General features: G+C 32.9%; 1 protein-coding gene, 1 long non-coding RNA gene and 3 pseudogenes across 2 annotated transcripts; 3 read left to right on the top strand and 2 right to left on the bottom strand.

The window, feature by feature from the left end:
- Positions 1 to 23,774: 23,774 nt before the first annotated feature.
- Positions 23,775 to 39,147, top strand: LOC120191988 (annotated as a pseudogene).
- A 3,058-nt stretch (positions 39,148 to 42,205) lies between these two features.
- LOC120192109 (non-specific lipid transfer protein GPI-anchored 19-like) lies at positions 42,206 to 42,925 on the bottom strand. The gene is made up of 3 exons (XM_039194953.1): positions 42,581 to 42,925; positions 42,427 to 42,492; positions 42,206 to 42,342 (listed from the first exon to the last, which is right to left on the bottom strand). Exons 1-3 carry the CDS (start codon positions 42,897 to 42,899, stop codon positions 42,206 to 42,208), a joined length of 522 nt encoding a protein of 173 aa, XP_039050884.1. The 5' UTR covers positions 42,900 to 42,925.
- Positions 42,926 to 45,205: 2,280 nt separating this feature from the next.
- LOC120191922 lies at positions 45,206 to 46,140 on the top strand (annotated as a pseudogene).
- A 1,050-nt stretch (positions 46,141 to 47,190) lies between these two features.
- LOC120191923 lies at positions 47,191 to 47,679 on the top strand. Its single transcript, XR_005522741.1, has 3 exons — positions 47,191 to 47,232; positions 47,392 to 47,457; positions 47,620 to 47,679. It is a non-coding gene; the product is annotated as an uncharacterized LOC120191923 (long non-coding RNA).
- A 186-nt stretch (positions 47,680 to 47,865) lies between these two features.
- Positions 47,866 to 51,378, bottom strand: LOC120191921 (annotated as a pseudogene).
- Between the last annotated feature and the right edge of the window lie 20,711 nt (positions 51,379 to 72,089).

The raw sequence follows: 72,089 nt of genomic DNA, 5'->3' as shown, positions 1-72,089 counted from the left end.
ACGTAGGTTTGGAAAGCGAGAAGGGAACTAATGAGGAGCAAGACGGGTCAGCATCTTCCTTACGAGGATTAGATCAAAAATATATTGAATATATGTATTTTGTTTATAGATTTTAGTTGGCATGTAGTTACAAGTTTTGAATTTAATATGCTCTGATCGGTTTTAGAAAACATTTTGATTGTATTTATTAATGTAATGTACTCATTTTCTTAAATGATGAATTTAATATTTTGTGAATTTGTATAGAACGGGGTTTTGAAAATTCAATGTGATACCTCGGACTCGGATCCGGGTTGGGGGTGTTACAAGGGAGACAACAAAGAGTGCCATTGTAGTCGAGGAACCATTTGTGTAGTTTACCCTTAAATCTATACTAACCTTTAAACACAATTTTTTGGTTATTTCAATGATTCAACACTCTGAGTTTGTATATTTCTAGTTTAGTCATCAAACTAAAAAGAATTTGATTTAATCAAGAACGTTACGAAAAGTGATTATTTTGATCACCTATCGTTAAACCCGTTAATGAAATTTATGACATGTCTTCATTATAGTTGGTTTAACAAATATTTTAACCTTTAATATTTATATTTTATTAATTTCATTTCAATTTAAAGTAATTCAACAAATTAACCACCCACATTTATAAATTCTATCAATTGAATCCTCAAACACATCATTATCATTAGACTTGTAAATGAACTTAATGAACATGAACGAGAGTATGTTCATGTTCGTTCGTTTATCATTTTAACGAACAAAAGAACGAACTCGAACAACTAAATGAACGAAATTTCTTGTTCATGTTCGTTCATTAAAATGATAAACGAACAAAAGCAAAAGAACGTAAAAGAACACAAACGAACACAAACGAACACAAACGAACAAACATAAAATTAATTGAGTTTATATTTAAGAAGAGTTTTTCCCTAAATAATTTTAGGGTTTATATTTTCTTTAATTGATTTGAGTATTTTTTTATTTGGGTTTAAAATTATTGGGTTTTAAAATATTAATGGGTTTAAGGTTAAAATTTATTATGTCTTAATATTTCAAACGAGTATGGAGATTGGACTGAATATAAACGAATGAACATAAATGAACGGATTACGGAATGTTCACGAACATAAATGAACGAACAAGCTCTTTGTTGGTGTTCGTTCATTTAATTAAACGAACATAAAATCTTGTTCATGTTCGTTCATTTAATAAATAAATGAACATGAACAAACTTCCTGTTAAACAATTTATGAACATTCGGTTTCTTTACAGGCCTAATCATTGTCATCCTTCCTGATTCACATGAAATCAACTTGAACAAATCAGCTTCTCAATACCTAGGTATTCCTTCCATCAAATTGATATACTTCTATGAACTTAAACAAATAAGAAGCGGTTGAAAAGAAAAGAAGATTAAATAAAAAAAAGTTTAGTTACTAAAATAAACATAGGTTAATAGTTGAATGACGTTTATGAAATTTATCCTAAATAATATTTAAAATTTGTGACCAACCCTTCAATAAATTAAGTTTTTTTTAGCAATTATTGCTTTCGTATAAATTGTGTCAATGTGGGGGGACCCTTCATATTAATATATGGGACCCATGTAAGCCTCAAAGTGGGTCCCACGTAACTCCCATTTTCAATTGTCGGACCCACCCATTGCTGATTATAATTATATTTTGATAATTTCGTGTTAAAACATTTAATACTAATTATTTCTTTAAGTACGTTACGTATAGAACCCAAAACATGGGAATAAACGGTGAATTATTGATGAAATACAATCTCGTTTACGATTTTTTTAATAAATCGGAAATCGAAATATATCACTAATGCGACACTAAAAATATATTATTAGATAAATTTTTTTTATTATGTAAATATTAAAATATTAAAAGATCATTATACGATTAATCTATAAAATTGGTCAAAAATTTTAGATTAATAATAGATTAATCATTAGGATAAGCTATTCGTATGATCATTTAGTTATTGCTCATTTTCATTTTCATTATTGATGTTTTGATTTTATTAATCAGATCACTTAACTATTTAAATATTTCAATTAAACTAATTGTCGTTAATATTTAACGAAAAGATGACATGATTGTTAAAAATATTAGTATAATTATACATTTAGTCTTACCATTTATAAATTCTATTAATTTAGTTCTAATTTTAATTTAATTAGAAAATTAACCCTCCAATCATGCAATGACATGTTCATTACATGATAGGAGATTTTAAAATTAATTTTTAATTTAATTTACTTTTTTCCAATCAGGTGGTGACATGTGTTGGTCACCGACCACTTGTATTTTTTTATTTCTCATTTACTTTCTTATATCACATTTTTTCTAATAATTTTTTCTTTATGATTCACATTTTTCTAATAATTTTGTCTTTATGATACAATTTTTGTCGTTTGGCCTTTTTTCATGGTTGAATTTGATGTTGTCGCAGCCGTCTTTTGGTTGGGCCAGAATTGGACTTCGACTTGAATGAATGGGTTAGAGTCGCCACCGACCATTTTTAAAACGATATTTAGGTAGATCGACGCCATCTTACCAAATCTGCATTTTACCAGAAATGCGTTGGGTTCGAGAGTCTGTTACAGTCAAGGAAGGATTAACACCCTTGAACTGCCCTTTCGGTACCAATTAATTTGTCGGTTGTCTTAATTGCAAAAAATTAAAATTTAAAACTTAAAACATTCGATTTGAATTACGTACCTTTGATCAATTGGAATTACTACTAAAAAATGTTAGAAAAAAAATAAATGTGAAAAAAAAGAAGAAAGGAAAAATGTTAATATAATAATAATAAAATAGATAAATAATGATAAATAAATTTAATTAGTGACCAAAATAAAGTATGCATAAAATTGGAAACCAAAATTAAAAATAATGAAAATAAACTTCAGTGACTAAAATATAAAAGGTACAAATTATAGGGACCGTATGTGTCATTTGGGGAAGGGTATTTATACCCAAAAATGACCCAAATGCCCATCCCCCTCTCATTTCTTCCATTTTCTTTCGCTCTCTAAAATGAGAGAACAAAATTTTCTCTCGCCTCGCTCTAAAAAATCCCCACTGGTGGGATGATCGGCCACCGCCGGTCGCCGCTGTCCGCCACCCCCGCCGGCGGCTGGAAAAACCAAAACCTCCATAACACTTTCCACAACCTTTTTCGTGAAAAACAGTTTGCTTCCCCGACGTTCTTGTATTCGTATTTTGCTTAGCTTTTAGGCTTTATTTTGTGTATTGTGGTTTACTGTTGGATTTGTTGTTGTTTCGTGGGTTCTTTACTGGTATCCTTCGATTTGTGCTATTGGTTTTATCGTTGGTTTGTGGTTGATTTTTTTGATTGTTTGATAATCTCTCTGTATTGGCTCTTGTGTTCCTCTATGAAAGGCTTGGTGGGGTATTTATACCCCACCGCTAGTGGCTCATTTCCGGCGATCTCGGGATCGTCCCCGGTTATCTCGAGACGTTGGTTGAATGTTTCAAGGTCGCGGGTTTGATCAAACGCCCCGGGATGGTTCAGTCCCAGGGATCTCGGCTGGTTGGTAGATCATTTTCTGGCCGTTGGATTGGGTCAGATCCAACGGTCCAGATCTGGCTTCGCAAATGATATCTTAGGGTTTAGCAAACCCTAATCCCCTATCTATTATTGACCGTTGAATCAGCTGATCTGATCCAACGACTGTCATGCTTGCGGTGCTGTGACAAATGCTAAAACCCTAATCTGTTGGGCTACCCAGGTTGGCTGACTGAGTCAGGCCTGCCTACCCGGTTGGGCTCCTTCTTGGACCATTTAGACCCTAATTTTAGATCTGGACCAAAAAACAAAAAAGAATTAATAAAAAAATAAATTATATATATATATATATATATATATATATATATATATAATATATATATATATAAATATATATATATATTTCAAAATATAATTTTCAAAACTATAATATATATATATATACTTTTTTAAAAATAATTTTCAAAACTATAATTTATATATTTTCAAAAACTATATATTATATAAAAGTGTTCAAAATGTTTTAAAAACCATATATGTTTTCAAAAATGTTTTTTCAAAAACTATATAATATATAAAAGTTTTCAAGATGTTTTAAAAACCATATATATGTTTTCAAAAATGTCTTTTCAAAAACTATATAATATATACATTTCCAAAAACTGTTTTAAAAAACTATATATTATATATATATATATATATATATTCAAAATGTTTTCAAAACTATATATTATATATTTTCAAAAATTGGTTTTTAAAAAGTATATTATATGACTTTTCGAAAACCGTTTTCAAAAATCATACTATATATATATATATATATATATATAATAAAAAAAGATAGAAATATATAAAAATAAAAACAAATTCAGACGAAAATGAGTGTCTACATCTGCCCCTCTTTGTCATTTTCGTGGAACAAAAAATAGGACAAAGATAAAAGGACACAAATTTTCGTTTACTGGAGTTGAAAATTAACTCTTATATTTCAATTAAGAATAACTCCCTGTCGAATTTAGTTGCGGATGGCTCCTTTGTCGCGAAGTTGAGTCCATCTTAAAAATCCGTAGTTTAGAATTTGAATCGAAATATGGATTCTCGTTGCTAAATTGTAATCAACTTCGGTCTTCTTCTCGGTTTAAAGACCTTGATTTTAAAAATTCGGCTAAAAAATAGTTGCTTGACTCCAACGTGTGGTTGATAGGCCTTTGAGCTTAACGAAATCGAGCTCAAAAGTTTTTATTGACAGATAACCCTTCTCGCCTTGAGTTATGTTGTACTGAACTTGAGAGATTGCCCCAGATCTTCTTCTTGACTTGAAAACCTCGGCTTCAACTAGAAAGTAGTTTCTCGATGCTACCATGTGGTTGATGTATCATCGAGCTAAATGGAATCGAAATCGACAGTTTTTGTTAGCAGATAGCTTTTGTCGATTAAGCTATGCTTTAAATTTGACATGCCCTTGAGCTAAATGGGATCAAACTCGAAGGTATTTGTTGACAGATAACCCTTCTCGCCTTAATTTATACTGTAATTTTGATATGCTTATGAGCTGAATGTAATCGAACTCGAAGGTCTTAGCTGATAGATAACCCTTCTCGCCTTGAGTTATGCTGTAAATTGGATATTCCATTGAGCTGAGTGTAATCGAACTCGAAGGTCTTTTGTTGACAGATATCACTTCTCGCCTTGAGCTATGCTGTAAATTTGATGTTCCTTTGAGCTGAGTGTAATCGAACTCAAAGGTCTTGGTTGACAAATAGCCCTTCTCGCCTTGAGCTATGCTGTAAATTTGATGTGCCTTTAAGCTGAGTGTAATCGAACTCGAAGGTCTTGGTTGACAGATTACCCTTATCGCCTTGAGTTATGCTGTAAATTTGATGCGCCTTTGAGATGAGTGTAATCGAACTCAAAGGTCTTGGTTGACAGATAACCCTTCTCGCATTGAGTTATACTGTAAATTGGATATGCCTTTGAGCTGAGTGTAATCGAACTCGAAGGTCTTTTGTTGACAGATAGCCCTTCTCGCCTTGAGCTATACTGTAAATTCAATGTGCTTTTGAGTTGAGTGTAATCGAAATCGAAGGTCTTGGTTGACAGATAGCCCTTCTCGCCTTGAGCTATGCTGCCAATATTTCATTTAAGTGAAAAATGACTCCTATTCACGGGTCTAAACTGGTCATAATTCTTTAGGTGGTTCCCCTTAAAGGGTCTGAACCAAGTGAGATGATCTTTAGATAACTCCCCTTCATGGGAAAGCCATGTGAGATGTCTGTCAAACAGATATCATCCATCGTAGAGTTGAAATCTAGCTTGAAAACATTAACTGGAGACTAGGCACTCGTCGTTGAGTTAAGCTGAACATGATACTTTCTGAATTAGTTCTCGAACCCATATGAAGTTGATTGTCGATCTTTAAATATGTCGAGTTGGTTGAGGTATAGCTTCTCGCTGTTGAGTTAAAAACCACCATCGATCTTTAAAGGTGCTTTTCAATCGAGTATCCTTCGTATTGAAGTCAAAATTTGACTCTAAAAGCTGTAAAAATCATGTATGCTAAAATGATGAACATGATGCTCTTAAGTATGTCTAAGATGAATGCAACATGAATTAGTCTTGTTTTATCTCCTGGATGGAGTCTCTTACTTTGTCTGCCGATCTGGTCCTTGGAATTGGTCATGCCCCATTTTCTTCTCGGGTTGCAACATTTCACATTTGAGACTGTCCTGTTTGAAAATGTTTTTCTCTCTTATTTTAGGAGGAAAAAAAAGATATAAGAATTCTGTAAAACATTGCTCCTTAATGCATGCTTGCAGTCCAATCAAATCATAAACATGAGTTCAAAGTATATCAAAGGAATCAATATCTCTTTTAACGCTTTTAGAGTTATAGCTCTTTGGCAAATATTCGAATTGATGAGTTGTCTTTAGGTTGGCCTCCTGTTTTTTAAGGTTTCAGCTATCAGAAAATGTCATTTTTTGGTCATTGCAACATTCCTTTTTCTGGGTTGACATTTTTCATTGGATGCAGACAAAATAACGCAACTAGCATGATCAATTACTAGACCTTCTATTTTGGTCCTCTGAAATCTTCCTGTTGTAAACATTTTATGTTTCGATATAACAAATTAAGTATACATGAATTTTAAAATTTTACAAATGATTTTCTAAAGTATATTCGATTTAATTACTCAATTATCAAATAATTACTCTAAGTCTTCAAGATCAATTTCAAACCTTACTAAATGTGTAAAATTGTGTTTTATACTTAATATATTTTTGAAACAATTTTCACAAAGTATTTTGAACCAAAATCAAGCCTAAAATCAATTTGATGCACCTATGCACCAATCCATGCATCGATGCACTATGGAATAAATTGAACATCGAATGCATTTCATGCATCGATGCATACACTATGCATCGATACACTCAGAGTTTTATGAAAACGTCGAATGCATTTGATGTATCAGCCATGCATCGATGCACTCAGGCTATTTTGAATCCAACGGTCAAAATATTTGAATTTTACACTTGATGCGCCGATGCACCTTCGGTATGCATCGATGCACTAACGCTCCCAACTAATTTAATTAATTGTTTTCACACTTAAAAGACTCTATTGACTCCACTAATAATCCCCAATATTCAGAATCATTTGAAGGAGTATTTAAACAAGCTTAGAAGCCATTGATCAAAAACAAGAAAACACAATAAACAAGAATCAAGAGAGAATCAAAGAGAAAGCATCAAACCTCAAGTTTGAGCATTTCAAGCCTATTTTTCATTCAATATTCATTTTTCTTTCAAGAACACTACTTGTACTCAATTGTATTCATTTTTGAGTGTTCTTTTCTTTGTTCTAGAATTGTGAAAACATTCTACCTTGTGAGGATTTCCTTGTAAGTTTGCAAATTTGTAATCTTCTCTTTGAGAAAGAGTGTTCTCAAGAATTGGGGTATATTCTTGAGGGAGTTGTAAGGTTATCTCTTTGGCCTCAAAAGAAAGAATAAATTAGTGAATTTGTTGGAAAATCCTTAGTGTGGATTACTAAAGTAGTGGACGTAGACTTTGGTTGAGAAAGTCGAACCACTCTAAATCGATGTGCAAATCTTTTCAATTTTCTGCAAAAACTTCCACCAAAATTTTAATTGCCAATTCACCCCCTCTTGACCAATTCCATCGATCGACTAACTCAAAAATTGGTATCAGAGCCTCACTCATTTGAAGGTTTAATCACCTCTTGAGTCGATTCGATAAGAGTTACATCGATTATCAAGTCATCAATGACTTGTACTTCAAATGTCGACTTTGGTCTCGATTCGATGCCCGTCAACAAGCCTCATTTCTTCAATGGAGCTAACTATGCCTATTGGAAGAATAGGATGATGTATTTCATTCAAGCAAGTGACATGGGAGCATGGAATGTTGTAGAAGACATATATCAAGCCTCTCACTCATCCAAGATTGTGGAGTGAAGGAGAGACAAGAATGTTCCATCTCAACTCCAAAGCCATCCATATCATATTTTGTGCTATTGGACCAGATGAATGTGGAAGAGTTTCATCTTGTACAATTGCCAAAGAAATATGGGATAAACTACAAGTCACTCATTAAGGCACCGACGAGGTAAAAGAATCTAAAATTAGTCTTCTAACACATAGCTATGAAAGTTTCAGGATGAAACCAAATGAAGATATCAAAGCTATGAAGGATAGATTCTGAACGATTGTAAATGGTCTCAAATCATATGGAAGATCATTCCAAATGAAAAGCTTGTGAGGAAGTTAGTTTACTCACTTCTAAAATCATGGTAATCCAAGAAGATGGCAATCATCGAGGCTAAGACTTAAAGTCCTTAACTCTTGAAGAGCTAATCGGTTCCCTCCTCACTCATGAAATGATACTTGAAGATGAGGTGGACCTCGATAAGATTGACGAGACACCAAAGGAGAAGGAGAAGAAGAAAAATATTGGAGTTGCTCTCAAATCCACAAAAGATGAAAGTGATTTGGATGAAGATGACGAGGAAATGACATTATTTGCTAAACGGTTCAGAAAAATAAGGAGACCTTACCGAGGAAGAAAATTCAAACGAAATGAAGGCCTCAAAAATGAACCAAAACAGAAGGACCCTATCATTTGCTATGAATGAAAAAAGCCAGGGCATGTCAAATATGATTACCCATAATTGAAGAGAAAGGGTCAATCAAAGAATAAGCACAAGGCTCATGTGCTATATGGAGCGATGAAGAAGGTTCCGATGAAGCGGAACAAGAAGTAGCAAACTTGTGCTTGATGGCATTCGGGGAAGATTCTAAGGTAACCTCTAACTCATTTGAATTAGATGATTTATCTTATGATGAGTTATTAGAGGAATATAATGGGTTGACTTTGGATTATGAGATATTGTTTTTAAAATATAAAAATGTTGTTTCAAAATTGAAAAATGAAAATAAGCTCATATCCAAAACCAACAATGATTTTGAAAGTAAAATTAGTGATTTGCAAATCAAACTAGAAGAGTTTGGAAAGAAAAATTTAGATTTGCAAAATTTACTTTCAAAGGCCAATGATGATCATCAAAAGAAAATTGATGATCTTAAAACTTCTTTTAATAAAGTTGGAACAAAACGTTTTGAAAAAGGGGAAAATTCAAAAACCAACTTTGTTAGAAAAAGTTTTAAAAACTACAATCATAGAAGTTCCCGAAGAACCTCTAATAGAAAAATCGTTAGAAGTATATAGGTTCCTAAAGGACTCATTACTACTAAAGATAAGGATATCCTACACAAATAGATACCTAAAGGGACTAGGATTTTGGAAACTAATGAATATGGACCCAAAAGAATTTGGGTACCAAAAATAAAAAATTAATCTATGTTTGTAGGAAAAGGAGCATTGCTACAAGGCAAGGGAAACAAATTCAAACTCATGGTACCTTGATAGTGGATGCTCAAGACACATGACCGGAGACAAAAACCGGTTCATAGAGCTCAACGCCAAAAATGGAGGAGAAGTGACTTTTGGTGATGATTCAAAAGGTCACATTGAAGGTATAGGTACTATAGGTAATACCTCTTCCATACAAATTAATAATGTTTTATATGTGAATGGATTAAAGCATAATCTATTGAGTATTAGTCAATTGTGTGATAAGGGATTCAATGTCATGTTTGATATTAATGGTTGTAAAGTCATTGACATTGCATCTAATTGGATTGTGCTTGTTGGTCATAGAATAGGAAACATATACATGGTGCATTTAGACTCTATTGATATGACTAATTTATGCCTAGTTGCTAAGGATAAGCATGATAATTGGTTATGGCATAGGAAACTATGACATGCTAGTATGAGTGTTTTACAACGACTAATTCAAGGAGATTTAGTTCGAGGGTTGCTTAAACTAAAATTTGATAATAATAAAATCTGTGATACTTGTGCTAAAGGAAAAACAAAAACGAGTTTCTTTTAAATCCATTAATGATGTATCAACTAGTAGAGTATTACAATTGATCCATATAGATCTTTTTGGGCCAACTAGAACTACTAGCTTGGGTGAAAAACAATTTGCATTTGTCTTGGTAGATGACTATTCTAGATATACTTGGGTTCTATTTTTAAGTACTAAAGATGAAGCATTAGAACATTTCATCACATTTTCAAAAATAATACAAAATGTAAAAGGTTACTCTATAACTAATGTTAGGAGTGATCATGGCACTGAATTTGAAAATCTTGGATTTACTGAGTTTTGTAATTCTAATGGTATTAGCCATAATTTTTCAGCACCTAGAATCTTTCAACAAAATAGAGTTGTTGAGAGGAAAATGAACTTTAGAAGAAATGGCTAGAACCATGCTTTGTGAAAACAATTTGCCAAAATATTTTTGGGCGGAAGCCACAAATACCGCTTGTTATGTTATAAATCGAGTAATGATTAGGCCGATTTTAAAGAAAACTCCATATGAAATTTTGAAAAATAAAAAGCCTAACATTAGCTATTTTCATCATTTTGGATGTAAATGTTTTGTTTTAAACAATGGTAAAGAAAACCTTGGCAAATTTGATGCTAAAAGTGATGAAGGAATTTTTCTGGGTTATTCCTTCAATTCTAAAGCTTATCGAGTATTTAATAAAAGAACTTTAGTTTTAGAAGAGTCTATACATGTTGATTTTTATGATAATCCCCTTCCAATGAAGTATTCTTGTGTGAATGATGATGTAGGCAGTATAAATATAAATAACGTTGGACATGACGTTGGAGAACCATCATCAAAGGAAGAAACGAAAGATGAGGAAACTCAAGATCCTCTCGAGAATCCAACCATTGAAGAAAGGGAAGTATCTATCCCAAGGGAATACAACTATGTCAAGGATGGTGAGATTAAGGTGATCCATCCAAAGGGGTAACAACTCGATCTTCTCTTAGAAATATTTGTAATTATGTTGCATTTATCTCATGCATAGAGCCTAAGAATATTAAAGAAGCATTAAATGATGAACATTGGATTATGGCTATGCAAGAAGAGTTAAATCAATTTGAGAGAAGTAAAGTATGAACATTAGTTGAAAGGCATAGTAATAAATCTATTGTAGGTACTAGATGTGTATTTAGGAATAAGCTTGATGAAAGTGGTAATATAGTGAGAAACAAGGCTAGACTTGTTGCTCAAGGGTATAGTCAAGAAGAGGGCATAGACTATGATGAAACATACGCTCCCGTTGCTAGGATGGAAGCAATTAAAATGTTATTAGCATTTGCATGTTTTCATGAATTTAAATTATATCAAATGGATGTTAAAAGTACATTTTTAAATGGTTTTATAAAAGAAGAAGTGTATGTGGAACAACCTCCTGGTTTTGAAGATTTAAAATTTCCAAATCATGTTCTTAAATTGACAAAAGCACTTTATGGTTTAAAACAAGCCCCTAGAGCTTGGTATGAAAGATTGTCAAATTTTTTAATTGAAAAAGGTTTTTCCAAAGGGAAGGTTGACATTACATTGTTTTTAAAGCATAAAGGTAAAGATTTATTAGTAGTTAAAATTTATGTTGATGATATAATATTTGGTTCTACTAATGATGTTCTTTGCCAAGAATTTTCTAAGCTAATGCAAAGTGAATTCGAGATGAGCATGATGAGGGAGCTCTCATTTTTCTTGGGACTCCAAATCAAGCAAAGAAAAGATGGCATCTTCATCAATCAAGCTAAGTACGTCAAAGATATGATCAAGAAGTTTGGACTGGAAAATGGGAAACCTCATGACACTCCAATGAGCTCATCAACAAAGCTTGACATAGATGAAGGAGGTAAATGTGTGGATGACAAATTATATAGGTTAATGATGGACTCTTTGCTTTATCTAACTACAAGTAGACTGGACATTATGTTTAGTGTTTGCTTATGTGCTAGATTTCAATCATGCCCTAAGGAATCACATTTACTAGTTGTTAAGAGAATCTTTAGATACCTTAAGGACACTCCTAAATTAGGACTTTGGTATCTTATAGAATCTAGCTTTAGCTTGCATGCCTTTTCTGATGCAGATTATGGAGGATGCAAATTAGATAGGAAAAGCACCTCCGGTACTTTCCAATTCCTTGGAAATATGTTGATTTCTTGGTTTTCAAAGAAACAAAATTGTGTTGCATTATCTACCACTGAAGCAGAATACATTTCAGCTGGTAGTTGTTGTGCACAAGTTTTATGGATGAAACAAAAACTTTTTGATTATGGAATTGAAGTAGGTACTATTCCTATCAAGTGTGACAACACTAGTGCTATTTGTCTCACTAAAAATCCCATCCAACACTCTAGATCTAAGCATATTGAAATTAGACATCACTTCATTAGAGACCATATCGCTAAGGAAGATGTAGTTCTAGAATTTGTTGATACTTTGCATCAATTAGCAGATATCTTTACAAAACCTTTAGACAAAGAAAGATTTTGGAGACTTAGGAGAGAATTAGGTTTAACTTACCTATCTTCACTTAGTGTTTAAAATATTTTTAGCTCTTTTAAGTAAAAAAAAAAAAAAAAAAGAAAAATGCTTATAATAATAATTTTTGATTGCATTCTTTGCTATTAGTTAGGGGGAGTTTATGTTCTTTGGTGAAAATTAATTTTATGTTCAAATATAGTTTAAGGATTAATTTGATTGATTTAACGTGATTAATTTTCATTATATGAGTTGCCAATACAACTAGAGCTAATTAATTTAGCATTTTGAGTGTTTAAAATGAATTTTTGGCATTTTTGTGCTTAATGCATCGATACACCTAATAGTGCATCCATTCATCCTTGAATGTGCATCGATACACCATGAAGGTGCACCGATGCACGCCTTGAATGTGCATCGATGCAAAAGGTCATGCATCGATGCATCAGTTGGGTTTTTGGGTTTTAAAGGCTTATTTTCTTATTTGTTTCAAACCCTAAAAACTAAACCCTCTCAGTCATACACCTCTCTTCATCTCTAAATTCTCCTTTTGCTCCAAAATCAACATTTTTAATCGAATCTTCGAGCTTTTGATCTCTATATCCTGCTACTATCATTAAATCGTGCAACACAACATCTCATTCTCATCAATTCGAAATTTTGATGGTATTTTTCTAAAAACTTCTAGTTTATCATATTTTGATCTTAGGACTAGTTTAATTAGCTCTAGGATGAACATTATATTGGCATCGATTGATAATTTCAAACTAGATTTTACAACCAATTTCATCAAAAACTCACAAATTTTCAATGAATTTTTGAAATTAAAAAAATCGAAAATCTGAATTTAATTTTTAAATTTGATGTTTTTGATTTAATTATGTTTTTTCATGAAAACTATACATATTATGATTTTTCAAAAATTATTTTCAAATAGTTTTCAAAACCTTTCCCATTAGGATTCGGTTTAGAGAACCTTGAATTATTGAGGACTCAATTGAGTTTTGGGATTGATTATTGTGCATACATGTGTTTCAAATTGCAGGTTTCATTCCTTATTCCGATACCTTAACCATGTCTAATCCTAAACGTCCTAGGACTTCTTCGAGTCGTTCAACTGACCTCCTAATCCCGTTCCACCTCCACCTAATAGTCTTATAGGATCATGTTTTAATATGCCTAAACATCATAGAGACGACTTGTACTCTAGGTACATAAATTCTTTCCAATCCTATAGAATCCGGGAAGAGCGTATTCATTCTCTTCAAGCCATGATAGATATTGACTTCGAATACCTTCCGATTCTTAAAACTTGGAAGTTTGATAAAATATTTCACCTCAAACCTATCGTCTATCATCAGTTAGTCTGCATTTTCTACTCCAATGCGGTATGCATTCAAAACCAAACTCAATGTGGGACTATAGCAATTAGATCATATCTTTTAGGCCAATATATTAATATTGACCCTGAGACTATAGCTTTCCGTTTTGGGCTAGATGATGATGGGTTATTTAATGAGAATGAAACTATGGAATATCCCTATGTTCCAAACTCTAGTGTTAGTACTCTACGATCTCATCACGAACTTTTTCTTCATTTGATGATCTCTTGGTGGTTTAGACCATCCGGAGGTAGGTACTCCACTCTTCGTACTAGGGATTTATGGTGGATGCATTGTATCAAGAATAAGAACAAAATAAATCTGCCCCACATGATATTTAGTCAACTAGTGGATATCATAAATATTTTTCCTTCAAAACATGTCGAAACATTAGTTTATGGATGTCTTCTTAGTAACATTTTTATCAAACTCGGTCTAAACATCTCTCTCGACAATCCCATCCCACTCCAAAATCAAGTCAATTCACCTTGTTGAAGAAAGCGGATTGGAAACAAGACGAGAAAATCGGTCTTTGGGTCTTTTGACCCGGTAAGCAAACTCCGAGAGCAAGTTCTTCACGAGTTGCTCCTAGCTCCTCTCGTGCTCCTCCTCCTCCTCCGGCTTTGGCTGCTGACGATGATCCTGAGTTTCAACAACTTATGCAAGATATCAACGATCAAGTACCAGATAATGATCCTACACCGGAACCAGCTCCACAAGAGGATCAAGTCCCTCCATATTTTCGTTCATTTTTGGAGACATTTGATCTATGGTATGCTTCCAATGAATCCCACTTGACTGCTACTCACGAAGCGGTAAATTATCGCTTAGATACTTTGGAAGATCGACAGATGGAATTTCAAAGGGAGATGCTTGCATGTATGGATGCTCTTACTCTTGATATGCAAGCACGATTTCCTCATCCTCCTCCGATCCTCCGATGGAGTAGATTTTGTTTCCTTGTTATGCTTTCTTGGTTTTCTAAAACTTGGATTGATTTTGATGGTTCTGGATTGTTTATTTTGGATGTCTGAATTTTTTTTTGGATTGTTAAATGTTTGAATTTGTTATGGTTTGGATGATTGGATTTTGAACTTAATATATATATATTTGGTTTGGTTGAATTTTCTTATTTTTGCATCATTAGACATATATGACCAATAATGCCATTTCACATTTGATTATGAATATTGATTATGAAACTAATGCTAATCTCTCTTTTGATTTTGATCTTAGTAGCTTAAGTTATATATATATATTTAATCAATTGGCTGTGTTTTTCAAAACCTTGTTTAGAACATTTTAAAGTCTTTTTGATTTAACAAAAAGGGGGAGAAGTGTAAAAGTGTTAAAGGGGAGAAGTGTTAGAGTAAGGGGGAGTAATTTTTCAAAATTTATTTTCAAAGAAAATCTTAAAATTACACACATGTTTTGTTATATCAAAAAGGGGGAGATTGTTGAAAACATTTTGATGTTTCGATATAACAAATTAAGTATAAATGAATTTTAAGATTTTACAAATGATTTTCTAAAGTATATTCGATTTAATTACTCGATTATCAAATTATTACTCCAAGTATTCAAGATCAATTTCAAACCTTACTAAATGTGTAAAATTGTGTTTTATACTTAATATATTTTTGAAACAATTTTAACAAAGTATTTTGAACCAAAATCAAGCCTAAAATCAATTTTTCAAAGTGATGCACCGATGCACCAATCCATGCATCGAATGTATCGATGCACCATGGAATAAATTGAACATCGAATGTATTTCAAGCATCGATGCACATACTATGCAATGATGCACTCAGAGTTTTATGAAAACATCGAATGCATTTGATGCACCAGCCATGCATTGATGCACTCAGGCTATTTTGAAACATCAAATGCATTTTATGCATCGATGCACTCTTAGTGCACTGATGCACTAAGGTCCAACGGTCAAAATATTTGAATTTTACACTTGATGCACTGATGCACTGATGCACCTTGGGTATGCATCGATGCACTGACACTCCCAACTAATTTAATTAATTGTTTTCACACTTAAACGACTTTATTGACTCCACTAATCATCCACAACATTCAAAATCATTTGAAGGAGTATTTAAACAATCTTAGAAGCCATTGATCAAAAACAAGAAAACAAATAAATAAGAATCAAGAGAGAATCAAAGAGAAAGCATCAAACCTCAAGTTTGAGCATTTCAAGCCTATTTTTCATTCAATATTCATTTTGCTTTCAAGAACACTACTTGTACTTAATTATATTCATTTTTTAGTGTTCTTTTCTTTTTCTAGAATTGTGCAAACAATCTACCTTGTGAGGATTTCCTTGTAAGTTTGCAAATTTGTAATATCTCTTTGAGAAAGAGTGTTCTCAAGAATTGGGGTATATTCTTGAGGGAGTTGTAAGGTTATCTCTTTGGCCTCAAAAGAAAGAACAAATTAGTGAATTTGTTGGAAAATCCTTAGTGTGGATAGCTAAGGTAGTGGACGTAGACTTTGGTTAAGAAAGTCGAACCACTCTAAATCGTTGTGCAAATCTTTTCAATTTTCTGCAAAAGCTTCCACCAAAATTTTAATTGCCAATTCACCCTACTCTTGGCCAATTCCATCGATCGATTAACTCAATACCTCCATTTGTTCAAGCTTTGTAAACTCCTCTAACAAATGCAGTGCAAAAATATCGGTCTAAGAGTGAAATTCTTGAGTGCTCGTGTGAAATTGACTATATCAGGTGTTCCTTAACTCCCTTAGTCCATCTTTTACCGAAACTCCTTATTTAATTTTCCATTGTCTGGCTAGATGGATCCATAAAGTGGGGCATTTTAACCAGTTGCTCTAGAGGGACAACTCCATATTATAATCACCTTTATCAAGGTAGCTGACTCTTACCATAAAGCTGGGGCATTTAACCAATTGCTTTAGAGGGACAACTCAAGCTTATTGTATTATAATAATCACCTTTATCAGGCTAGCTGAATCTTATCCATAAAGTGAGGCGTTTAACCAATTGCTCTAGAGGGACAACTCAAGCTTTATTGTATATATATATAATTATAATTTGGGTATACTGATTCAACTTCTTAAGTTTGTCAAGAAGAACCTGTTATAGTTTAGGTGTTGTTGAAAGTCAAGAAATCTCATCTTTAGAGTTCAATTTCCAAGCACCTGGTCTGAATTAGATTCGCCTACTCGACTATTCTATCTGTAAAGATCATCATCATCATTGTACGTCTTAAACAAAAAAAATATAGTAATGTCATATGCAAAGGATGCCCCATGTTATCTGCACCTATGCACATCTAAATACCAAACCTCTTTTTCATTCCCTTATGAGAGGAGAAGGCTATATTGGTTATTTTTAAGAGAATGGTACGGTGTTTGAGCGTATCTTCTTGGGTCAGGTCAAAAGTCCTTGTTTAATCCTGCTACTTTGTCAAAGATCTATAACTCTAATCATTTACAGAGTTTTTTTAATTCGATTGATATTCAAAGAATTTCAAGTCTGCAAATTTGATTCATTGCTCGCAATCTTTAAAGTAACATAAATTCATTTAAATTTTCATATAGAAAGAAAGTTCAAAAAACAAGTTACACAAAAAATATTAGAAAGTTCAAAAAACAAATTCAAGCAGGATGCTGCAAATGATGAAATAATCTTCCTCCTCACTTGGATGCCCCCGAGTTGTTGAAGTCGATCCAGTTCTTGTTACGCATCTTCTGCACGATTCTCTTGAATGCGTAACAGTTCTCAATAGTGTACCCTGGGACACCGCAGTGATATTCACAATGAGCATTCTCATTATACCACTTGGGGTATGGGGGCTTCATGGTTCCACCGGATATGGTGACACTACGTGGGTGTCAAAAAATTATTGGTAAAGCTCTTTGTAGGTCATAGGAATAGGGTCGAAATGTTCTCTTTCCTTCCTAGGTTCTCTGGAATCTTGACTACAAGTACCTGACGGTACAGCTGTAGTTGATTTTGGTTTAGAGATTGTAACACCTTTATTAGTGTTGTAGGTGCTGACGTTGTTAATCTCTCCATCCCTCTTATTCATAGGAGGTTTATTATTTCCCTCCCCTTCTTCAATCTTGCCTTGTTTTACGGCCGTTTCTACCATCTCCCTGACCATAACTAAGTCTGAAAAGCTTTCTAATGTGATTGCGACCAGGTGCCCGAAATAAGGAGCCTTCAGGGTCTGTACAAAAAGTTTCCTGGTTTCTTTTTCATCCAAGGGTGGATGAACCTGTACATCCAAATCCCTCTATCTCTGTGTATACTGCCAGAAACTTTCGTTATGCTTCTTCTCCATGCTTTGTAGCATAACTCGATCTGGCCTCATGTCATTGACGTGCTTGTATAATTCCAGAAATGACTTAGCCAAATCCTTCAAGTCTTGATATGTGATTGGCTTAGCTGATTATACCATCGGTTGGTTGAGCCCGACAAACTCTCCTAGAAGTAGTGGATCAAGAGTTGGTTATTTCCTCCATATCCTGTCATCTTTCGACAGAACATGGTGATGTGGGCGGGTGGGCAACTGTTCCCATCGAACTTCTCGAATTTCGGGGACTTAAATTTCGGAGGAAGAACCAAGTTGAGACTAGACTGAGTTCTGCAGCATCAAACTCCATAGTAGTCATGGTCTCCTTTGACCACTTTCATTTGGTCCTCTAATTGCTTGATTTTTCCTCCATATTCTTTGCCTTGTCGTCCTCTTCATCTAAATCTGGTATATGGTAATAACCCGAATTATTCTCAGGATTGGATACCGCAGTCTGTATCTTTGCAGCAGATGGGGTATTCACTTTTGCAGCGGATGAGTCCACTTGAAGTTCCAGTAAGATTCCGGGTGAGACAACCACTTGTAGGGTAGGTGGTATAGTTACCCCTTCAGATGAACCTGCCCCAGGTGCACTCGCTTGATATAGACCAGATAACTTGCCCATAATTTGATCGACCAAGGACTCATGGCTTTTCATGATTGTATCCAGAGTACTCAGACTACTCTGTTTATCTTATCTTCTAGCTCTCTCTGTAACTTCAGCATATTTTCCTCGAGTTGAGAAATTTTCTCTTCCATCTTCTTCTTTTTTCAACGGGTGTTATGTGGATGGGGTGTGTCTAATACTTGAGGTAGTGTATCCAATATTTGTTCCTTTTGATGAGACATTCTTCTGTTAGTTAATGCAAATGTAAAGAAATGAAAATAACAAAATGCAAAATCTATCTAAATGCATGATGCATGAGATGTTTGAGGCATTGATCCAAAAATGTGTCTGTTATTATAAATAATTCTTATGGGGACAAAAGTGTTATTTCTTAAGAGACAAAAAACATTTTGAAGGTATATTCTTCTAGACCACGAACAGCTTCTGACAGATTGATTTGTCTTCCGCCTTCTTCTATCACTTGCTGAATATCCTATCGAATCACTCTGGTTTCTCTGGGTTTCTCTTTGTACTTATGCCAAGAAGTGTCGAATAGATGCATCTCTGGTTTTCACTCTATGTTGAGTCTATTCCCTAACGAAAAACCATTGGAGGAACTATCCGAAGCATGTTTCTTGAATTTGTCAGCAATGACCTCTCACTTCAGTTATCGTTTGCCATCTTGTTCTTGTTTCCTTTGAAGGGACTCCCCAGGTCAGAAACCTTTTTCTCGTCTTGCCCCTGCAACTTTCGCCAACTCAAAAAGTTGACTTTCGATGAGCTCGGTGTAACTCCCGTCCATTCTGAGTCATTCACTATGCAGCAAAGTGGTGTACTCTTCGATCGTGGGAACCAAATTTTCTTGACATGAGTATTTTCTGACCATAGCAGAACTTCTGAGCTTTTCATCTCTTGTATTATAATCCCATTATCCATTAATACAAATTATTTACGTTTAACGAACACGTTTTTTTATGGATCAACACCTCTTTTGAATGATGTGAATGATAGAGATGAAATGAAAGAGAACAAAAATAAAAGAGTTAATGAGGTAAGGATAAAAATCAAAACAATGATGAAAATAAAAAGTCTTACCCTACATGATATCTACCCCACATGCTTATTATTCATATCCGGACATTATCTCTATCCCACATATTAATTTTGATCCAATCCTAACCGTGTAAATTTCTAGTTCACATGCTTTGAACAGAAAATAAAGCAAGAAATAATCTCGAAGTAGCCTAGGATTTGAAATGAGGTTTTGGGGTGGGCTCTAATTCCCTCCTGTCTTCCGGTTTAGGTTCTAAAGAAGGTACTCGAGTTCTCCTTGTTGGTGCCCCCTTGGGCTTGCCAGACCCTTAGTCCTAAGCCCATTACAAGCTTACATGGAATAAGTTAAACTCGAGAGGATACATTCCCTTATGCCCATACGGAGAATAAATTCACACGAAGACATAAGGTATATGAATCCCGAATGTTACTTGCTAGGCCCATACGGAGAATAAATTCCCACGAATGCGTCACTTTCACCCCCACTTAAAAGGGTTTGGAGCTTTGGTATAGAGCCTTAATGGAAAAAGTGAAAGATCTGAAATCATTGAAAAAAACATCAGTACAACTATTTATTTGAAAAATAATCAAAGATAAATAATTGGAATCGAATAAATAAATTTAAATTTAAATTTACTATTTTCACTTAAAAAGACAACCGAAAATTAATTATGGTCTGACTCACTTACCTGTCCCCAGAGGAGTCGCCAAGCTATCGCGACCGTCTTTCGGTTGGGCCTGGAATTGGGCTTCGACTTGAATGAATGGGTTAGAGTTGCCACCGATCATTTTAAAACGATATTTAGGTATATTCTGATATGCGTTTTAACATAAATGCGTCGGGTTCGAGAGTCGGTTACAGTCAAGGAAGGATTATCACCCTTGAACTGCCCTTTCGATACCAATTAATTTGTCGGTTATCTTAATTGCGAAAAATTAAAAATTTTGAATTGCTTACCTTTGATCGATTAGAATTACTACTAAAAAAGTTATAAAAAAATAAAAAAGAAATGTGAAAAAAAGAAGAAAGGAAAAATGTTAATATAATAATAATAAAAAGAAAAATAAATGACCAAAATAAAGTATGCATAAAATTGGAAACCAAAATTAAAAATAATGAAAATAAACTTTAGTGACTAAAATGTAAAAGGTATGAATTACAGTGATCATATGTGTAATTTACCTGTACGTAAAAATGTGCAGAAGGCCCCTCCCCAAAATGACATCGTTTGGGGAGGGGTATTTATACCCGAAAAATGGCCAAAATTCCCATCCCCCTCTCATTTTTTCAATTTGCTTTCTCTTTACAAATGAGAGAACAAAATTTTCTCTTGCCTCTCTCTAAAAAATACCCACCGGTGGGATGATCAACCACCGTTGTCCACTGCTCCGGCAGCCGGAAAAATCAAAACCTCCCATAATACTATCCATAACCCCTTTAAACCAAATTCGAACCCGATCACTCAAAATCGAGCCCCCTCGACGTAGATCTAAGAAAAAGGCTTCAGGTTTTTTTACCTTTTGGTCGATTGTTTCGCGGTCGTGGGTTTGACCAACCCTGGATGGTTCAGTCCTGGGGATCTCGGCCGGTTGGTAGATCATTTTCTGGCCGTTGGATTAGGTCATATCCAACGGTCCAGATCTGGTTGCGCAAATGATATCTTAGGGTTTAGCAAACCCTAATCCCCTAATTTATTATGGCCATTGGATCAGCTGATCTAATCCATCGGTTATCATGCTTGCGGTGCTGTGACAAATGCTAAAACCCTAATCTGTTGGGCTACCCGGGTTGGCTGGCTGGGTCAGGCCTATCTACCCGGTTGGGCTCCTCTTGGACCATTTGGACTCTAATTTTGGACCTGGACCGAAAAATCAAAAAAGTATTAATAAAAAAAGAAAATAAATAAATAAAAAATAAAATATTATTATATATATAATATTTTCAAAAACTATATAATATATATTTTAAAAAAATAATTTTCAAAACTATAATATATATATATATATATATATTAAAATAATTTTCAAAACTATATATAATATATATTTTTGAAATTTGTTTTCAAAACTATAATATATATATATTTTCAAAAACTATATAATATATATAAAAATATAATTTTCAAAAAATATATATATATATATATATATATATATATATATATATATATACTTTTTTAAAAATAATTTTCAAAACTATATATAATATATATTTTTAAAATTTGTTTTCAAAACTATAATATATATATATATATATATATATATTCAAAAATATTTTTAAAAACTATATATTATATAAAAGTTTTCAAAATGTTTTAAAAACCATATATTATATATATGTTTTCAAAAATGTTTTTTTCAAAAGCTATATAATATATAAAAGTTTTTAAGATGTTTTAAAAACCATATATATATATGTTTTCAAAAATGTCTTTTCAAAACTATATAATAAATACATTTCCAAAAACCGTTTTTCAAAATTCGTTTTCAAAATTCGTAGATAGTTTTCTCACGACACTCGATTTTGATTTGCGATTGGAAGTGGTCTTTCAGTAGTTTAATCTCTTATTGTGGTTTGTTTGTCGATGCAATTAGATTTATTTATATCTATCTTTTGTTCAAGTTTTTGGATGGATTTAAACATTTTTCTTGTATGGTTCTTGTATAATCTCGAGCAATTAGTTTATCGTGTCAACGAATATAGAAAATATTCTAATTTTGTGTTTTGTTTATAAATTCCTTGTAATTTTGAATATTTTTAATAAAATTAGAGACATTATTTAGATCAAAAAGAAATAAAATAAATACTATCATGTGCACGCAAGATTATTTATATATTTAAGAAGTTATTTTAGAAATTTAAGGATGTGAAACTACAACACAATTACATTATTAATAAAAAAAACATAAAACTACATAAATTATATCAAAATTTAAAATACATAACCATAAACCCGACTTGATCTTATCCACCAGACCCGACCAAAATCCAAATTTAAAAAAAGAAAAAGAAAAACACTAACCTTATAAAATTGAAGTGAAACCTGTCAAATTCGAATCCTATGCATATACCTATTCTTAGCCATCTTTTTCGTTAGTGAAATTATTGATTGATTTTTGTAATAGGGACATACTTGATAAGAATCTACCCTTTGAGAGTTATTTCAAACTGTAGAAGACTCTTTATAATAAAATCACTAAATAAACAAATTTTGCATTAATTAGCATTAATAATGTACGTGAGCTCCGATTGTTCAAAATGATTATAGTAAGTACTCGTTATTCTGACTTAAAAAATGTACTATTTATTCTATATACTAGTGTATTTTGATTTTAAAGTGGGTATATAGTTGTTAAACAAATAAACACAATGGTAAACTTAAGTTAAACTTAGTTATAATATATTGCTATTGTAGTTTAATCCAAACCGATATAAAATCGAATTAAATTAAATTTATGTAAAATCAAATCATGTCAAATACGACGATCGATAAGTATCTACAACCCATGAAAAAATAATAGTCATTATTATATCCTGTGGCTGTTCCACTATAAAGTTACAGGGTGGATTCATGCTATTTTAAAATTCGAATTTTTTCTAGCCACCATTGATTATAGACAAAACAATAAAGAAAGAAGGCAATATAAACCGATAACCTAACCTAAACAAAGAATTCTACAACACAATAATAACCCTAAGCCACAAATATCCAACAGAAGCAGCCAACGTGGAAAAGCTGTTGTAGTGGTCGGTGAAGATTGCAACTAACAAAGAAATAATCCGATGAAAAATCCTGCAACATGCGTACTAAGTCCACACCTCCACTCATCTGCCTCTTCTACCACTCTATAAACCCCTTGTCTCATTCATTCCCCTCCTCTATGAATCTTCTGCACAATTTCCATGGCCGAAACCAAGAGGATCTTCACCTTTCTGCTGAGGTTTATAGCCTTTTGCACCGTGGTTTCGGCTGCTATCGTAATGGCTTCTAGCCGTGAGAGGACTACTGTTTTGGCGTTTTCGTTTGAAGCCAAGTACTCGGATACACCGGCATTGAAGTGAGTTCGAACTTCCACTAGGGTTTTCTTTTTATGTTTGATGTTAACGTGTGACTGATGATTGCTTTGCATGTGTATGTAGGTACTTTGTTATTGTGAATGCAATAGTGAGCATCTATTGGTTCTTGATTCTGTTTCTTCCATCCAAACCAACTCTGGCGACTAGTTGTTGCCGTAGACGCCGTAAGTTCTTTTCTTTTCACCGGTTACACCACGGTTGATGACTCTCCTCCAGTGAGTGACGGATCTAAAAATTCAAAAAATAGATCCAAGATTTTAATATACATTTTGCGTATATGCGAATTTCATTATTTTTATCTCCTACTAAATTTAATATTTTTTTAAAAATAATGGATTCGAGGCTGCATATATACAATAGTTAATCCTCAAAGTTTAATTCAAATTTGATCTTACTCAAATTAATTAGGGAAAGTAAAAAATCTTGTTTGATTGAAAGTGAAAGTATATCTATTTTACGTTGACAGAGAATAGGAAACATAATTTGGATAGATTTATGACATAATGTCAAAAAATACTCCTAACGTTTGACTAAATAATCACTTTGACCCATATTCTTTTTTAGCATTATGGCCCTCAAAGTTTTATTTTAGGATATAAGATTCCTATTTTAGGGAGGGACCTGTCATTTGTTGACTTATAATTTTTGTACACATAGGTATCTTATTGCCCCAAAATAAAATGTTATGAACCAAAATATTGTAGAAAAAGAATAAAGGCTAATATGACTATTTAATCAAATGTTAGGGGTTATTGGGAATAAAGCTGGTCCCACGAATAAATTATGATACAAATCCAATGTGTTGTTGAGAAACTCTACACACAACTCATAAACCAGCAAGTTATCTTTATTTCCAAACTTGAATGAATTTACACAAAAAACTATACAACATTTATAGCAACTACTGGTGCATGACTAACTTGCACACCTAAACAGTTAGGCTTAATTGAAACCCTAACCACCTAACTATTCTTCAACAACACCTAACCGTGTAACTAACATTGCACACGTTGGATTTGCATCATACTTCATTTTGGGACCAACTTTATTCCCAATATTTTCCCTACTCCTTCCAAGCTCCTCGTGTTAAAACGCAATACAAAGACTTTTTCGCGAAAATTTTCACACGCATCCTTGGTCAGTGGTTTCATTAAACCATCAACCACTTGAAAACTGGCTGGGACATAGTTAACAAGAAGCTGACGAGAAGACACCTTATCACGGACAAAATGGATATCCAGGTCAACATGCTTTGAACGTACATGATAGAGAGGATTCACACTTAATGCCACGACACTGGTATTATCACACCAAATGACAGGTTCACTGCAAACGTCCATCTCTAGATCAACCAATAGAGCACCAACTCAAGTAACCTCGGTAGCAGCATCAGTTATGCTGCGATATTCAACCTCCATTGTAGATCGAGACACTGTTCGTTGCTTCTTCGAGCTCCAAGCAACAAGGCAACGCCCTACAAACACACCAAAACTAGACATAGAACAATGATCTCCAGCATCACCACCCCAGTCAGCATCAGCAAAGGCTATAATCTTCAATCCAACGCCATCAGGGGAGAAAACCAGACCATGATCGAGTGTACCAACTAGGTAATGAAGAATCCTCTTGACAACCATAAAATGAGCAGTACACGGAGCATGCATAAACTGCGCTACTTTGTTAACACTAAACGCCACATCTGGGCGATTTTGACAGACATAAAGTAAATCCCCAACAATATTACGATACTCACTTGCATTAGCTAGAAGTTCACCGGATTTCTCCACCAGCTTTGATGCAGCCACCATTGGTGTAGTTGTAGGTGTGGCTTTGAGCATGTTTGTTTTTTCCAGCAACTCACATATATACTTCCTTTGACTAAGAGCAAGAGTAGTACTAATCCTTTTAACCTCTATACCAAGGAAGTAGGTAAGAGAGCCAAGATCTTTTAGCAAAAATTGACCGTGGAGAGCTTGAACAATACCATCAATCTTAGCATCAGAGTATCCTATAAGTATGATATCATCCACATAAACCAAAATATATGTGCACACATCGTTTATTCTTCGAATGAATAATGACGTATCCGCTCTCAAGGCTTCGAACCCAAAGTTAACCAGACTTTCTTTTACTTTGTCATGCCAGTTTTCGGTGTCTGCTGAAGAAATACATTGCCTTCTGCAATTTACACACTAGAGAATGACCATCTGAGCCATATTTTTCAAACCCAGTCGGCTATTGCATGACCACCTCTTCACTTAGAATAACCATTTAAAAAGGTATTGTTAACATCTAGTTGCCTTAACGACCAGCCCTTAGTAACTCCATGGTAAGGAGAACATAAACCATTGAGAATTTAACAACAGGGTTGAATGTTTGGACAAAGTTTTAACCCGACACCTAAGAGAATCCCTTTGCCACTAACCTAGCCTTGTAACGAAGAATCGAGCCATCAAGATTCTTTTTAAGCTTGAACAACCCCTTTAGGAACCTCAAAAAGCGTCCACATATTATTTTTCTTGAGAACATTGAACGTAGCATGAACCACCTTAGTCCATTTAAAAGACCAAAAGCTTCAACTATCATGGTTGGTACATCAGTATCCATACAGGCCATGTGAACTTTAGGTTTAAAGATCTCACATTTTCCACGAGTCATCATATGATGCTGATTAGTTCCTAACGTGTCATCTGATTGACTCGATTGACCACCAGTACCCTCATCTAAAAAACCAGCAGCACCAACCTGTGAGACAGCCAAATTACGAGAAGAACCACCAACAACCATATGATCATCGAGTGCCACAAAATGAATCGGGAAGGCAGTAGTCGTCTCTGCATGAATACCAACGTCAGAATGAATAGGAGATGGAGTGCTATATTTATCAAGTTTGCGCATATCAGTTATAACTTCAAGAGAATGAGGCACCGTTGAATAATCAGTCCAGCATCTACTGAGCCTTGGCTCGGCAAAGGGAAAATGTCATTCATCAAACACAACGTGCCTTGACATAATCACAAGACCATCAACACCAAGTCATTGAAACCTTTTATGACAAGGGCTAATACCTAGGAGCGTGCATGACTGTAACGAAACTCTAGCTTATGCCGATTAAATGGCCTCAAATAGGGAAAACAACGACATCCAAACACCCTGAGCATGTGGTAATCCAGCTTCTTCCCAAATAACTTCTAAAACGGAGACATACCATGAAGAACATTTATCGGTAACCAGTTGATGAGATAAACTGCCATAACTACAACATAAGTCCAAAACTGAACGGGTAATGATGTCTGAGCAAACAGCATAAGAGCAAGCTCTAGAATGTGCATGTGTTTCCTTTCAACAACACCATTATGTTATGATGTATGTGGAAAAGAAATTCGATGAAGAACACTAGCCTTAGTGAGTTCTTGAGACAAAGAATGATACTCCCCTCCCCAATCACTCTGAACAACATGAATTTCAGAATCAAATTGAGTTCTAACATACTGCTGAAATAAATGAAATGCATGAATAGCTTGAGACTTGTCAGTTAGCAAGTATAGCCATGTATGACGAGTGCAAACATCTATAAAACTCACATAATATCGAGAGTTGTTTGACACCACATGGGATGAACCCCAAAGGTCAGTAAATACTAACTGAAATGGAGAATCATAAGACGTAGTAGAACTAGAAAACGATAATTTATGGCTCTTTCCCATTTGACAAGAAACACAAACTTTGTTATTATCTTTTACAATTTTTACATCAATTGTCTTACATACATTTTCTAAAGTTCCAAAGGCAGGATGCCCCAGCCTACGGTGCCACAGCTTATACAGGTCATTTGAGATTGTTGAGACCAATGCTTCAGCAAAACCAGAACCACCTAACATATCATCCAACACAAAAGAGTATAAGCCATTACACTCATGTCCTCTGAGCAAGACCTCACCAGACACTTCATCGCGAACATAGCAACGTTTGGCATTAAACTAAAAGAAAATTGTATTATCCCTAGTAAGCTTCGAAACGGAAAGAATATTCTTGGTATATTTGAAACATGCAACAAGTCATTTAGCACCAAAGCACGAGAAGATTAACATAATTTAGAACGACCAGTAGCATTAACGTATAGAGAGACCCCATTACCCACAACTAATTTACTGGGCCATTAAAATTCGTTGGATGCAACACATTCTTTGCATCTGGGGTCACATGATGTGTGGCTTCAAAATCGACCACCCAATGATCTCGTGTAGCAGTAGCAATGTGTGCTTACGAGGAAGAACTTGGATTTCGTTCAGCTTTAGACCAAGAACAACATACACAATCTACAGATTCATCTTTAAGATTAACATAATGAGTACCAGCTGACCTCTCCTAAAATGAAATCTAGTGTCATTAACAAGCCCAGTAAAACTTTCATCGAACCGATACTAGCAGCTAGAAACCAAATGACCATTCTTTCCACACAATTGACACTAAATCCTCGAACGACCACTACCTCATCCACGACCTGCCACTAGAATCTTACCGAGAGAACCTTCGATCTTGATGGTTATGGCGAGCATCATCAGGCCTTCTCTTAAACTTATCATGTGGAAGCTGGACACTCATTGGTAACAACTTATCTTGCTTATCAAACCCAACAAGCTGGGATTCAGTATCTACTAACATAGAAAAATGTTTTCAAAGGGAAAAAATTCAAGAATTGTAGCTATAACATCCATAAAAGGTTGATATTCCCTGGGCAGACCCTTCAAAACATAAGCAACACGCTTAACTTACGAAATAGGACTACCACAAGAATCTAACGCATCATATACCTCTTTAACCTTGGTGAGATACACCCTCATACTATCACTAACTTTATTGAGTGAACGGAGCTTGTAGTGTAAGCTCATAACCGTCGTTGCAGGCTGACTAATAAAGAAACTAGCACCATATACCAGACAGCTACTACTGTCTCTGCGCCAATAAACTGAGAAAGAAGATGATGACAAATAGTGGACAAGAGCCAATAAGCGAGTGCACTCTCTTGAGCCATGAACTCTTTATATAGATAATTAGGAACATCAACTCTAGCTTCATTAAAGACAGTCTTAGGCGGAGATTATACTGACCCAGTCAGAAGACGTTCTAGTCGATGACTACGAACTGTAAGCAACACTTGTTGCTTCTATAGCAAGAAGTTTGTCTTATATAAAACAACATTTATTTTTTTTTGTAAAGGTTTTACCGGTATTTGCAAAGAACTCTATGAAAGGTCAAGACAAGCAAATTAGAAATGATCCAAGCAACCTCAGGATCTTGTAGCGAATGATACCATGTTGAGAAACTCCACACACAACTCATAAACCATCAAGCTATATTTATTTCCAAACTTGAATGCCTTTACACAAACAACTATACAACATTTATATCACCTACTGGTGCATGACTAACTTGCAGACCTAAGCAATTAGGCTTAACTGAAATCCTAACCATATAACTATTCTTTAACAACCACCTAACCGAGTAACTAACATTGCACACGTTGGATTTGCATCATACATCATTCGTGGGACCAGCTTTATTCCCAATATCTTTATGCTAGAGTTTTCAAATAGTTTTCTCCATTTGAGGACATTTAATCTACACAAGCTAGAGTTTCGATCACAGCCATGCACGTTCCTAGGAATTAGCCCTTGTCATAAAGGGTTTCAATATCTTGGTGCTAATGGCCGTATGATTGTGTCAAGGCACGTTGTGTTTGATGAATGCCATTTTCACTTTACCGAGCCAAGGCTCAGTAAACGCTGGACTGATTATTCAACGATACCTCAGTCTCTTGAAGTTTATAAATGGTATGCACAAACTTGATAAATATAGCACTTCAATTCTGTTCCTGCTGGCGTTGGTATTTGTGTAGAGACGACTACTGCCTCCCCGGTTCATTCTGTAGCACTCGATGATCATATGGTTGTTGGTGGTTATGCTCGCAGTTCGGCTATCTCACAGGATGGTGCTGTTGGTTCTTCAGATAAGGGTACTGGTGGTCAATCGAGTCAATCGAGTGATGTGTTGGGAACTAATCAGCATCCTATGATGACTCATAGCAAATGTGGGATCTTTAAACCCAAAGTTCAAGTGGTCTGTATAGATACTCATGTACCAACCATGATAGTTGAAGTTTTTCGGTCTTCCAAATGGATTGAGGCGATTCATGCTGATTTCAATGCTCTCAAGCAAAATAACATGTGGACGCTTGATGAGGTTCCTAAAGACTGTAAATTGTAGGTTGTAAGTGCTTGTTCAAGTTCAAAACAATCCAGATGGCTCAATTCTTCATTACAAGGCTAGGTTAGTGGAAAAGGGATTCTCTCAGGTGTCGGGTCAAGACTTTATCAAAACATCAACCTTTGTAACACCCCCAACCCGTATCCGACCCGGATCTGAGTCCAAGGTGTCACATTGACTTTTCAAAACTTATACTTGTATACCAACATGAAAATTTCCCCTTCTAATCAATAAAAGTTCATAATTCCTATTATTACAAATAAAATATCTTCAAAACTGATCAGAGCATATATACTTCAAAATATTAATTACATGTCAACTACTTTCAAATAATGAAATACATAAAATTCAAAATTACTTTTCTGATCTGAACTTCGTAAAGGAGAGTTGACTTGTCTTACTCCTCATTCCTCCTTAATCTTCTCGAAACCTACTTGTGAAACATTCACACGCTAATTCAAAGACTTAGTGAGGCATTAAACTTATAAAGGAAACTCTAACTACTTAAACATGTATGAACATATCATCTCATAATGTCACACAAAACAATATAACATTATATATAATGTAATGTACACATCACACATTATTTCCATCAAAAACCTTATTCCGCTATCAATATTATTATCTTCTATATCTTTTTAATCATATCCTCTCGTACCTAACCTTTTAATCAACATATAACTCATTTAACCAAACAATGAACACATCATCATATAAATCATATAATACAATTCATATGACAAAAGCATATACATCACATGTAATATGTTTATTGTTATTTCTTTGTTAACCCATGTACACATATGAAAACTATAGATATGTGAGTACATAGAGGTTGTGCACATATGCTGTGACCACAACTCGTATAAGGTCCCATTAGGGGCATATGAATTTATCCCGAAGGACCACTATATCCCAAAGGACCACATAGAACCCTCAACTCTTGTCATGCCAACTATACCTCTAGCTCTCATGACACATAACATGGGCATTATCTTTATACTTATCATATAGTCACTTGTTCATATCACATAGGCTCACAGTTTCTTATCATATCATTCACATCTTATGACTTATATCTTGTGGTCATGTAATCACTGCATTTATTTTCATATAACTCATTGTCACATAAATCACATACCATACATATATAGACACATAGATCACTTTCACATAGCATATATTAACTTTCCAAGTCATTTCATATTACTTGTCACATATATCATATCACATAACTTATCTTTTATATTCATATAATTACATGTTTTACTCTATTTCACACATAGTCACATGGTTTATTATCACATATCATGAATATATACAAATCATATAACATAGATAATAACATATATCACATATCATATAAAAACATGCTTATACTTATGAATTCAAGCATTCTAATGTAGGAAAGAGACTCGTCACAAGTCTTATTTCCTCTAACATTATATATTAACTAGTATACACTCACTTGGCCTCACTAATTAATATCGTTCTCTTATATTTTCCTCGATGCCTAATACTTGTCGACTGGTTTGGACTTTGCTTTCAATCGATATCTACACAAACACTCAATTTAATGAATGTCAATATTCAAATTACTTGATATGATTCATATCGATACTAAATACAACTCCAATTCAACTTTCCAACTTAAGTAGTATCGGTACTACCCTCACGGTACCGATACCTCTATGCTAGGGTACCGATACCCTGCCTCGGTACCGATACCAAAATTAGCTTCGAAGTTCACTGGTATCGATACCCTCCACATAGGTATTGATACCCCTCCATAGGGTATCGATATTGTTCATACAGGTATCGATACCCCATGCATCAATTCCTCATAAATTGCCTTGTAGTATCGGTACCCACTCAGCAGGTACTGATACCACTTACCCATAAAATACTTCTTAGCCCAACAATTTCCAACATTTTACCCCAAATTCTAATTATTTACCTCTCCTCATGCCTTTAAACTTATTCATACATATATAAACCCTCTTTAAACACTATAACACTTCATTATCTTCAATATCTCACTATAACTCTAGAATCAAAGAATTTTACTAAACTTTCCATGTTCTCTAAATTCATTTCCAATGCTTTAAGCTTTTAATCCTTCAAATGACAAGTCAAATCATCAATAAAACTTCAAAAACCTCTTTATATCAATAATTCATTTTTACACCCTTAATAAAATTTCCTTTCTATATCTTCATTCTAGATGTTTTAAGCGTATATAAGCTTTCCCTAAGCTTATATAACACTCAAAAAATAAAATCCAACTTAAAAATCCAAGAATTAACCAGCTAAAATTAACTCACCTTTTTTCATGAAGCTTACGGGAAGAAGAAAGCAAGAGGAGAAAGGTTTCCAGAAATTCCCTCCAATCCTACGTGTTTCACTCTTCTTAAAGGAAACAAAAATATCCTTTAAGCTAAAAAGACCAATTTACCCCTTTAATTCATCTATATTTCCTATTTAACCCAATATTAAAATTCTTTACTTAAGTTCCTGAACTTTTAACTTATTTCGAAATTGAGTATAAAGTTTCCAAAATTTACATTTTAGTCACTAGCTCTGATTTTGGGATGTTACAAATCTCCCCTCCTTTTAAGAAAATTTGTCCTCGAATTTTCATTGCACACATTGATAAGAACATATCTTCTAATGTTCTCATGTTGCTTCCTTTACCTAATATTTCATTCCTTTAGTTCTTCAACTACCTTTTTCCTTTATACATTTATCTAATGTCACTTATCATATAAACAGTAACCAATAATCTCAATCATTTCCATTCAAAATAATGAGTCAAACTGCTTTATTATTAATCTCTAATTACCTTAACACCATAACCAAACCTTTTGTTTTTACATCATCTTCATCCAAATTACAATACTCGTATTCTTTTATCATCTAAAAGATAACACTCTTATCTTACTTTAAACTCTATCCTTTTCATTTCTTTCTCCATTTATCCTTTCATAATCAAGATCTCCTTATAACATAACTAAACCATATCTCTCCCCCGTGTTCTCATACTTTTTTCATACCACTTATACTTATCTCTGATTACCCAGCTTTTTTATTACATCTTCACAACTCTTATAATCCATATGAATTGCCCAAAATCTTGTTCTTATACAAAATCCTTATTTTATTTACAATATACATATTCTACTACTATCTTTAGCATCTTTTGGATACACAAATCCTCATCTTCTTAGCTATACCACATTTACATAATCAAAATACACCACCATATCCAAATCCACATCATACTTGATTAACTTAGCCTTATATCTTTTCCAAATCTTACAGCTCTATCACCTTTACTATTACAGCTAATCAATAGCAACTGTTCAATCTAGGGCACAAGCCCTAATCAACCAATCATATACATCCTTTCCAATCAGACTTATCTCAACAATAGTTTACTTAACTTATCAAATCCACATTCATTCTAATACACCATGTAATTTCGTTGTTCAAAGTCAACATTCTAACTTCATTTGTCTTATAAACAGATCACCAATGTACCCATTCTTAAACTCTTCTTATCAATCCTTAGCTTTACTCAAACATAAAAATTCTCACCTCCTTCACTATATCACATTTATATGATAAAAATATACAACTGTATCCAGATCCCCTTCGTATTTAGTTATCTTAACCTGACAATATCTTAAAATCTTATAATTCCAATATTTTTCATCACATACTCTTGTTAACCAACGCTAACTCTTTCCATCTAGAATGCAAGCCCTTACCATATCCACACTCTTTCTTATACACAATATTATCCCTTTGTTTCAAATTCATAACTCTAATTCATTTATCTTATAAACTGGTTACTGATGCACTTATTCTTGAACTCTTCTACAAATTCTAACCACATCATTTGATTTTTTTAACATCCTTTTGGTGACACTTGTTCACCATATTCTATCTTATCCACGTAATAACAAAACTACTACATATCACTTTTTCGATTCAAAACAGTGAAGACCTATCACTATTCGAATATGATTTCAACTTTCTGAAATCAACCTTTGATCTTACGAGGCACTTCCTGAGGTGTCCGCTCTTCATCCTGCCTGGCCAGGCAGGTGAATTGTTATTACCATAAGGTCTATCATCTCTCACTTCTTTTGAAACTCTCATTATCATACTTCTATTATAACATATCAATCTAATTCTATTAGTAAGACAGTACACTCCTTACATTATCATATTAGAAATTTTCACTTTATGTTGGCATCTACATATTTTAAAACTCTTTTACCTTCGTTTTAAGTCTAGAATCGGCTAAACCTTAGCTCTGATACCATTAAATGTAATACCTCCAACCCGTATCTGACCCACCCGGATCCGAGTCCAAGGTGTCACATTGACTTTTCAAAACTTATACTTGTATACCAACATGACAAATTTCCACTTTTATTCAATAAAAGTTCATAATTCCTATTATTACAAATAAAATATCTTCAAAACTAATCAGAGCATATATACTTCAAAACATTAATTACATGTCAACTACTTTCAAATAATGAAATACATAAAATTCAAAATTACTTTTCTGATCTGAACTTCGTAAAGGAGAGTTGACCTGTCTTACTCCTCATTTCCGTTAATCTTCTCGAAACCTACTTGTGAAACATTCACACGCTAAGTCGAAGACATAGTGAGGTATTAAACGTATAAAGGAAACTCTAACTACTTAAACATGTATGAACATATCATCTCATAATGTCACACAAAACAATATAACATTATATATAATATAATGTACACATCACACATTATTTCCATCAATAACCTTATTCCGCTATCAATATTATTATCATCTATATCTTTTTAATCATATCCTCTTGTACCTAACCTTTTAATCAACATATGACTCATTTAACCAAACAATGCATACATCATCATATAAATCATATAATACAATTCATATGAAAAAAGCATATACATCACATGTAATATGTTTATTATTATTTCTTTGTTAGCCCATGTACACATGTGAGAACTATAGATATGTGAGTACATAGAGGTTGTGCACATATGCTGTGACCACAGCTCGTATAAAGTCCCACTAGGGGCATATGAATTTATCCTGAAGGACCACTATATCCCGAAGGACCACATAGAACCCTCGACTCTTGTCATGCCAACTAAACCTCTAGCTCTCATGACACATAACATGGGAATTATCTTTATACTTATCACATAGACTCACAACTTCTTATCATATCATTCACATCTTATGACTTATCTCTTGTGATCATGTAATCACTGCATTTATTTTCATATAACTCATTGTCACATAAATCACATACCATATATAGACACATAGATCACTTTCACATAGCATATATTAACTTTCCAAGTCATTTCACATTACTTGTCACATATATCATATCACATAACTTATCTTTTATATTCATATAATTACATGTTTTACTCCATTTCACACATAATCACATGGTTTATTATCACATATCATGAATACATACAAATCATATAATATATATACAATAACATATATCATATATCACATATGCTCATATAAACACATACTTATACTTATGAATTCATGCATTTTAATGTAGTAAAGAGACTCGTCACAAGTCTTATTTCCTCTAATATTATATACTAACTAGTATGCACTCACTTGGCCTCACTAGTCAATATCGTTCTCTTATATTTTCCTCGATGCCTAATACTTGTCGACTGGTTTGGACTGTGCTTTCAATCGATATCTACACAAACACTCAATTTAATGAATGTAAATATTCAAATTACTTGATACGATTCAATCAATACTAAATAAAACTCCAATTCAACTTTCCAGCTTAAGTAGTATCGGTACTACCCTCACGGTACTGATACCTCTATGCTAGGGTACCGATACTAAACCCCGGTACCGATACCAAAATTAGCTTCGAAGTTCCCTGGTATCGATACCCTCCACATAGGTATCGATACCTCCTCCATAGGGTATCGATATTGTTCATACAGGTATCGATACCCCATGCATCAATTCCTCATAAATTGCCTTGTAGTATCGGTACCCACTCAACAGGTTCTGATACCACTTACCCAGAAAATGCTTCTTAGCCCGAAAATTTCCAACACTTTACTCCAAATTCTAATTATTTACCTCCTCTCATGCCTTTAAACTTATCTATACATATGTAAACCCTCTTTAAACACTATACACTTCATTATCTTTAATATCTTACTATAACTCTAGAATCAAAAAAATTTTCTAAACTTTCCATGTTATCTAAATTTATTTCTAATGATTTAAGCTTCTTAATCCTTCAAATGAAAAGTCAAATTCATCAATAAAACTTCAAAAACCTCTTTATATCAATAATTCATTTCTACACCCTTAATAAAATTTCCTTTCTATATATTCATTATTGATGATTTAAGCTTATATAAGCTTCCCTAAGCTTATATAACACCCAAAGAATAAAATCCAACTTAAAAATCCAAGAATTAACCATCTTAAATTAACTCACCTTTTGCCATGAAGCTTACGAGAAGAAGAAAGCAAGAGGAGAAATATTTCCAGAAATTTCCCCCAATCCCACGTGTTTCACTCTTCTTAAAGGAAACAAAAATATTCTTTAAGCTGAAAAGACCAATTTATCCTTTAATTCAACCATATTTCCTAATTAATCCAACATTAAATTTTTTACTTAAGTCCCTGAACTTTTAACTTATTTCAAAATTGAGCACAAAATTTCCAAAATTTATATTTTAGTCACTAGCTCTGATTTTGGGATGTTACAACCCTGTTGCTAAATTCTCAATGGTATATGTGCTCTTTGCCATGGTAGTTACTAAGGTTTGGTCGTTGAGGCAACTAGATGTTAACAATGCCTTTTTAAATGGTGATTTAAGTGAAGAGGTGTTCACGCAACATCCTCCTGGGTTTGAAAATATGGCTCAGATGGTTCTCCTCTTTGTGTGTAAACTACAGAAGGCACTGTATGGTCTTCTACAGACACCAAAAACTGGTGTGATAAACTAAAAGTCTACTTAACCTTGGGTTCGAAGCCTTGAGAGAGGATACGTCGTTGTTCATTCGAAAAAGGAACGGTGTGTGCACATATATTTTGGTTTATGTGGATGATATCATACTTACAGGACACTCTGATGCTGAGATTAATGGTGTTGTTCAAGCTCTCCACAATCAATTTTCGCTAAAAGGTCTTGGCTTTCTTACCTACTTCCTTGGTATATAGGTTAAAAGGATTGGTACTACTCTTGCTCTTAGTCAAAGAAAGTATATATGTGAGTTGCTGGAAAAAAAACAAACATGCTCAAAGCAACACCTACACCTACACCAATAATGGTTGCATCAAAGTTGGTGGAGCAATCCGGTGAACTGCTTACTAATACTAGTGAGTATTGTAGTATTGTTGGGCTCTGCTTTATGTCTGTGGTGTTTAGTGTTAACAAAGTAGCACTTTTTATGCATGTTTCGTATGCTGCTCATTTTGTGGCTGTCAAGAGGATTCTTCGTTACCTAGCTGGTACACTCGATCGTGGTCTGGTTTTCTCCCCTGATGGTGTTGGATTGAAGATTACAGCCTTTTTTGATGTTGACTGGGGTGGTGATACTGGAGATCATCATTCTATGTCCGGTTATGGTGTGTTTGTAGGGCGTTGTCTTGTTGCTTAGAGCTCTAAGAAGTAACGAACAGTGTCTCGATCCACAATGGAGGCTGAATATCATAGCATAGCTGATGCTGCTGTCGATGTTACTTGGGTTGGTGCTCTATTGGCTGATCTAGAGATGGACGTTTGTAGTGAACCTGTCATTTGGTGTGATAATACCAATGTCGTGGCATTAAGTGTGAACCCTCCCTATCATGCACGTTCAAAGCATGTTGACCTGGATATCCATTTTGTCCGTGAGAATGTGTCTGCTCGTCAGCTTCGTGTTAAATATGTCCCAACCAGTTGTCAAGTGGCTGATGGTATAATGAAACCACTGACTAAGGCTGCGTTTGAAGATTTTCGCGAAAAGGTTTGTGTGTTGATGTGTTAACATGAGGAGCTTGTAAGGAGGGGAGAATATTGGGGATAAAGTTGGTCCCACGAATGAAGTATGATGTAAATCCAACATGTGCAATGTTAGTTACACTGTTAGGTTATTGTTGAAGAATAGTTAAGTGGTTAAGGTTTTGGTTAAGCCTAACTGCTTAGGTCTGCAAGTTAGTCATGCACCAGTAGGTGCTATAAATGTTGTATAGTTATTTGTGTAAAGGCATTCAAGTTTAGAAATAAAGATAGCTTACTGGTTTATGAGTTGTGTGTAGAGTTTCTCAACAAGGGTCAAAATACTCTCCCCAAAAAAAATAAGGGCTTAGGTGAATATTTAATCAAAAGTTAGGGACATTTTTTTACCTTATGCCTAGATTTATTAATATGCAAGTTTCTTTAGTACCCTAATCAATAAATATTATGGGTATTAGTGTTAGATGTTAAGTTGTTCACGTGGATTCATCTTGTATTCTTTTATTTTGACATAAGCAAAAATTCTCTTCTTCTATAAAAGATTTTTCCCAAAAGAATTTTTTACGTGAAATCTTAATGTCTATTTTATTCTATGATTACTATACTTGTCATTATCTTTTAACATTAACAAATTAATAGTGTGTGTGTATTTTACTAGATTTCTTGTATGTTGTTTACTTCAAGCATCTCGGCGGCAATGGTGATTGCTTATGTGGGGAAGGAAGGGAACCCTGATGCAGGTTGGCTACAATATGTGACCAAGTGAGGAAGTATTGCAACCAAGTTAAAGGAGCTTTAGTTGTTCGTTTATTAGTCTCATTCTCTATATCTTGCTCTTCCTCTACTCCATTCATACTGCCCTAAACCCTCTTCTACTTGAAAAGTCTTAAGACACTTAAGGTTTACCTATAGAGCTTTGCTTTCATTTTTTTTAGTGTTGTTTTCATTTTAATTTTCATTTTTGGCATATAAGATTATGCAATGCCTTTATTGAATTTTTGGAAGGCTGGAGATGTTTTGTGTGCTCCAAGAATTTATCTTTTGTTTATTAATGAAAACTAAGAGCTTTGTTATGTGGTATAAATTGAAAATTGGGTTTAAATAAATTATCAAATTAATTAAAGAACCAATAATGCTAGAGGCCATGGAGAGTTATCAAGTCATCATCTTATGTCCCTTTAATATTTGGAGTTTCATTAATCAATTAATAGACTCAAAAAGGCTTTCACATCACCCCATTTTTTCTTCCAAAGTCCTTTGAGAGGACATCAAATTTTCAATACAATTAGACTAGAAAACCCTTAGATAAATTAAATAAGCATTACATTACATTCATGCTTGAAGTGAGATATATATATAGAGAGAGAGAGGGGGATAAGATTATATTACACAATGTAAAATTCTTTTAATTTTATACAGATTTAAGACTATTGGATAAGTAAAAATAAATTGTTGAGATTAACTCTTTGTTTTTTTATCCCCAGTGAATATCTTCTCATTTTCTATTGTTAATCTCATCTATCTATTTTAACAGTTCTAAATTTTTAGAAAACTAAAATAATTTTAAATTGTATAATTAGATATATCCCTATATATATATATATATATATATATATATATATCGATTTTAATAGGTAATATACACCTAAAATCAAGTTTGAGTGTTTTTAGATTTATTTTAATTCAAATTTCATTATATATGAATAGAGATAAAAAAAAATATGTACGATGGGTTTTAATTTGATCCTAATTCAAATCTCATTATTTTTTCTTTAAATATATCCTAAATCCAGTTATGTATGGTTAACAAGTAAACATATATTTAATAACTTTCATTTACATGTAAAATATATATGAAATACAAGACAAAGATCTTGAAATCTAAGGTCAATGTTTAATAAAGGAAATATATGTATATTTGGGCCAACTTTTCAAATATTAACCCTACTGCGTCGTCATTAAGTTTTCAAGATCAAGGTTACATCATGGAAGAAAATAATGAAGTAATTCCCCACTTGCTTCAACTCTATGCAAGGTTAGGTTGTTTGTGTGAACATGATGTCGACATTCTTGTTCTACTTTGGATAGTGGACGTTGGGAGGATCGTATTTTTTTAGAAAATTTAAATTTTTATTTAAATATTTTTTATAATTTAATTTTATATTTTTAAAATTTTACAATTTTATATTTCTTAAATTTCTAATATATTTATGTCAATCAAAAATAGGCTCATTTAAATTTGGATCGATGTGGATAGTCTATGTGATAATGCGACGGTACGGGTGTAAACGAGCCGAGTCAAGTTCGAGTATTGCTGAGCTCGACTCGACTCGACTCGAAAAATCTATAATGGAGCTCGACTCGACTCGAAAACTCGTGAGCTTAAAATTTTCAAGCTCGACTCGAACTCGAAATCCTGAACTGAAGCTCGTGAGCAACTCGAAAAGGCTCGAAATGAAAAAAAAATTCTTAAACTTAACTCGATTGAAGTCTTAAACTCAAACTCGAACCTGAACCTTAAATACATTAAAATCTTACTGGACTTTTTATTAAAAAAATCAATACATAAATGTTACTATTATTAATAATTTATTTTTAAAAAAATAAAATGTAAATATATTATATTTTCGAGCTGCTCACGAGTTTTTCGAGTTGAATATCAAGTAGCTCGTTTCAGCTCGTTAAGAACTCGAGTTCCAGTAGAGTCCATTCGATCCGAGTATTTATTGAGCCTTGACCGAGTCGATCTCGAGTAGCTCGCGATCTATCTAGTCTCATTTACAGCCCTAAATTGTGACGGTGTCTAAAGAGCATCTTTTATTTGAATGCTCCTTTTGGAGATGGGTTATTGTGTCTTGCAACCTTTGTCATGCGATTGGGCATGGTCGGTTTTGGGTATTTTTTGGCCCGGGACAAAATAAAAGAAATGAGTCCTTATTTATGTTCTTTATTTTTTGGCTCAGGCGAAATAAAAGAAATGAACCCCTAATTATATAAAATCTTATAGTTTTAAATTAATAAGCACTATGAAAAATATTATGTGCCATGGGCGGGCGCCCCTCTTGCCCCGGCCCAGGGCCGGCCCTGCGATTGGATCGTGGAAGCAAGAAATTGCTTGGGCTGTTACTCACTTGAACTTACTCTCATCTTAAAGCTAGTTTGGAGTGTATTTTTATATACGGCGTGGACAGAAAGAAACAATAAATTTTTTGTGAATAAATTAGATTTTGTTCTTAATTCCATTAGATGGAAAGTGTATTGATAGGTCTGACCATGTAAATGAACTTTTTTGTATAGCTTGGGGTATACTCGACTGAGCACCCGATTTCCTGTGATTGCTCGTCTTTAATTGTAACGATTTTTGTTGTTTCTTTGGATTTAATACATACAAAATTATCTAAAAAAATTCTAATATACTTCTTAAATGTTCGCTTCGATAAAATGATACTTTTTTCCTTAGTCTTATCATTTTATTTTCACTTTTTATCTTTTAATTTTTTTTATTTTTACTGTTTTAAAAAAATAATTAAATTCTTTTATATGCAATCAAATCTTTAAAATAATAAATTTTATTAATTAAGTTATATGATCGATAATTTTCACCTACAATCGTTACCATGATAACATGATCATTAATCTAAAAAATATAATAACTAATTTGATTGATGTCACAGTTAATATAATGATATGATAATGAAAATTAATTATTTTTAAAATTCGAAATATATAATAGACAAACCATAAATAAACTTTATTGAGAAGGGAAGAGTCAACAATACAAAATCATATCTACCCATACATGGGGTGTACAAATACATGCATCACATGTATTCTCAACCAATGGGAAACTAAGTAATAAAATCAAGAACGCCACAAAATGTTTTTCTCACATGATAGGGCAAAAAACCAGACAAGATTTAATGTAATGATGAGAATATTGAAGTCCTACTACCGTATGAATGTGGCCGCCACCACAAGCAGCAAAGAGAATGACAATTTGGTGGTGGTGGTGATGGCGGTGGCCGCGCTTCCATTCGATGATGATCCATCTTCCTCTCGGGATGGCACAGTTTTAGATCCACCTTCTGTAGCAAACGTAAAATATATGGATATAAGACACGAATACCTCAAAAAAAAAACGAAAGGTGACAACAATCTAGTACCTGTACCTGTAGGGACTATGCTCTCAGATTCCGGTGATCCAACTGGAGCGTCTGCCGGCATCGGAGAAGCGGCTAATGATAACAATCAGGGTCATGGTGTTAGATTCATGCAAGAATGAGGTTGAAAAATAAATAGATTAGTATTAATATAAACCCATACCATTACAGCTGCTGATAGGTGGAGTTTGAACATTGCATGAACCAGGTAAGGCCAAAGCTTGAGTCCGGTTGATGGTGATCCCGAGCGATGAACCTCTGCCATTAAGAACCTCGCACAAGCATTGTGGGGATGAACGGACGACGCTTGCGAGCTGCGAGCAACATTGTCGGGACGGGGTCGATAAGTTTCCCGTGATGTAGTTGCGGCATGGTGACATGCTGATTAATACATTAGTGCAACCTGATTGAGCTTTGGCTCCTGCAGAAAGCATGGCTACTAGGAGCAGGACAGAACATGTTACCATCTTCATGTTTGACATATTGCTTCTCTATGGGTTATTGGATGATTTCTGAGATTTATGTAGCAACTTTGCTATGATGGTTTTATAAGGAGACTATATGCAAATGATGGCAGTTGTGGGTGACCAACTTTGCTACTACTCTTTGAACTTGATCAATAGTCAACTACACACATATACATATATATACGTTTGCAGGTGTTCAATAGTGGAGGCTTAAGGCTTTATAAAATTATATGTGGGTGACCAACCTAAAAACAAGTGTGGATGGGTGGGTAACTAGGGATGGTCAAGGGTCGGGTTGGGATTTTCGCGTACCCGAACTCAGTCCGAGTATAGCATCCTTCTATCTGTCATTTGATCCAAGTTAAGAGAAATTTTATTTGATCCGATTTTTAGATTAAAAACACTCACCCTATCCCTACTCGACACAAATATTTATAAAAAGAATATCATTTTTATTAAATAAAATAGGGACCTATTTGAAAAAAAAATATAAAGAGGAGGTATACAATTATCTCTAAATATATAAATGTCAATTATACTATTATTCTTGGGTCGAGTATTTTTCACCCTAAATTTAAACCTGACCCGATTTTATCCTTAAAAAGATCCGATCTGAACTCGAATTTAAAAAAAAAGTAATATCATAAAATCATATCGATTCAAAATTCCTCAAATTCGAATCTAATACTCATTTGGGTAGAACATTAGGGAACGGAAGGTAGATTTTGAAAAGTCAAAATTATAAAGAAGTCACCATCGTCTACAAAAATGTCAAAATTATATTTAGATTTTGTAATCCTATAACTTTTAAGTTCATTCTTTTAAATTTTTAATATAACTTTACGAGTTTATGTTTATTAACACAAAATCTTATATCTATCTTTATTCGTCTTTATTATCTTTTAAAAAAAGTTGCAACTAGTAGCGTAGCAAAGGAATATTCATAGTTATATATGAATGGAAGTAGTTGGCAATAGAATGATAAAGAACCTACTTCAACAATATTGGATTTGGTTATCTATTTTATTATTTAAATCTTTTGATTTAGTTGTCATTAACTAATCAATCAAGGTACACTAATCACATACTTAAAAATAAAATATAACTATTAGTTGATCTTATGAGACATTAGATCAATTATAAGAGTAACAGTTTGAATTCCGACGTTGTGAATGAAAAAAAAAGTTGAATTAAAAAGGTTACTCATAATGAATGTTTGTAATATTTAAGGTTTAATATACAAATAAGTATCCAAATTATATCATTTTTCCCCGAATATGTGCCTAAAGTATTTTTGGGACCATCCAGGTGCCTAACGTTATAAACGTGACCACTTTAGGTGCCCGTGACGTAACAACCGTTAGTTTTCTCTGTTAAGTGACATGTGTCATAATATGATAATTTTGAAATTTATTTTTTTAAAATATTAAAAATATTATTATATTTATAACAAAACCCAAAATTCTTTTAAATTACAAAAAAGCCTCAAAATCCATAAAGTTCCCAATTCCTACCACTAACCCACCACCGAAGCAGTTTCTATCATCATCCTAGTTATACGTCGTCGTAATTGTCTTCGTTTAACCGTCGGAATCGTGTGGGATCGTGATTTTCATCCTAGGTTCGTATGGTATAAAACTTCGATTCACTGTCGATAAGTCACGATTTTATTGAGGTTTTGGTTGTCGAGAGGAGGTGAGGTCGGGTGGAGCTTCGTCGACGACAAAAGGCTGTGGTTGGCGTGAGTTTAGGGATTGAAATGATTTGGGATTATTTTTGAATTTTACGTGTTTTTTTTAAAATATATATAATATTATTTTTTAAATTTATATAAAAATTTTAAAATTATCATATTCTGACACGTGTCACTTGACAAAAGAAATTAACGCCGTTGACGTTCCGGACACGTAAAATAGTAGCGTTAAATACCTGAATGGTCTAAAAAATATTGTAGTCACCTATTCGAGAAAAAAAAGTATAATATAAGTACTTATTTGGATATTAAGTCAATATTTAATTTAGATTAATTGGTGAATGAATCGGAATCAATGAATATTAGATAAGTATAGCACAAAAATACTAAAATACATTGTGTCCTGCCACGCGGAACAAGTGGAAAATTTGGGCGATTGCTTCAAGTAAAGATAGGGTCCATTAAGTACATACGTGAGGCAACGTAGCTAAACCAATCTCTTTTGTTGTTTTATTCAACATTAGTTAAAGTAGTTGAGCTTCAAATCCACCTCTTTTTCTTACCTAAACCCAATTCCCAGCGTATAAATAAACCCACTCTCCTCTTGTCTTCCCAACCATCACATACCAACACTCCAATCATCTGTCTTTGGTCTCTTCTCATTACCACAATGGAGTTTTCCAACTCATCTTCTCACCATGTTCCGGTTCTGGTCTTATCGACGATGATGATGTTGTTGTCGTTGCCTGTTTATGGGCAGATCAACAATCCATGTACTCCCACCGTGGTCAGCACCTTCACGCCCTGCATGAATTTCCTTACCAACACCAGCTCGGCGAATGTGAGTTCGCCGAGTGTGAATTGTTGTAACTCTCTTAAGAACCTCACCAGTGGTGGCATGGACTGCGTGTGCCTCATTGTCACCGGAAATGTCCCTTTCTGGATACCGATCAACCGTACCCTGGCCATATCTCTTCCCTTAGCTTGTAACATGCCCGGTGTCCCTCTACAATGCAAAGGTACGTGGAGTATTGAAATGGACTTTGGTGGTTAGGGACGGACATAAAATTTTATATTAAGGGATGAACTAATAAAATTTTAGGAAACGAAAGATTATCAAAATAAAATATAAAAGATTACTTCAATTATATAGAAATTTAAAAATTTTAGTGTGACGTTGGTTCATCCCTGCTCATGGTGGTCCCAGTTTCGTGTCTAATAAAAATTTTCTTTGTTTTGTAGCGGCCGGTGGTGCGCCTATTCCTGCTCCGGGTCCAATCTCACTAGCACCCACACTCTCTCCTGGAGTTTCGCCATCTTTAAGCCCCACAGGTTCCGTCGTGCCTGAACCGACACCGTCAGCCGAAGCACCGGATTCCGACACCACACCAGCGCTAACTCCGCCATCATCGACGGATAGCTCTGGAGCTCCTCCGACAGCCACTACAGGGAGCCGGGCTGGTGTTCCCATCAGCTGCCCACCCCTCTTACAGTTTCTCACCATTCCTTTTGGTGTTAACATTAGGATTTGTAATATTCAAGTAATGCTGGGTTGTAATGTCTCCAATTTTTGTTTTGAAGTAATAATATATTTTCTATTAAGTTTATATACTGTTTATAATTAAATTTAAATAATATATTATTTTAATTATTGATATTCGATTTATTGATCAATTAATTTAGATTAGATACCGTCAATATCTTTTATAAGAGTGACACTATCAACTCAATTACTTATTCGCAACATCATATTCGAACCCTAATATTGTTTAAGAAATTTAATAACTTATCTCATACACCAATTATTTTATACCGAAATCTGATCAGTTCGATAATTTTTAAATTAATTTTAATTAACTGAAATATTTTAATTAGAATCCACCTTAACGTCCATTCCCGCCATTCTCCACCAATTTACTTAAACACCCTTCCGTAACACACTATTAACAACTTAACCAACCGTTCTCTTTCTCGCTCTCTCTCAGCGCCATGGCAACGAACATCTTCTTATTGCTCCTCAATATCTTTTATAAGAGTGACACTATCAACTCAATTTATTTTATTCGCAACATCAATATTCGAACTCTAATATTGTTTAAGAAATTTAATAACTTATCTCAATACACCAATTATTTTATACCGAAATCTGATCGGTTCGATAATTTTAAATTAATTTTAATTAACTGAAATTTTAATTAGGATCCACCTTAACGTCCATTCCCGCCACATTCTCCACCAATTTACTTAAACACCCTCTCCGTAACACACTATTAACAACCTTAACCAACCGTTTCTCTTTCTCGCTCTCTCTCAGCGCCATGGCAACGAACATCTTCTTATTGCTCCTCCTTGCGGCGGCGCAGCCACCGCCATAAGAGCCTCAGAAAGCAGGCTGCGTGGACGAGCTGGTGGCGTTTTCACCCTGCCTGCCCTTCGTGTCGGACCCTCCAAACAACGCCTCTGACTCCGTTGCTCCACAGTGCCGGGACGTCTTCGCTTCTGCTTTTGAATCCGGCGACGGTTACTGTTTCTGTTTCGTCCTCAGGCAGCCATTGATATTTGGGTTCCCATTGAACAAAGAAAGGGTCGCTTCACTGCCTTCTTTTTGCATGGCCCAGAACGGCGTCTCTTCTCTGGACTCGCTCTGCTCTTCAGGTTTTCATCTTTTAAACCCAATTGTTCAATTCACTGGTTTCTTGATTAAGAATTCACCTGGTTCAAGGCCTTTAATCTTTTGATTTCATAAGGAAATTAGTTTTTTTTAACGCTTTGATGAATGTGATCATGCAATTCTTAATTAAGATTATGCGATAGATGTACCATCGTTGCCGCCATTGCCAAGCACCACAGATTCAGTGACATTGAAACCATCCAATTCTCGTAAGCAAAACCCAAATCATTGTTTTCCTTTTTCATGGCTGAAATAATCATTTGCAGCAATCTTGTAATGGGCAGATATCAAAAGCATATTAAGGCAATGGCATTAGCACTAATCTTTTTATATTGGTTTAGAACCTTATGAAAACTATCTTGCATGCTTAGATAATGATTCATCGGATTTGGCGGACTTGCCTCCGGAACCCGCTGTAAGGTTGCCAACACTGCCGAGTTCATCAGTAGATCAAGCTATGTTTTCTTCTGCAACAAACCAGGTTTGGAAACAAAGAACTTGGTTCCTTCTGGGATGATGATTTTTCTGCTTAATCTGCATTCAATATGAAAGTAGTGTAGATTTCCCAATTTCATTCAATCTATACTATTGATGTGAATAAACACTTTGCAATCAGCAAAATGGTAGTGTATGAAGATGTCCTCTTTCCATTTGCTTTACCATTATGCCATATTGTGTCGCTTGAAGTGAACACTTAATTTCATCACATTTATCACTGTGAAAACAAAAGCAGGCAAAGCAAAGGCCCCCTATGAAAAGAATGGCATAAATAAAAGTGAAAGAACCCTCATGTGTTCATTTCCACCCATCAGACCACTCGGCTTCATCCGTCCAAGTTTTGACATTTTCGGTTTCCTCTGTGTATTCACCCCATCTGTCAGCAATGCTGCTTTCATCATGAATCTGACATTCCTCCGATGCTGAAACTTCATCAACATACACTTCCTGCTTTTCAGGCAGCGCACAGCCCTGGTAGGAGTTGTTATCGACACAACGCCATATAAGCTGGCTCCAGTATGTGTCCTGGCATTCATTTATTCATCAGCCAGCTAAACAATGAAATCATGCAATAACTCTGAGGATCTATATACCGGATTAGCAAATTTTCGCCTACATTATTCCAGAGAATTGAGAATATAGTATAAATAAACTAAGATCTTGACTATGTCTTCTTACTTCTTAGTCACACAAGGTCTTCCTAAAGATTACTCGAAAGTAAATGAAAACCGCAAGTGAAGATTGATACCTTGGCAATTATGTGTGGATTCCAATAATAACAAGCAAAGCTATGGCACGGGTAATGGCCACATTAAACCTTCTAGGATTGCTCAAAAACCCTAGACAATGGATTCTGTCAAACTCATTGTGTTTGATTGTTGATCGGACGGTAGATATGATGATAACTTTCCGTTCTTGGCCTTGAAATTGTTCGACGGTGCCAACCTTGATATCAGGTGTGTCGAGGCTCTCAAAGGCCTTCTGCAGTTTGGGGACTTGCTGCCTGTAGGGGGTTATAACTCCAATATCTTCCTGGCCCAGAATCCCGGTTGCTATCAAACTATTAACAATTTGTACAACCTTGCTGGCTTTGATCCGATTGAACCAAGACGGATTACTTCCTTCCCTCTCGTCACAGCCTTGTATACCAAAGAAAAAGACAGGGTACTCCTTGTTAGGAAGAAACTTTACTGAATTCAATAACGAACTTATGTCATCTTTGCAAGGGATCAATTCACCGTTGTAGAAAAGCAATGAAGGGAGATACAGGATCTCGGGGTGACATCGGTAATTTCTAACCAATTTTGTCACATATTTTTCATCCCCATTAGAGTAACACTCAAGTTTGAACAGCCTTTCTAAGTATGATTTCCCCAGTCCAAAATCATCAGCTTCGGGAGTATGTGACCGGACCTAACTGCATTGGGTCCCAGCAAGCACAACAACAGTCTCTTTTTGGCAAAGGTGTGCTAAAGGGATCATGCTTTCCGGTTCTGAAGCTTGACCAGATTCATCCCAGAAAATATGAGTAAAATGGCCTTTACTAACACTTTCTGCATACAGGAGGGAGGAACTCATGTATGTTGATATCACAATTCCGTAGCAAGCGAGAGCTCTAAGCGGAGGACATTTGTAGATAAGCTCATCAAAGAAGCAAACCGAAGAAAATTCGGCTTGAAATCATCATACGGCCGCGTAGCTGCATTTAGTCTGAATATTTCATTCTCTTTAAGCTCAACAGATTCCTCATTGAGGAGTTTCTCTAGTATGAAATACACACACGAGAATTCGATAAGACTTTTGGGTTTGATAGAGCTGGAGGATTGCCTCCACTATTGTCATGGTCTTCCCTGTACCTGGTGGCCCAAAATCACATAAGGTGGTCCTCCTTTGCAGCCGAGTATCATCTCAATTGCGCACATCTGCTCCTCATTAAGTTTACAACAGATGGGCACTAGCGGAGTGGTTTCGATCACCCTACTTTGGGGTGACTCAGATGGAAAAAGGTGACTTACGTCTAGGCTTTTTGTAGCATCAATGGCATGGTACTGCCTCCGCATATTGATTCGGTTATACGTGAACTGCACATTATAAAGATTTCATCTATGTGGCTCGAGTGAAATTCTAGTGCAAACTTCAAGTACACTTCCTCAGCTTCTACCCGGTGGATATAACCCTGAAGATCACCACATTCACTCGTCAAAAAGCCAGAAGAACTAGAATGACAAATGAAACAGGAAAGGGAAAGAATAAGAATAAGATAACAGAGAATCCATACCATACAACATATAGATGTCGAGATTTACGATTAAGAGTTAAGATAACCAATTGTATTATTCAGATTATGTTTATTCAGATTATGTTGATGATGGCATCGGAATACAAGTATGCATATCCACTAAAAAAGGACATCGGTCTTCAGTTTTAATGACCCCAAGAAGCTTGACCTTAAAAACAGATAAGCATGTAAGCATTAAACCACATATACCTGAATGACCTAGCAACAATGAAGGCCACAGATTGTCCAGAATATAATTCAAATATCACAATTCACACTTCAGCCAAAGAGGAAGGAAGTAACTTAATGTTAAAAAGAAATAGCAAATAGTATTTTGCATGTAAACCAGAACTCATAAACTCGAGCTGCTTCGTTAACATCTTCACATGCAATTTTAACGAATATATGATCTCCATGAAGTGAGGGCTTTTTCAGCGAGCCCGGGACCTGAAGTGATAAATACTTTTTCTTCTTCAAGTTGATGTTCTCCATGTTACATGTCCTCCTGAAGCAACAAAAAGGGATTTCTCAGTTCCATATCATATATATAATCAACCATTACACAACTGAATATTAGAGTTACCTCTAGTTGTAACTCTTCCAGGATTAAGAGATGTTTGAAGTAAGCTGCATAATTATCTCTTGTAAGGCCAGCTTTTATAGAACCAGAGTTGCTTATTCTCGACCAGTTCTCTGATATCCTTCGGAATGTCATACCAGGAAGCTTGTTTCGAGCACCTCGACCCATTGCCCTTGCCGGGCGTGACCCAGTAACATATTCATCGACCGAAAATTGTTTCTTTCTTTGAGTTCTAGAGTATGGCTTTTTAGATGCCAAAGAATGTGAGATCTTGTCTTCGACCAAGAGAAAGGCCACTCTCTCCAATCTTTCACCCTCAACATCAAAATGCTATCGTAGTATGCAAGCCGATTTCCTTTGATTTGCAAGACAACCAAAGGGTTAAGGTCTCTCCGGGCTGTATCATTCGATCCTCTAAATCAAAGAACTCAATGAACTCTTCGCTTGTATTTTCGTCGGAGTTCGCCAATGGAGGTTTCGTCAAAGATAGAGTGAAAGAGTTCTCCGGCCTCGATGCATAGATTTTTACCAGGATTCCACCGGCTCATCAGTGGTGTTTCTGATAATGATGGAATCAAAAATAGTTGCTCCCACAGATATATATTGAGGATTCCCATTTGAAAATGGGAATGGTGTAGAGATCACGAGAGGACCCCCCTCAAATGGATTGAAATTACTAACAGATTCGTCGATTGCATAATCGATGAAATTGATTCCTCCTTTTTCACCAATGACGGAAAATTCGTCATCGGATTTGTCACCGGTCGTTCCCATCACTAAACCGAAAGAGAAGAACTGCTTCTAAACAAACAAAAAATGAATCATAAGCAATCATTAGACCGTTGTATAAGCAGACATACACATAAGATACAGTTCCCTACAGTGTCAAAAGAATGAAAACAAATTTTCAGCATTATCAACAATAATAAACCGACATTTCACTACAGTGACAACCCAATTATGACTTGAAAACAACAGGGAAATGGTAAACAGGATGATAATCAAAAGCTTAAGGGATTTGAAATGTCATCAGAAATCGAACAGAAAAAATCCCAACATTTCAATTTTGCAATGCAAGACCATCATCGGCCATAACGTTCATGTAAAATTCATGGGGGAAAGCAAAACCAGTTCACAAAGCAGAAAATAATAAACCCAGAAACACAATGACAATGTAGAAGAAGATAGAGAAAATGAGAGGAGTAACCATAGCAGAAACATGATTTCAATACCTACTGTACAAAAACTACTAACACTTGAATACGTGAACATGGAACACTATATTGAAGGGGGGAAAGGGATTAAAAAGAAGAAGAAAACCCACCTCAGTGGATCATGAACCGGAAGAGTGGGCCGAAAGATGAAACAAAATGCAGAGAATTCAGGGAGTTCAGGGAGAAAGTACACAGATAAACCATGAATTCATTACTGTTTATAAAAACAAAACCAAATGAAAGGGTCAAACATTTAAGGAAAATGAAAACACGACCCATCTCAATCAGCAGATTTGGAACTTGGGTGGCAAAATCACATTGGCTCTTATGACTAGGATATAACTAGGAGTGTAAACGAGCCGAGTCGAGTTCGAGTATCGACTCGAAAATTCTGAAATAGAGCTCACTCGACTCGAAAACTCACGAGTTTAATATTTTAAGCTTGACTCGAACTCGAATCTTGAACTGAAGCTCTTGATCAGCTCGAAAAGGCTCGAAATGAAGAAAAAAAATTTTAAACCCAACTCAATTAAAACTTCAAACTCGAACTCAAACATGCACCTTAAATATATGAAAATCTTATTATATTTTTAAAAAATCAATACATAATATTAATATTAATTATTAATAATTTTTTTAAAAATAAAATCTTAATATATTTTTAAAAAATAAAATCTTAATATATTATATTTCGACTGCTCACGAGATTTTCGAGTCAAATATCAAGTAGTTCGTTTAAGCTCGTTAAGAATTCGAGTCGAGCTCAAGCTCGAGTCGAGTCCATTCAGTTCGAATATTTATCGAGACTTGATCAATCAATCTTGATTAACTCGCGATCTGTCTCGTTCATTTACGGCCCTACTTATGACTTGTATTTTAACCTATTGGCTTTGCTCGTAGAAAAGAGAGAGAGACAATTAACTCCCTTTTTGGCGAAAGAATAGTTAATTATACCTGAGAATGCGTTTGGATCAAGAAATTTTTTTTATCAAGGGGAACAATTTTTTGAAATCATATATACACGATTAGTTTAGGAGTATTATGGGGTAACTTTTTTTTGCTTGAATTCCTCGAAATATCATTTTCTTTGTTTTCTTAGATATTAAACAATTCTCTATTTTTAAGACTAATGTCCTTCTTGTTTCAAAATAATTATTCCTTTGTGCATAATTATAGTGGTATAAATTTATTTTAGTTTTTATTTTATTTTATTGTGATTCTAAATTTTTAATACTTAAAAAAAATATGATGCATACAATAAAAGTAAAAATAAACTAATTTCTATTTTATTTCAAGTATTTATATATGTGTTTGATTCAAGTTTTATTTTTTTATATATAGTTTATTGCATTTATTTTTAGGATTAATTTTCATAAATGTTTTCTTATTATATGTTACGTTTCTATTATTTTCTTCAAATAATTTGATATGATATTTTGTTGTACAACTCATACATGTAACATAATATATAAAATAGCAATTAACATATATTTACACCCGGTGTAAGTATGTACATCTCTCAATACCTTGTTACCTAAAGTAACCACATAATTATAGTGTCAGTATGTTTATGTGTTTTCAAAATAAAAACTAAAAAATATATATTAAGTTATTTGTGTACAAATCGTAAAAATATATAAATTAAAAATAAAAATATATTTTCTATGAATTTATGTAAATATTTTGATTATCATACTGAGAATTCAACTTGTTGAAAAAGAAAATATATCTCAAGGATAATTTGGTAAAATACATTTTTTATCTTATATCATTCAAACCAAATACTATAATCTTACATTCATGTCAAACAAACCAAATAAGGTAATACAACATCCCCTATAATGTTAAGTAATGTAACATTCTGATAATCTTATTCCTAAAAATAATCTCACATTATATAACCAAACGACCCCCAAATTCTTCTTAATCTCGAAATTCATTGTTCTAAGTAAATCATTATAAAGTGTGTCGTTGATAAATATTTTATTTATATTTATTATCATTCTAAAATGATTATATATAATATTTGTGATAAACTATATACAATTAGTTTTTTTTATCTTTTTCTACTATCAATTTATCCAAGTTTTTAAAATTAAATCTCAATGTTTAAATGATGTAATCTATTTATGCCAACTAAACGAAAAAATGGATTTGTTGGGATATTCGATGAAGCTCAAAGATCAATCGAATTATTTGGTAAGTGGGGGTGAATTGGCTTTTTGTTTAAGGAGTAAGGAAAAAGAGATAGATAATTTGCACAATGATTTATAGTGGTTCGACTTCTGAATCAAGTCTACATCCACTACCTTAGCTCATCACTAAGGATTTTCTAACAAATCACTAATTGTTCTTCTTTTTACATGATCAAGAGATAACCTTTACACTCCCTATCTTTTCACAGGCTTAGCTAGAACCAATCCCTTTTCACAAAGGATAAGATGTAAACAAGAAAAACCTCTAAGGTAGGGGTTTACAAGATTTAAGCTCACAAAAACAAAACCTAAGGATATACAATTATGCTAAAAAACATACTACTAGAGAAAGAAAATAAAGAATAAAAAATTTTCTCTTGTGTACGAATGCTTGGGTAGGTGTTGGTAACATTTTTCAAGTGTCCTCAACTTGTTTTTATATATTGGAATGAGCTTGTGGTTGTTTCTAGCTGTTAGGGATGTTTTGGTGCCGTTGGGGATTTATTTTCTGCAAATAAAACTATCCATGACAGGGAGTATCGGTACTACTTTAATTAGTACGGTGCTACTTTTATAATTTTTTAAATAAACTAGTATTACTAGTCGTTAGGCCTGACCAGTGTCGATGCTATGCTTCATGGATCGATACTACTGTGTAAAGTAGTATCAGTAATTCTTGAGTATCAGTACCTATTTTGCATTCTGAAATTTGAGTTATTTGGAAAACACTTGTAATATCAATACTATCTTGAGAGTATCGATATTTTTTTACCTTTGGTATCAGTACTACGTGAATAGTATCGGCATTGTTCATGCAATATCGATATTGTAAGAACAGTATCGATACTACTTACCCAGAAAATAGTTTTGTGCTCAAATTTATTTTTATGGACTTTGAATTATTTTTGAAAACTTTTGAAACTTGAACAAATTCAATCAAGTCCAAAAACATTTTGCCTTAATTTGTTATCAAAATATTATAAAACATGGTTCAACAATCTCCCCTTTTTGATATAACAAAACATTTGAAAAATTGTTTTTAGCAAAACTCCCCCTTAAAGCATTTCATGAAAAAGAGAATATTTGGAAAATATTAAAGCTCTCCATTTTCATTGAGAAATTGAATTTTCAAACCTATATTTCTCCCCTTTTTGTTATATCAAAAATAATTCAAACTTTTGAGGTACAAAACAACAATGGAGAGTAAGTAGTATTTTAACATTAAAATCATTTGAAAAATCAAAGCTCCCTCAATAAAAGCATTCCAAACAAGAGATTTGACTTTAAAAGCATGACACTTAAAAGACATGAATTTCAACAAAGATGAACAAACATGTTAGTAGCACATGAAATTCAATATTCAAGTCTAGAAACTTTATGCAATATCAATTGATGTATTTAAGTGCATGTCCATAAAGGTTATGCATTTTAAAAAAAATTGATATCAATTGTTAGAGAATATAATTTGCATAAGTCACATGCATAAACATTTAAATTAAGGTCAAAATCAAATTTGTAAAACAAAGCATTAAAACCAATTCATTATGATGAACTAAAAATTATGAAAAATTATTAAAACTTTAAAATGTTCATCATAATACACTTTTCATATATATGAGATGAAAAACAATGCATAATCATTTAAGATCAAAACTCATGCATGCTTAAAATCAATAGGCAACCAATACATAAAATCAAAAAACTTTAAAGTTAGAGGTTACCATTCTTCTTTTGTGTGACAATAGCAATTGAAATCATTTACCTTTATCACTAATGCTCCAATACACCTAAAAGAGACATTTAATTGAATTTTGGTATTCAAATTGCTTTGGATCCTTGAAGGTTAGTACCAATATCTCTAGTTCTCAAAGGAACCCATTTTTGTCTAATTTTAAAAGATTTTCTTTTCTTTATAGGACAAATATATACATTGTGACCATGAAATGACAATGTGAGCATTTTTCCATTTTTAATATAGATGAATTGTTTTTAGAAATGATTTTTTTCTTTTGTTGACCATTCAAGCTTAACTTTCAATTCAAGATTTTCTTTTTCCAAATCTTCAATTTGGGTTTATGAAAGCTCAAAATAATTTTTCAAAATTTCATTTTGCTTATTAAAATCAATTTTGTTTTCAAAAGAAAATCATTTTCAACTTTGTATTTTGAAATCAATTTCTTATATTTGGAATTCATGATCTCAAATTCTAGATACAATTCATCATATGGAACTTGTAACTCATTAAAGGAATAGGAATTTGATTCATTAGAGCTAGAAGTTACCATTGAATCTTCTTCGATGGCCATGAGGCATAGGTTGGCTACTTCATCTTTATCATTTGAGTCATCTTCATCACTCCAAGCCTCCACAAATGCCTTCTTTTTACTTGATCCATTCTTCTTTAGAAGGGGATCGTTTTTTTACAATTGAAGCATACCAGGGGACCCTTATTTTTCCTTGATTCATGCTTCACTTCCTTAGAAGTCATGAATCTATTGAATCTTTTGAAGAGCTTGATCATCTCTTATTATTCATCATCATCTTCATCCACCTCTTCACTTGAGTCTTGATTACTCTCATTGGTGGATTTGAAGGCAATGTCTACCTTATTTTTTCTTGTTTTCTTTTCTTCATCATCTTCTTCTTCCTTTAGACCGTTGACAATCAAGAAAACTCTATCGTCATAGCTTGAGAAGACTAATTTTGGTTCACTTCATTGGTTCCTTTATGGGACTTGGAGCTTGTCCCAATCTCTTTGGCATTTGAACAAGATGAGACTCTTCAATATTCATCCGGCCTAATGCACAAAATAGAAGTGCATAGCCTCTGCATTGAGTTGGAACTTCTTCTTCTCTCCATCACTCCAATCATCTATTTCATCGTTAGAATGGAGTATCCCTTCATAATGAGTTCCAAGCTCCTAGATCATTGGCTCGAATGAAGAGCATCATCATTCTTCCATAGGCATAATTTATTCTATTGAAATAAGGTGGCTTGTTGACTGGTTGAGAATCTTTAATGTAGTAAGAGTCGTAGGTCGAAGTCATCTTCTTGGTTGTGTCAGGAATCATTAGAGCTTCTTCAAGGATCGTCTCAAGGTGGTTAAACCTTCTAATGAGTCAAGATATGATACCAATTATCGAGATATTCGATGAAGCTCAAAGATCAACCGAATTATTTGCCAAGTGGGGGTGATTGGCTTTTTGTTTAGGGAGTAAGGAGTAAAAAGAGATAGACAATTTGCACAATGATTTATAGTGGTTTGACTTCTCAACCAAGTCTACATCCACAACCTAGCTCCCCACTAAGGATTTTATAACAATTCACTAATTTGTTTTTTTCTTTTTACAGGATCAAGAGATAACCTTTACACTCCCTAGCTTTTTACAGGCTTAGCTAGAACCAATCCCCTTTTCACAAAGGTAAGATGCAAACAATAAAAATGTCTCAAGGTTGGGTGTTTACAAGATATAAGCTCACAAAAACAAAACCTAAGGATATATAATTAAGCTCAAACACAAATATTTACAAGAGAAAGAAAAATAAAGATTGAATTTTTTTCCTCTTGTGTATGAATGCTTGGATAAGTGTTGTTAACATTCTTCAAGTGTCATCAACTTGTTTTTATATGTTGGAATGAGCTTGTGGTCTTTTCTAGTTGTTGGGATGTTTTGGAGCCGTTGGGAATAATTTTCTGTAAATAAAACTACCCAGGACAGGGAGTATGGTACTCCTGTAATTAGTATCAGTGCTACCTTTATAATTTTTTTAAATAAACTAGCCGTTCTAGCCGTTGGGCCGACCAATATTGATACTATGCTTCATAGTATCGTACTACTGTATAAAGTAGTATCGATACTTCTTTGAATATCATTACATATTTTGCATTCTGGAATTTGAGCTATTTGAAAAACAACTGGTAGTATTGATACTACCTAGAGAGTATCGATACTTCTCTTGCCTTTGGTATAGGTACTACGTGAATAGTATCGGTATTGTTCATGCAGTATCGATACTGTAAGAACAGTATTGGTACTACGTAGCCAGAAAAACAATTTTGTGCTCAAATTCTATTTTATGGACTTTGAATTATTTTTGAAAACTTTGAACAAATTCAATCAAGTCCAAAATCATTTTGCCTCAATTTGTTATATCAAAATATTATAAAACATGGTTCAACAGATTCACTTGCACTGATGTAAAACTCTAACGTAAAACTAAGTGAACTTTTCATATATATTTATGTATATATATAATCGATATTTTAAAAATTCAACCATTGAATTTAATAATATCATTTTATCAGAACATATCAATCGATTTTAGTGATTAAAGGGAGTGTAGTTCTCATTAGAAGTTTCGGGTTCGAGCAATTACGTCTGCAGAGTGTGTGTACGTTGTCAATGACTAAGAAAATTTTTGAACATGTACTTCTTTGTAAACACCTAGACTATTAAAAAATATCATTGTACTATTATGTATGTAAATTCAAATCATCTAATATATCTATCATTCAATTCAAAGTAATGTGTTTATTATATTTAAGAGTAGAAAAGTTTTTACACTAAATAAATAATTTAATATTTTTAGTTTACTAAAACATAACACATAATCTAAGTAAATAAAATATGAAATCTAACTTTTACATTTACACCATTAAAATCTAAATTCTATAAAAAATTATTATAAAATTTGAAATCACAAATTTTATAATAATACAAGAAACCATATGATATGTTAAACTGTATTAACATAAGATTAAAAATTAATTAAAGATTTAAAACTTACCTCAATTTCTCTATAATATGCTTCCAACCTACCAATCAATTTCTCTTGCTCAATTGCTCAATGATAAACTTTCAGTCCATTGGTTAAAATATGTATTTTTTGTATATTATTTTAAGAAGATATTTTAAAATTTGAAAAAGTTTTTGGAGACTCTAGTATTTTTAAAATAAATTATGACATCAAATTATTTTATATTATTGATTATCTTATTTACTAAAACACTCGGTGTAAAATCAGACAATTAATAGTCGTTATGATACTACTTTTTGTAGATCATTATCCACTTCTCATAAGACATATCTAATAAGAGTTAACGCCACTACTTTTAATTTTCTAAGTTTTTTTTTTGTTTCTTTCAATGTGAGATTTTAAATCTTTTTTTTTATGTGATGTCACTTATTCTTTCTTACTCATCCAACGTATAAACAAATGTATAAATTTAAAGTTTATATCATGTCAATAAATCATACCTCTCTTTATATACAACTTAAAAGTTATATATATATATATATATTATATATATATATATATATATGTAATGCCCCAAATATGAATTAGATACTTATTTTAATGATTTTAAAAATATGATGATGTATTTGAGTAATAATAAAAGATGGAATGATTTGTAATAGTGTTTAGACTAAAGTGTATCATTGATAAAGTAAGAGGGCATTTTGGTCTTTTAATAAGATGAATGAATTTAAAATATATCCTTGTTAGGGATTTTAAATAAGGGAAAAGAGGAAAGTAAGACATTTTCTTTCCTTTTCTTTCTTTCACGTGAATGGTGCTCCTCCATGGTATAAGCTAAACTTCCATTAGCTAGTTCTTTCTATAAATTATGGGTTGCTTTTGTAACATTAAGTGATTGTAAGCTTAATGAAGGATTAAAGAAGGTTAAAACTATGAAATGGAGGAAATATAGAAAATGGGTTTTGAATGATATGTTAATATAAGTGTTTATTGAGGTTTATTGGTAGAATTGACTTGTCATATAGGTAAATGAAATATTAGAAGCATTGGATGAGTGTAAAAACAAGTTAGAAATTTGGTGTGATTCTTAAAATCAAATGCTCTTGAAGGATACTAGATGTTTTAAGTATCTAAATGAGGGAAAGTCATATATAAGTAATGAAGAGTTTAGTAGCATTATGGGAGGTAATCCTAACAAAATTTTACTTAAATTGTTTAATAATAGGGGTAAAAACTGGAAAATATGGGTAAGGGTATCGGTACTGATAGAACAATATCGATACTATAGGCTAAAATGGGATGAAATTGTTGAGTAGTATCGATACTGATTCAATCAGTATCGATACCTAAAGAGGTAGTATCGATACCATGGTAAGGGTATCGATACCATGAATAATTGAACCTAAAATTGGTATCGATACCTAAAGAGGGTATCGTTACCATAGCATAGAAGTATCGGTACCAGGGTAGTAGTATCGATACTATGGAGCCAAATATAAAAATAGGCTGATATTGGTGTACAAGTTAATGATATGTTCTTTTAAGTATGGTATAAGTATATTGATTAGGAAATATACTAACATTGAGTATGATACATGTTTTAATGGATACTTGAGTATATTGGAACAAAGCTCCCGAGAGAAGCAAAATTAAGGGTAAAGACAAAGTACCGGAGTAGTCAGCCTTACATTTTGGATACTTAGCGAGGAAAGTCAGGTGAGTGCATTTAAATATGTACGTATATACTATAATAGTCATAATGGCATGATTTATTGATGTATGTATGGTGATACAATAGGGCACTTAGTGTGCTAAAATGGTAAAGGAAATCATACTAAGTGTATGAATTTCCAGATAGAGCACTTAGTGTGCTAAAATGGTAAGGAAATCATACTAAGTGTATGAATTTCCAGATAGGGAACTTAGTGTGCTAAAATGGTATGGAATCATACTAAGTGTATGAATTTCCAGATAGGGCACTTCATGTGCTAACATGAGATGGAATTCATACTAAGTGTATGAATTTCCATATAGGGCACTTTGTGTGGTAACAGGAGAAGGAATCCATACTAAGTGTATGAATTTCCAGAATGGGCACCTTGTATGAGAAAATTATAAGAAATTCATCCTAAGTGTAAATTTCCGTATGGGAAATATATGAGTATAAACATAAGAAAATCATAATAAGAAATGGATTATTATATTGACAATGGGTTCAAACCAAACAGATTTTAGTGATGGTTGATAATGACGGTATTAGTACTATATGTAAACCATAGAGTGTTTATTGAATTGAAAGAAACTCTAGATGAACTACTGTATAGGCACTACGTGTGTATCTTAATAAATTAACATGAATAAGAAGTTGGAAAATTACCATGTGAGCACTAAAGGTATAAATGTATAAGGGTTATAATAAATTAAAAGAGAGTTAATTGATATTAAAAGTAAGTATTTGAGTAGAAACTTTCCCAAAAAAAGCTTAAAGGCAACTGTGCATTTGACAGAAAGGTGTCAATTATGCCAGTTAGATGAAAGGCTAAGTCCTTTGAGGCCTAACTTTGCATTTGACAGAATGTGTTAATTATTCCAGTTAAATGAAAGGCTAAGTTCCTTTGAGCCTAACTGTGCATTTGACAGAAAGGTGTAAATTATGCCAGTTAGATGAAAGTCTAAGTGCCTTTGTGGCCTAATTGTGCATTTGACAGAAATGTGTCAATTATGCCAGTTAGATGAAAGGCTAAGTGCCTTTGAGGCCCAATTGTGCATTTGACAGAAAGGTGTTAATTATGCCAGTTAGATGAAAGGCTAGGTGTCTTTGAGGCCTAACTGTGTATTTGACAGAAAAGTGTCAATTATGCTAGTTAGATGAGCGGTTAAGTACCGTTGAGAAAAAAATAATGTATATGGGTGCATTATTGGCATGAAGGATGTCATAGCTGAAATGTACATGAGTACATTGTCAGCGTAAAAGAATAATGCATATGGGTGCATTATTGGTATGAAAAGATGCCATAGCTGAAATGTATATGGGTACATTGTCAATATAAAAGAGTAATGTATATGAGTGCATTATTGTCATGAAATGATGCCATAGCTGAAATATATATGGGTACATTGTCAGCATAATAGAATAATGCATATATGTTCATTTTTGGCATGAAAGATGTCATAAATGAAAATATAACGGTGTATAAAAGGCATGAAATGATGCGTAAATAAAAAATATAATAGATATAAAAAGGCATGAATGGTTGCCATAAATGAAATGTATAATGATGCATTATAAGAATGGATGGATATTTTCAATGAAAATAAAGAATAATGACTAAGGAGATAAATGGAAAAAGAAAAATATAAAAGAAGATAGGTATAATAGGCGCACTAGAAATCATTAAGGCACTTGTGAATGTAATACGGTTTAATTGAGGAGGATTATAGGATCCTTAAAGAACATACGATTTAGTATGAACCAAATAAATATGACATACTTATGTATTCATAAAGATTTCTTAAAATATTTTGCCTCACTATGTAAAAAAAAGCAAATCATATCAGGAGTGCAACAGTAGCAATGTATCATCAATTAAGGTTGACTCTCAGTATATTATGACAATCTTATTCATTTTAAGATTAGTTGGCATGTAATTAAACTATTGTAAATATTTTGTAATGATCAATTTGAAACAAATTTTTAACGGGTTTTCAAATGAAAAACATTTTTATAAAGTAATGTGACCTCTGTATCTCATGTACGGAAAGGTATACGAGATATGTGTGTTACATTTATTAGTATCAGAGCTACAAGTTTAGCCTATTCTTGACCTAAATCGAATGTATTTTAATGTAAAAAGGATTACATGACATTCAGATTGTCAAAGTTACAGATATCATTCCTTATTAGCTTTATTGTTATTCTTATGAATGTCCTAATAGATGTCGGAAACTAAGAAAAAAGTAAGAAAGTAGATGATATTGAAAAGAAAGTTGAGATAAAAATCGATCCAATAGAATTCGACATGATTTTAGTATCATGCCGAAAAAGAGTAGAAATTGTTAGGGATTTTCCTCCATTCTGTGGAAGAAATACCCCAATGTTTACCGATGATCCTGCAATTGGGGAATCTATTAAAACGTTTGAAAGGTTTACAAGAGAAGTTAAATCAGATAAGGATCCAGAGGAGATTCTGAATATAGTGATGATTCTGAAATTTCTTCAAGTCAGTTTAATTATTTGAGAAATATTTAAGTGAAACATTAAATTGTTCAAAGTGTTGTTAATTTGAGTAAGAGGAAATGAGTAAGTTGTAAATATATTGATCGCTAAAAGCCTATAGAAAGATGAATTATTAGTGGATCAAGTGATTATGAGTTTGTTGAAGAGTAAATTTGATTACTAATGTAAATTTTTGTATTAACTGTTATGAGGTTATTACCACAAATTTATCAAGTCTTATTATTTAATAAGGTAGATAACTAGACTTTCATAGTCGAGAGATAAAATGTTTCAGTTGCTCGAGAATATTTTAAATAGATCTAGAAAATTACAGATTTTCTCAAGAAGGAAATGAAAGATTTCTATTTAAAGTAATCTCGAGTGTGATGATAGCAGTAAACCTTAGTGGGTCATGGTGCAAAGATGAGTTGGAAATGTAGTAAACAATTGATATAGATTCCAGGGGCTATGTTCCCGGTGAATTTGATAAAATTATCGATTGATGAGTTAAAATCATATTGAATATAAGTTGTTTGTCTTTAGAGACGATTATTTCAGAAAGATGCAAAGGGTATGGAAATTATAGATTTTAGTGAGAAGTAAAATCATCGCTCAAGGCGATATCGATAATGATTGTGAAGAAAATGATGCCAGAAAGATATATATATATATAACATGTTTCTATGAGTTAGTATTAAATGACTTGAGCGAGTCAAGAGAATTAGAGACTCAATTATACGAGTTGATTGATCAAAGTTTTATCAACTCAAGTATTTCATTTTGGGAAGTATGTGTATTATTAGCGAAAAGAAAGATAAATCTATGTGGTTATACATAGATTTTTACAGTTAAATAAGACTCTTCGAGAGAAGAACTTGTTGTCAAACTATTCAAATGTGAAACTTTGGTTAGCAGAGATGGTTCTTTAACCATGTTGTTTCGGCATAAGGTATAAGAGTAGATTAAGAAAAACTCATGTTGTAGTAATTGAAAACTCCCAAAGAATGATCCTGAAGTTTGTTTCTTTGGGGCTTGTTGTTTACTATTGAAGGTTAGTAGAAAACCTTTCGACATTAGCTTGGCTGCTAACCAAGTTTTAAGGAAATATGTCTTTTTGAAGAACGAAAAAGAGTCAGGAGAGTTTTGAAATACTAAAGAGGATTGTAACGGAGATACCAATGTTTATACAACTGGAATTGGTATATTATGTAGTTTTTACTAATGCATCTATCAACAGGTTAGGAAGTGTGCTTATGCACAAAGGTAAAGTTGTGGCATATGCCTCGATAAAGTTAAAGAATAACAATAGGAATTATATACGCATGCATTAGAGTTAACTGTAATCGAATGTCTTAAAAGATTTGACGTTATAATTTGTATAGTGAATGGTACTATAGTTGTGTCAATTACAAAAGTATTATGCTGATCTGAAGAGAAAAGTGATTGAATAACAAGAAAATGGTAAAGTTTCTAAAAGTATCACTTTGGAAGTAAGTATTACGATTGGGACTGGGTTTGAGAATTATTGAATCTTAATAGATTTTAACAGTTACTTGAAAAATAAACCAATACAGATCTAGATTAAAGAAATCTAGAAATCGTATAACCAAAACGATTCCTCTAGTTATAGTAGTGTGGTAAACGCGCCAAGTTTTTTTAAAATACGAGGACGAATTTTCTTAAGGGGGAGAATTGTAATGCCCCAAATATTGAATTAGGGACTTTATTGAAATGATTTAAAAATATGAGGATGTATTCGAGTAAATAATAAAAGATGAGAATGATTTGTAATAGTGTTTAGACTAAAGTGTATCAATTGATAAAGTAAGAGGGCATTTTGGTCTTTTAATTAGATGAATTTAAAATATATTTTTTAGGGATTTTAAATAGGGGAAAATAGGAAAGTAAGGCATTTTTTCCTTCTTCTTCTCCTTCACGTGAATGGTGCTCTCCTCCATGGTATAAGGTAAACTTCCATTAGCTAGTTCTTTCTATAAATTATGGGTTGCTTTGGTAACATTAAGTGATTTGTAAGCTTAATGAATGGTTAAAGAAGGTTAAAACTATGAAATGGAGGAAATATAGAAAATGGGTTTTGAAATGATATGTTAATATATAAGTGTTTATTGAGGTTTATTGGTATAATTGACTTGTCATAGAGGTAAATGAAAGATTAGAAACGTTGGATGAGTGTAAAAACAAGTTATAAATTTTGGTGTGATTCTTAAAATCAAATGCTCTTGAAGGATACTAGATGTTTTATGTATCTAAATGAGGGAAAATCAATATATATAAGCAATGAAGAGATTAATAGCATTATGGGAGGTAATCCTAACGAAATTTAACTTAAATTGTTTAATAATTGGGGTAAAAACTGGAAAATCTAGGTAAGGGTATCGATACTGATAGAACAGTACCGCTACTATAGGCTAAAATGGGATGAAATTGTTGAGTAGTATCGATATTGATTCAATCAATCTCGATACCTAAAGAGGTCGTATCGATACCATGGTAAGGGTATCGATACCATGAATCATCGAACCTAAAATTGGTATCGATACCTAAAGGGGATATCGGTACCATAGCATAGAAGTATCGGTACCAAGGTAGTAGTATCGATACTATGGAGCCTAAGCTGATATTGGTGTAGAAAGTTAATGATATGTTCTTTTGAGTATGGTATATGTATATTGATTAGGAAATACACTAACATTGAGTATGATACATGTTTTAATGGATGTTTGAGTAGATCGGAACTAAGCTCCCGAGACAAGAAAAATTAAGGGTAAAGGCAAACTACCGGAGTAGTCAGCCTTACGTTTTGGACTTAGCGAGAAATTTAGGTGAGTGCATTTAAAATGTACGATATACTATAATAGTCATAATGGCATGATTTATTGATGTATGTATGGTGATTACAATAGGGCACTTAGTGTGCTAAAATGGTAAGGAAATCATACTAAGTGTATGAATTTCCAGATAGAGCACTTCATGTGCTAACTTGAGATGGAATTCATACTAAGTGTATGAATTTCCATATAGGGCACTTTGTGTGGTAACAGGATAATGAATTCATACTAAGTGTATGAATTTCCAGAATGGGCACCTTGTATGCTAAAATGATAAGAAATTCATCCTAAGTGTATGAATTTCCGTATGGGAAATATATGAGTATAAACATAAGAAATTCATAATAAGGAAATGGATTTTTATATTGATAACGGGTATTCAAACCAAATAGATTTTAGTGATGGTTGATAAATGACGATTAGTACTATCGATGTAAACCATAGAGTGTTTATTGAATTGAAAGAAACTCTAGATGAACTACTGTATAGGCACTACGTGTCTTAATAAATTAACATGAATAAGAAGTTGGAAAATTACCATGTGAGCACTAAAGGTATAAATGTATAAGGGTTATAATAAATTAAAAGAGAGTTAATTGATATTAAAAGTAAGTATTTGAGTATAAATTTTTCCAAATAAAAGCTTAAAGGCCTAATTGTGCATTTTACAGAAAGGTGTCAATTATGCCAGTTAGATGAAAGGCTAAGTCCTTTGAGGCCTAACTTTGCATTTGATAGAAATATGTCAATTATGCCAGTTAAATGAAAGGCTAAGTGCCTTTGAGGCCTAACTGTGCATTTGACAGAAAGGTGTAAATTATGCCAGTTAGATGAAAGTCTAAGTGCCTTTGCGGCCTAATTGTGCATTTGACAGAAATGTGTCAATTATGCCAGTTAGATGAAAGGCTAAGTGCCTTTGAGGCCTAACTGTGCATTTGACAGAAAGGTGTTAATTATGCCAGTTAAATTAAAGGTAAGTGCCTTTGAGGCCTAACTGTGTATTTGACAGAAAGGTGTCAATTATGCTAGTTAGATGAGCGGTTAAGTACCGTTGAGAAAAAAATAATGCATATGCATGCATTATTGGCATGAAAGGATGTCATAGCTGAAATGTATATGAGTACATTGTCAGCGTAAAAGAATAATGCATATGGTGCATTATTGGCATGAAAGAATGACATAGCTGAAATGTATATGGGTACATTGTCAACATAAAAGAATAATGCATATGGGTGCATAATTGGCATGAAAAGATGCCATAGTTGAAATGTATATGGGTACATTGTCAACATAATAGAATAATTCATATGGATGCATTATTGGTATGAAAATATGCCATAAATGAAATGTATAAAGGTGTATAAAAGGCATGAAATGATGTCGTAAATAAAATATATAATAGTATATAAAAAGGCATGAACGGTTGCCATAAATGAAAATGCATAATGATGCATTATAAGCATTAATGGATGTTTTCAATGAAAATAAAGAATAATGACTAAGGAGATTAATGGAAAAAGAAAAATATAAAAGAAGATAGGTATGATAGGCGTACTAGAAATCATTAAGGCACTTGTGAATGTAATACGGTTTAATTGAGGGGATTATAGGATCCTTAAAGGAAAAATATAAAAGAAGATAGGTATGATAGGCGTACTAGAATCATTAAGGCACTTGTGAATGTAATACGGTTTAATGAGGAGGATTATAGGATCCTTAAGAATATATGATTTAGTATGACCAAATAAATATGAAATACTTATGTATTCATAAAGATTCTTAAATATTTTGCCTCACTAAGTAAATACTTAACGTGTGTTGCTTCCACGTGTAGGTAAAAGAAAAGCAAATTCGAAAAAAACTATGGTAAATATTTTCAAAAAAACCATGTGACTCTTGAATTATGTTTGTATTTAATGGCTCCGAATTAAAAAAAAAACTTAATATGATTTTTATAACGCTTTTTGTCGTGATTGTTACAATACTAACGTGTCTAAAAAATTCGTCAAGTTTTTGTGAACTGTTCCAAGCAAGATCTACAGTGGTAGCACTCATGAAGATGATTAAGAAGGGTCATTTAAAGTGTTTTGGATATAAAACCTAAGGTAAATACAATGTAGTATCTATAAAAAATAACTTTCAATCTTTCGACATTAAACGCTCATACCTCAAATATTCTTGGTGCTCGAACTTGAGATATCAAGGAATAACAATAATTCTTTTACTATCAATGTTAAGAGAAATCGTTCTAATTTTAAATTTAACTATTCAGTTTCAGTGCTTAAATTCGGACTCTACTATGTCTTCAATCATCGACAATATAAACTTAATGCCATTAAGCCTTCCGCATATTCCTAATCAGTCTCTGTTATTCTTGATCATCTAATGTTTTAATAATATATATATAAAAAATAATAATTTTTACTTTATTAATTGGTATTTACTTTTAAAATATAAATATTGAAGTTTCAATAATTTTTATTTATAAGAAAATTAAATAAATCCTTAAACTTTAAAAATGCAATTTGATAATTGAATTTGAATAAAAAATTAATTATCTCATATGTCATATCTTTATCCAGTTGATCACCAGGTAGCATTGTGAATTGTTATTTGTCATATCAATAACCACCGTGAACCATCAGATTAGCATCATGAATTACCACATCAACATCATGAATTGATACGTCAGTATCATATCAATCTATAATGAATCATTGTTTAAAAGGTTAAAACTCGAGACCATATTATTTATCGTTGTTGTGGAATTTGAGGCCATCTTTTTATTAGGAATCCTACCCACCCCTATCTCTCTGTATAGTAAAGGCCGTTCATAAGTTGTCATTAATGTGACCCAAATAGCAGTATTGGAATCAAAATTTCAAATTTGGAAGTGTTCACATGGCACTCCCATTTTTTGCCTATTGCATAAGAAAAAGCAAATTAAGGATACAGGTACGAACTAGTGTTGACATGAACTTGAATTGAACTTGGTAATTTTAAGCCTGATTCTGACATGCACCCAACTTACGAACGACCTAAATCCAAATTGAACCTTATAATGTAATAATCGGACCCAACTTGTATACGACCTGATATGAATCTAAACCCGAGATTACTTGGTAAATAATTGATATTACTAGACCTGCTATCACCGACTTGTATTGACTCACGGTAAATGATTCGATTTGTTATTAAACTGATCTAATATTGACCCTACTTGATATTTACTAACTTGTAAGTGCAATTGATAAAGTTGTGAGATTATGAATTTAATATAGTGGACAAATAATTTCACTATTTAAGATGCATGATAACTATGATCATTAAATTCATATGTTTATTTTTATATTTATAAATTGTAATCTAAAAACATACTCAAAAGTTCTATTAAATTAATGACTTACACTTGATAAAGTAATAAAAAATTATTCAAAATTTAAAAAGTTATTAATTATGATCATTTGATTAACAAAATTACTTATATTATTAGATTAATAAATTATTTAGGGAGAAGAGATATATTAATTATAAAATCTTAAATTAATAAATTTAATTTTATAGGGAGAGAAGAGTGAAGATTTTAATTTTAAAATTCACTAAAATTTAAAAACTAGGAGGAAGAAAAAGAGAATTTTAATTTTAAATACTAAATTTTAAAATAGGAGGGAGAAAGAAGATTAAAGTTTAATTTTAAATTTCACTAAATTTAAAAAAGGGGGGAAGAAGGTTTTAATTCAAATCACTAAAATTTTAAAATTAGGAGGAGAAAGAGAGTGAAGGTTTAATTTTAAATTCACTAAAACTTTAAAAATTAGGAGGAAGAAAGAGAGGAAGTTTAAATTAAATCACTAAAATTTTAAAAACTAGGAGGAGAAAGAGAGGAAGTTTTAATTTAAATTTCACTAAAATTTTAAAAATTAGGGAGGAAGAAAGAGAGTGAAGGTTTAATTTAAATCACTAAACTTTAAAACTAAGGAAGAAGAAGAGGGAAGTTTGAATTTAAATTTCACTAAAATTTAAAAATTAGGGAGTAAGAAAGAAGATTAAAGGTTTAATTTTAAAATTTCACTAAAATTTAAAAATAGGAAGAAAGAAATAGAGAAGTTTAATTTAAATTTATTAAATTTAAAACTAGGAGGAGAAAGAAGAGTGAAGTTTAATTTTAAAATTTCACTAAAATTTAAAAATAGGAGGAAGAAAAGAGAAGTTTTAATTTAATACTAAATTTTAAAATTAAGAGGGAGAAGAAGATTAAAGTTTAATTTTAAATTTCACTAAAATTTTAAAAACTAGGGAGGGAAGAAAGAAGAGTCAGTTTTAATTTAAATCACTAAAACTTTAAAAACTAGGGATGAAGAAGAGTAAAGGTTTAATTTTAAATTTCTAAAATTTTAAAAATTAGGGGGGAGAAAGAAGATTAATTTTAATTTAAATTTCATTAAAATTTTAAAAATTAGGAGGAAGAAGAGAGTGAGGTTTTAATTTAAATTTCTAAATTTTAAAAACTAGGGAGGGAGAAAGAAGTAATTTTAATTTTAAATTCACTAAAATTTTAAAAATTAGGAGTAGAAAGAAGAAGGTTTAATTAAAATTTCACTAAATTTTAAAAACTAGGAGGGAAGAAAGAAGAGGAAGTTTTAATTTAATTCACTAAAATTTAAAAATTAGGAGGGAGAAAGAAGAGTAAAGGTTTAATTAAAATTTTTCTAAAACTTTAAAACTAGGGAAAAGAAGAGGGAAAGTTTTAATTTAATTTCACTAAATTTAAAAATTAGGAGGGAAGAAGAAGATTAAAGGTTTAATTTTAAAATTTCTAAAATTTTAAAAATTAGGGAAGAAAAAGAGTGAGGTTTTAATTTTAAAATTCACTAAAATTTAAAAACTAGGGAGGGAGAAAGAAAAAAGGTTTAATTTAATTTCACTAAATTTAAAAATAGGAGGGAAGAATGATATTTTAATTTTAAATTTCACTAAATTTTAAAAACTAGGAGGGAAGAAAGAAAGAAGTTTTAATTTATTTCACTAAAATTTAAAAAATAGGGGGAGGAAGAGATTGAATTTTAATTTAAAATTGCTAAATTTTAAAAACTGGAAGAGATAGAAGAAGATTTTATTTAAAATTTACTAAAATTTAAAACTAGGAGGGAAAAAAGATTGAAGGTTTTAATTTTAATTTTGCTAAAATTTTAAAAATTAGGGAGGGAGGAAAGAGGATTGAAGATTTTAATTTAAATTTTTTCTAAACTTTAAAAACTAGGGAATCAAGAAAGAGTAGAGAAAGTTTTAATTTTAAAATTTCACTAAAATTTAAAAATTAGGGAGTGGAGAAAGAATTAAAGGTTTATTTTAAAATTTCACTAAATTTTAAAAATTAAGGAGGGAAGAAAGAAGAGTGAGGGTTTTAATTTTAAAATTTCACTAAAATTTTAAAAACTAGGGAGGGAAGAAAGAAAGGGAAGGCTTTAAATTTAATGTTTCACTAAAATTTTAAAAATTAGGGAGGGAGGAAAGAGGATTGAATATTTTAATTTTAAAATTTCACTAAAATTTAAAAAACTAAGGAGGGAAGAAAAAAGATTGAAGGTTTTAATTTTAAAATTTTGCTAAAATTTTAAAAACTTGGGAAAGAGATAAGAGAGATTTTAGATTTAAAATTTAACTAAAAGTTTTAAAACTATGGAGGGGAGAAAGAAGATTGAAGGTTTTAATTTTATTATTTCGCTAAAATCTTAAAAATTAGGGAGGGAGGAAAGAGGATTGAAGATTTTAATTTTAAAATTTCACTATATTTTTAAAAACTAGGGAGGGAAGAGATAAGAGAGAAGATTTTAATTTTAAAATTTGACTAAAATTTAAAAAAAAACTAAGGAGGGGAGAAAAAAGATGGAAGGTTATAATTTTAAATTTTTACAAAAATTTTAAAAACTAGGGAAAGAGATAAGTGAGAAGGTTTTAGATTTGAAATTTAACTAAAAGTTTTAAAACTATGGAGGGAAAAATGAAAATTAGAGGTTTTAATTTTAAAATTTTAGTAAAATTACTAAAATTTTAAAAATCAGTAAGGAAAGAAAAAAGAGCGAAGATTTTAAATTTAAAGTTTCACTAAAATTTTAAAAATTAGTGAGGGAGGAAAAAAGATTGAAGATTTTAATTTTAAAATTTCACTATAATTTTAAAAAGTAGGGAGGGAAGAGATAAGAGAGAAATTTTAAATTTTAAATTTTACTAAAATTTTAGAAACTAGGAG

This window comes from Hibiscus syriacus, unplaced genomic scaffold (genome assembly GCF_006381635.1).
Source record: "Hibiscus syriacus cultivar Baekdansim isolate YM2019G1 unplaced genomic scaffold, ASM638163v2 tig00116971_pilon, whole genome shotgun sequence".
NCBI classification, from domain to species: Eukaryota; Viridiplantae; Streptophyta; class Magnoliopsida; order Malvales; family Malvaceae; genus Hibiscus; species Hibiscus syriacus.
The sequence above is the reverse complement of the archived record's forward strand: the minus strand, read 5'-3'. Positions and strand labels throughout refer to the sequence as shown.

Coding starts and splice junctions, on each gene's coding strand:
- LOC120192109 (XM_039194953.1), bottom strand. CDS start 42,899: ATGTCAAACATGAAGATGGTAACATGTTCTGTCCTGCTCCTAGTAGCC. Junction 42,493..42,580: donor ACCTATCAGCAGCTGTAATG/GTATGGGTTTAT, acceptor TGTTATCATTAG/CCGCTTCTCCGATGCCGGCA. Junction 42,343..42,426: donor TGAGAGCATAGTCCCTACAG/GTACAGGTACTA, acceptor CGTTTGCTACAG/AAGGTGGATCTAAAACTGTG.